Consider the following 72089-nt stretch of genomic DNA (forward strand, 5'->3'; position numbering starts at 1 on the left):
GTATAACTGCTTGTGTTCATTCTCTCTCACTCTCTGCAATTTCGTTTCTGCATAATTGATAAAACAGCAAAGAAATAAATCTGTTCAATTGAAAATAAATCTGTTCTTTCTGGGCACTGTGCATACTGTTCTTGATTTCTGAAAAAGTTGTTTGAATCTGATAAGAACATATATAATCTGCTAAAAGCCATTGGAACAGATTAATTGTGATAGGTTGCTCAAGAAACTGTCAAAGCTATTAATTGAACCTTAAACAATTGCTTAAAGTTGAAGCTTGCTGTTCTGTGATTCATTGTTCTTAATTTCTGGAAAATTGCTTGACATCAAGAAGAACACTCATAATCTGTTAAAAGCCACTGGAACAGGTTGTTTGCAAAGGTCACTCAATTAACTAGCATGCTATCAATTGAACCTTAATCACTTGCTTGAAACTGAAGTTTGCTGTTTTGTTGTTTCACAATTTTTCAATCTGATATCTGTGTGTGTGCATCTGGAAAATCTATTTGCATAGTCTTGTGATTAACCTTGCTGTATTAAAAGCGTTTCAAACAAAAACAGTGCTGAAATAAATCTGTTCATTTTCACATAAATCGATTTATTTTCTGAAAAACTGAGTTAAACATTGTTTCTGCGAGAAAGTTTTAAAAGGTCAATTCACCCCCCCTCTTGAACTTTGGCACTATTAAACCCAACAGACTTTGCTGTCAAACCAATTCAATCGGTTGTTTCAAAAATTCAACCGATTGTTTTTTGAAAATTCATAACAGAATTTTTGTTAAGTTTACAAATCAGTTTTAAATGTTTTCTAACTAAATAGCCTCTTGCTTTAAATTTTTTTAACAAACCTTTGGAGTATTTAAAAAGGTTGTTATACGCTCCTAAGAAAAGAGAACAATTTAGACATTTGTGAAGTGTGAAAACATATTTGAGTTTTCAAGATTTGCATTCAAGTTTTTGGGTTTTCTCAAAGAAGTGGAATAGGATTGCTGTAATCTTTTGATTTGATCTTCATCAGGTGTAATCCTTTATGTATCTCTTGTATTTCTAAATATTGTTGTGTAAGTGTAGAATCAAATGGTCTTTTGATTTCTGTGGTGATTGTGTGCCAAAGGAAGTGTGTGACTTGAGGTGTTCAAGGTCACTTCTTTGGTGGTGTGTTTGTAATCTGGATTTTGATTGCGTAGTAGATACCTAGTGGTTTCTGGGGACTGGATGTAATTCTTGGGATAAGAGTGAACCAATATAAATTGTTTGTGTGCTTTTCTCTTGCCCTGAACTCATTTAAATTATGCTTTTAAGTTGTTTTTAACTCTGCTCATAAAAATAACTGGTTGAATCGCAAAAACAACTGGTTGAATCGCAAAAACAACTGGTTGATTTTCTGATAATCAACTTAAACTGTTTTGTTTAATTGCTCTCTGGATTTTTGTATCTTTGATTCTGCATTGAACTTCATTATACCTTCAAAGTTTGCGAAAATATTTCATAAACAATTCACCCTCCCTCCTTTTTAAGACCATATATTCTAACAGATCTCATATCCATGATGAAGCAGCTAACTATGCATCAGATGATTGCAAGGGTATGTGGAATTTGCACTGCTAACCATGCCACTCATGCTTGCCCCACTCTTCAAGAAGTTAAAGGAGGAAACAATGTTGAATGTTCTCAAGCTTATGCTGCAAACATCTTTAATATTGGTAGACAGTCTACTAATTTTCCCTTCATTAATAGACTATCTAACCCACCTCAGCAACCATTCAACCGTGATTTGTCCACCAATCAGTATAATCCGGGTTGGAGGAATCATCCGAATCTTAGATGGGGTAATTCACAACAACAACAACCATCCCCACCACCAGCTATTGTATCAGAAAAAGGTGGATCTTCTCTGGAGGATGTAATAAAGCACATGGTTGAAGTTAATACGCAATTCCAACAGAGAACAAGTGAAATAGTACAAAGAACAGATGAAAGAGTATAAAGAACAGAGGTAAGCATTCATAACTTGGAAAATCATATTGGTCAATTAGCCACTCGTATGAATGAGATGAATTCCAAAGGGTTTGATAAGCTTCCCTCCCAGACGACCATCAATCCACATAATTTCAGTGCCATCACTCTGAGAAGTGGTACTCAGCTGCAAGCACCAGTGCATAATCCCATCAAAGTAGACGATCAACTCAGATCGTCTAACACCTCCAACATTACTGCTCCAACGAATTATGATCAAAGAAGGGTCAACACAAGGAATAATGACATGGATGCTCCTCCTAGACCGTCTCATGAAGTTGATATACAAGGAGAAACTGCTAGTCTCAACAGACCATCTATTCTCTTCCTTTTCTACAAAGAGTTGTTCAGACGAGCAGAAAATGGAAAAAGTTGACAAGGAGATTCTCGAGACATTCAGAAAGGTCGAGGTGAACATTCCTCTACTACATGCTATTAAATAGATTCCTAAATATGCAAAGTTTTTGAAGGATTTGTGCACACATAAAAGGCATCTTAAAGGGAACAAAAAGGTAAACATGAGAAGGAATGTTTTTGCTCTCATTGAAAAGCTTGCGGCAGCAATACCTGAAAAATGCAAAGACTCAGGCACTTTCACCATTCCTTGTGTAATAGGAAATAACCTATTTGAAAATGTCATGCTGGACTTGGGAGCATCTATAAATGTTATGCCTTTATCTTTGTTTACTTCTTTGTCTATTGGTCCTCTTAAACCCACATGTGTAGTCATTCAACTCGCTAATAGGAGCACAGTTCAACTTGCAGGGCTTATTGAAGACGTCCTTATTCAAGTAAATAAACTTGTTTTTCCAGTAGATTTCTACATTCTGGACATGGGAGGAGAAGATTCAAATTTTGGTGCAACAACCATCATCTTAGGAAGACCTTTCCTGAAGACAGCAAGCACCAAGATTGATGTTCACGCAGGCACACTGACTATGGAGTTTGGAGACAGTTTAGTCCAGTTCAATATCCTAGATGCTATGAAACACCTGATTGAAGATCACTTTGTGTATCATCTTGACATTTTAGATGATATTATGGATGATAATGTGTTTAATTTTCTAGGTTTTGCAACATGTTGTTGATTCACACTTAGCGACATTAGATGATATCAACCCTGATGAATTGCAGGTTGCGAAAGTTTCTCTCAACACTAGACCAGTACTGTCCATCATCCAACCGCCATCACTTGAACTGAAGCCACTTTCGAATCATCTTAAGTATGCCTATTTGGAAAAAGGGAGCAACTTCCAGTGATTATTTCTACTGCTCTAATTGATGAACAATAGCAGAAACTGTTGCAGGTGATTAAAGAGCACAAGAAAGCCATTGGTTGGACGTTGGCAGATATTTCAGGTATCAACCCTTCTTTTTATATGCATAGAATTCTACTACAAGAAGGGACAAAACCTGTGAGACAACCTCAATGCAGGCTTAATCCCCAAATTCTTGATGTGGTGAAGAAGGAGGTCACTAAGCTGCTACAAGTTGGTATCATATACCCTATCTCTGACAACACATGGGTGAGTCCGATTCAGGTTGTTCCCAAGAAATCTGGGATAACAGTGATAAAGAACGAGCATGATGAACTTATTCCTACTAGAGTACAAAAAAATTGGAGAGTTTGTATTGACTACAGACACTTGAATCAAACCACTCGGAAGGACCACTTTCCCCTTCCTTTCATCGATCAAACGTTGCAGCGTCTAACAGGTAAAACAAATTATTGTTTCTTGGGTGGTTTCTCTGGATATTTTAAATATGTATAGCACCAAAGGACCAACATAAGACCACTTTTACTTACCCCTTTGGAACCTTTGCATATAGAAAGATGTTGTTTGGCCTATGTAATGCTCCTGGAACGTTCCTATTAGAATATATGGCCTTAAACAAGACGGGGGTGAATTTTTTAAGAGAGGTTTTTGAAATCTTTTTGAGGTTTAATAAAATTCTTTGTGTGAATCCAGAACAAGAATCAAGTTAGCCAAGAATATAAGCAATAAAACAGCAAAGCAATAGAAAAGCAATCGGTTGTTTCTGCGAAACAATCGGTTGTTTATACCAGTAAAGCTTAAAACAAAATTTATAAGAGTTTAGAGTAAGAGAGAGATACACTAACAGTTTATACTGGTTCACTCTTAAGCCAAGAGCTACATCCAGTCCCCAGAAAACCACTAGGTAATCCACTAAGTAATCAAACCAGATTACAATACACAAACCACCAAAGTAGTGACCTTGAACCCTTCAAGAAACACACTCCCTTTGGCAAACCACACCAAAAGTATTGATCTTGACCACCTCAAGAGCAGACAACACTCCTTGGCAACACAACACCAGAAATACAGTAGGTTGAGAAGGGATTACACTTGTTCACAGTACAAACTGAAATCAATACAATTGCAATCCTATTCAACTCTCTTTGAAAAACCCAAAGCTTGATGTGAATGTTCAAATCTTGAAATCAACTTTGTCACAACTGAAAAACTCAAATCTGTTTCTCTTGCTTGTTTGAAACATAAACAAACCATTTATATTTTCCAAAGATTGGTCAAAGCAATTAATGAATGAGCGTATTCAATTGAAAATCATTTAAAGCACATTCAACAACCAAAATAGAATTATGTTAGGCTTTTCAAAGAAACAATCGGTTGAAGCCACGAAACAACCGATTGTTTGGTTTGGCAGTTAAGTCAACTAAACTAAAATAGTTTTTAACCTTTTCAAAAACTCCTAAGAGTAAAACAACCAGTTGATTCGACAAAACAACAGGTTGTTTTTCACTTAGTTGGAAAAACACTTTATTTTCTAAAAGGTTTTAAATCACATTAGTTTTAGATTCAACAAAGGAGTGGATCACATTCTATTCTACCCAAATTCCTCCCTAAACATAACAGCAACACTAGTCTTGCATCAAACACATAAGATTTGGATTCTTCAAAGCACTTGATCTCTCTTGATCAACAGTTCCAACGATGCATGATGAACATATTTTCTAATTTAATTGAGCATTGCATAGAGGTTTTTATAGATGATTTTAGCCTGTATGGTTTTTCTTTTGATGATTGTTTGGCTAACCTGGTCAAAGTACTTGACAAATGCATTGAGAATGACTTAGTATTAAGTTATGAGAAATGTCATTTTATGGTTACATAAGGTACAATTTTGGGTCACATTATCTTTGAGGAAGGTATTCAAGTAGATCCTGCTAAACTGAATGTTATCTCAAAATTACCTTATCCCTCTTCTGTGAGGAAGGTTAGGTCTTTTCTTGGTCATGCAGGGTTCTATAGATGGTTCATCAAGAATTTCAGCAAAATAACATTACCTTTATCTAACTTGCTACAGAAGGATGTATTGTTTGATTTTGGAGAAGGATGCAAAGAGGCATTTGATGCCCTTAAAGCAGCACTTGTGACACCTCCAATTATAAATGCCCTTGATTGAACACTCCCTTTTGAGATCATGTGTGATGCCTCAAATTATGCACTTGGAGTTGTCCTTGCACAACGTGTAGATGGTTTGTCACATGTGATCTACAATGCCTCTATAACGTTAGACGTTGCTCAGTCTAACTACACAACGGAAAAGGAGTTGTTGGCCATTGTTTTTTCCTTAGATTAGTTCAGATGGTATCTCCTAGGATCCAAGGTGGTTGTTTTTACTGATCATGTTGCCCTAAAATATCTATTAAAGAAGACTGACTCAAAACCAAGGTTGATTAGGTGGATGTTGTTGCTCCTAGAATTAGACTTGGAGATTAAAGATAGTAGTGGGGCATGATTTACCAGATAAGCATCTTCTTCTCATAACGAAATCAGTAAATGGTCCAACCAAAGCATCTAATGAATATTCTAGATTATCTAACACATCTGAACTTATACCTTGGTACACTGACATAGTGAACTACCTTGCTGCTTCCGTTTTTCCACTATTGGCAACCAAGACACAAAGAGACAAACTAAAGAGTGATGCCAAGTACTATGTCTGGGATACTTATGGTGTTTCTACAATGATCGGATCATACGCAAATGCATTCCTGACCAGGAGATCCCATCTGTGCTAAATTTTTTTCATGCTTCATCTATTGGAGGACACTTGGCTACACAACGTACTGCAATAAAGGTACTGGATTGTGGTTTCTTTTGGCCAACCCTTTTTAGAGATGCATGGACCGTCTCATCCACATGTGTCAAAGAGTAGGCACTGCTATCTCCCAGAGACAACAGATGCCCTAGCAACCCATGCTATTTTGTGAAGTCTTTGATGTGTGGGGTATTGATTTCATGGGTCCCTTCCCTATTTCTTTTGGATTCACTTATATCCTTCTTGTTGTGGACATATCTCCAAATGGGTGGAGGCAATAGCCACAAGAACTAATGATTGCCATGTTGTTGCAGCTTTTATTCAATCTAACTTCTTCTGCAGATTTGGGATTCCTAAAGCCATCATCAGTGACCAAGACACACATTTTTGTAACAAGATACTAGATGGCCTATTTCGGAAATATGAGATGATCCATAGAGCGTCCACACCATATCATCCACAAACAAATGGTCAAGTTGAGGTCTCTAATAGAGAAATAAAGCGGATTTTGGAGAAGATGGTTAAGCCAACAAGGAAGGATTGGAGTAAACGTTTAGACGATGCTCTTTCGGCCTATCGTACAGCCTATAAAGCACCTATTGGGATGTCTCCTTTTAGGGTTGTCTTTGGAAAAGCTAGTCATCTACCTGTGGAGATCAAGCACAAAGCTTAATAAGCAGTAAAGACATGCAACATGGATTATGACAAGGCAGGAGAGCAGCGAAAACTTCATTTGTAGGAGTTAGACGAGATCCGTTTGGAGGCATATGAGAATTCCAAATTCTACAAGGAAAGGACCAAGCGTCTACATGACCACTTCATCATTGGGAAAGAGTTTGTTGTTGGCCAACGAGTGTTATTGGTCAACTCCAGATTAAAGCTTATGCTGGAAAGTTGCGTTCAAGATGGATTGGACCATTTTTTGTCACCCATGTTCATCCTCATGGTGTGGTAGAATTGCAGAGTCTAACGTCTACCAATACATTTAAGGTGAATGGACATTGTCTAAAGCTCTTTCATGAGATTCCTCAAGACGAGACGGTGGAAGAGATTACCTTTCAACACCCCCATTACCCTCAAGCTTGAAGAGGGAGTATTTCTTCCCTTACTTTTATCATACACATCTATTAATTGTTTTTACATTGAGGACAATGTATGATTTAAGCGGGGGGGGGGGGGGGGGAGGAATTGTAATTAGGAGTTGTTTTACTTTTTATTTATTATTTATTTATTTTTATTGTTTTCATTTCTACATTTTCTTTTACTATTTATTTATTTATTTATGTTTTTTTTTTTTTTTTGAAAAGTGATCCAGGGAAGACTCTGGCTAGGAAAGACTTGGTATTTAAGTTTGTCCATTTGTGACTTACCTCTCTTTCCTGGGAGTTTACTTGGTTTGCTTTCAAATAAAATTCCTTAATATATATATATATATTTATTTATTTTCTTGTAGAAAACATTTAGGACATCTAATATAAGCATTGTGCATGTTTCTAGATAAATTTTTAGTTTCTTGATCTTTGTTGTGTGGATTTCTTTGAAAAGTTTTGAAACATAAGTTGGTTATGAGAAATTTAGAGTTGAATCTTTTGTGATAAACTGTCCCAGGTGAGATTTTGAGCTTCATTGACATACTGTCTAATGGATCATCTGATATAGTGTCTAATATTCTTTTTAGAGTGTTTCACTTGTGTCTGCTTATACTCTAGAACTTAGCTTGGTTCTATGGTTTATAATTATGATTTACATGCATGAATTGATATGATTGAGGCATTCTTTGTTTAAATTAACCCACTAGGCATACTAAATTACCTTTATGATAATCTATTTGTTAACCCCTTGAGCCTATAGCATTTTTCTTGTTTTTAACCCTTATTATAAGAAAAAAAAAACAGAAAAATCATGTTTGTCCCTACCTTAGAAGATAAAGGAGTTTTAAAATTATTTTGAAATAGGTTCTTGAATAAGTGTGGGGGTGCATCTCATTTTCATAGTATACCTCTTCAAATTCTTCAAAAAAAAAAAGGAATAAAACAAAAAATAAAAATAAAGCAAATAAGAGTGGATCATCTAATACACTTGGTAGATTGTCTACTATATGAAGAAAAAAAATGATATCTTGAAATGAAAAGAGGAGTTGAATTGTCATGATACTTACACTTGTTTTTAGACCTGTCCTTTATTGCTCCTTTGTTTTTCTATGGTTTTTAAGCCTATTTTCCCACTTTTACCTACCTTTACCAAAGCCCCATTACATCCCTTATAAAGTCCTCTTGATCTTTGATTGCATATTTTTCGATTTGTGAATATTAGAGTCTTGCTAAGCATATGGTAGTGTTTGTCGGCATGAGTGTTGAGTGTAAATACAAACCTAAACACTTGAGAGTTAGAGAGCATCTAGTGAGAAGTTTATCAAATTTTGATTCACCTTTGAATTCGATTACATGCTTGTAGTTGAAATCATAAGATTCCATTCACACTGGTTTTGATTCCTTGATTTTTCTTGAAAATGTATCATGCTAATGTAGTTGTTCTGGTTTGTTGCATTTTTGTTTGAGTTTTCCTTTTAGCAGTATTAGTAATTTTAAGACTAGCTCTATGTGGACATTTGTTCACATATTTAAACAAATACTTGATTGAGTTGGATTTATTGCAATATTCGATGTTAGCGTAGGCCTGGTACCTCAGTAAATATGCCATTATCTCTACGTTTGTAACATGAATATTTATCTTCATCAATAGTAGTTGACAATTTAAATTTCTTGGGGGTAAAACTTGAAACATCTATCTTTATTATTGCAAGGTGAGATGAACCTGGAAGCTCCACATAGACCATATATCATGTAGGTTGCAACTGCCTTTGACAATTTAGGATATAAATTTGCATGGGGTAATTTTGCAAAGATTACTTTATCAATGTCACTTGCATAAGCAAGTTGTATATCACCAATCATCGTCATCTAGAATATATTTTATAGTGGTCAAAACAACAAAAGTGGTTTCCTGTAACAAAAAAAATAGTTATAATATAAAAATATACAAAATTCATTTCCATAGTACAATTAATAAATTTTAATTATACCTCTTTACAATCTTTAAGTCCTTGAATTGTATTTTGAGAACTCAAGTGCACAAACTCATATTCAAAATTATTTTTTCCACCCTCGAAAAATTAACTCAATCCCTGAGAAGGAGAATCAGTAGACTAAATCATCATACACAGTTTAAACATTTGGTAATATTGCATCATCAATTTTAACTATAATAATAATTACAATAATGTATTGAATAACACAAATATGTTTTTTAATCACCTTTGTTTAAGTTCTCTTGCCTCTTTGGACTCCATGTTGTAGACAATTTTGGTGTAGTCCAGAAACAAACCTTATCTGCACTTTAGAGAAAGATATCATGGAGTTATAATCATGTCAAATGTATACCTACCCTGTAAAACAAATACCAAGTTTTGAATGATAACTTGACCTACTCTGGAACCCTTACTTTTGCAAACTGGATACTAATAACAACATTTTGAAATTCTATCGAAGATAGAAATGCATTAAGGTCATCAACATAATTTCCAAATAAGGTACACTTCATTTGGATGTTGTTGCAAAGAAATCAAAGGTGGATAAACAACTTCAAATTCCAACATTTAAAATTTTACTTCTTCAAGAAAATAATATGTTACCCATCAACTTCAATGGAGATAACATTCACCTTTGTTGTTTTCCTTGTTCTTTGAAGCTTTCTTTAAGTGTCCACACTTGTGAGAAGTCCAATAAGATCTACACAAACAAATGAGTTCAACACAAAATACAATTATATTGAGCTTAAATCATAATTATTCAACTTACCAATTAAGTAATCAACATCCCAGGTGCAAACACCATAGAGAGTGGAGTGTAGTGAGGTGTCGAAGTTGAAATCAAATCATTATCTAAAGACGCTACCTTAGTACTAGACTAAAAAATTAATTTTAACTACCGGAATTAGTTGTAACACTAAAAAATTGAAAAGAGTACACCTTTTTCCTCAACAATGTCGTTCTGGAATTTATAAATAAGTGTCCTCCTAACATATACATGAATTGTATCTCCCTACAAAAAGGTGGAAAATTAAACGAATATTAAAATAGTGTAAAAAAAATAATACCAAAATACTATAATACAAACGAATAATAAAAATTTACCTACTTATCTTGGATTACCAACTCCATAAAAAATGGAAATTTGGGTTTGTTGAAATCAGCCATAAACCATAAACGAACAACCCTTGCTATGAAATCCCTTTTTCTCTTTTAAGATTCACTTCTTTGATGGTATTATCATGTTTATGCGGGTGCGACATTCTCACTTACACTTTTCAGATAACAAAATGAAATGTCAAAATGCACAACGATATGAATGAATAAGAAACAAAAAAATAACCACAAATTCAAAAGATTAAAATAATAAATGAATATATATCTTCGGGATTTCAAAATTCAAAATGTACACCAAAAGGACCATAACCTTAATAGAACATTGTCTGAAAAAGAAGGGGCTAAAAAACCCTAAAAAACAAAGATCCACTAGAACCATTACCTAAACAGATCATTCTTTAAAAAAACGTTTAAACCTAATAAAAGATCTGAGTTAAACAAACAAAGGAAAACAATGTGAAAACCATATTGAAAAACCATATTGAGTTTAGGAAAACAATGTCAAAACCCCAAAAAGATCAAAAGTAAAAAATATAGATGAAACGGGTAGGGGTTAAAGAAACCTAAAAAATTGAGATCCATCGAAACCATGACCTAAACATAACATTTGCAGAAAAAAGAAGGTTTAAATCGTATTAGTAAAATGTAGTTAAAAACCTAATACAAAATCCGAGACAAACCAAAAAAGAAAAACAATGTAGAAACCTTATTCAACTTAGGAAAACAATGTCAAAACACCAAAAAAATAAAATGTATAAAATAGAGATGAAAGCAAGTGAAAAAAAAAACTGAGATCCACCAAAAACATTTCCATACCGACCAGTCCTTGGGCATCGTTGACCACTGGTACTATTGGTGCCACGTAAGTAGGGTCCCACGAGTGGCGTGCACCAGTATCTCGCAAAGCACGTGTGCCAAGGAACCAAAGAGTGGTCAGACATCGGTCACCAAGATGTCCTGACGTGCCACTAGACAGTGTGGAGAGGTCGGACATCGGGGACCCGAACAGTAGAGCTGGGCCACGAGAGGTGGATCCCAGACCACACACCAGTTATCAGTAAGGGAGAAGCCTAGGTCACGAGGGTCCATGCATGTAGAGTGGATGACACGTTCAGGCGTAACACAAGTGTAAAGCCACTGGAAAGATATGACCTGTGAGGGTCGCGTTCCAGGGATGAGATGCATGCATGGCACGTGAACAGTTAGGGCACTCCCAGAGGCAGGTGACCCTAGAGATCAGGTGCACGAGGAGGCACCCCGATGGTCACCGCGCCAGAGGTTGCACTCCAGTTAGGGAACCCACACGCTAGGTTATCCTAAAAGTAAGGTAACAACAGTGTTGGGCCCGCCTATCAGAAAAACCCATTTCGGGTAAAGAGGAAACCCTAGTTTCAGTCTATAAATAGTAAGGTAACAAACTTGGCAAGGTACGCTATTCCTTTGCGCCGCTTGACACACACACAACGACAATTATACAATTTGGTGTTTCCTAGCCCTAATACTGACTTGAGCGTCGGAGTGCAAACAGCCTCTAGGGCGCCCTTTGTCTTTGTGTTTTCAGGCATTCATCACAGAAAAGGCCCGAGCAAACGCAGGGATTTTGGACGTGAGAGTGACGTAGGCGCACGAAGGCGTTTCAGGTCAACCGGCAGGAACATTTGGCGCCCACCGTGGGGCACGATACAAAACATTGTCCCACCACCAAGAACCAGGAAGATCCAAGAGATGAGAAGTACGAGGCAGGGACCTGTTGCACCAAACGGGGGTGAAGGCCTCACCCTGCAACAGGTTATGGAGACGATGCGAGCCCTTCAGGAAGAGATGGTCGCGTCGAGAGCAAACCAAGAGTGTATCCAGGCTGACTTGGAGGCGTCGCAAGCAAGAAACGAAGAACTGCGCCATTCGAATGAGGAACTGCGTAGGGATTTGCAAACCCGCGCAGGCGAGCGTGAGAATGCAGATCAAGAGCCTGTGACACCGCCCAGGGAGTTTCCGACACCGTTCTCACAAGAAATTGTGGATGCCGCAATACCAGCCACGCTCGCAGAGCTCAAGGTGACCTTCATTGGTACCGAGGACCCGGAGGCCCACCTCACGACTTTCCATACATAGATGATGCTGGTTGGGGGCTCCGATGCGGTGAGATGCAAGCTATTCATGAGCACCCTGGTGGGAACAACGATGGACTGGTTCATCAGCCTCCTTGATGGCCATGTAACGTCGTTCCCACAACTTACAAAGTTGTTCAGGGCACAATACATCGCGAATCAGGCTCCCTCGTCAGTCTCTTATGATCTCTTTGATGTAAGACAATATCAAGGAAAGTCTTTGAAGGAGTTCCTCCACCGCTTTGGAGCACAGGTAGTGAGGTTGAACCTCAAAGACGAAAGGATGATGGTGCACGTGTTCAGGAAGGGCATTGTGTTAGGCCCCTTCAGCGAGTCACTACGCGCCCGCGCGCAACAGGTCGCCCTCAAACCCTAAGGGTGCATGAGGCAACAACAGAGAAGAAGACCCCCGTGAAGCAACAACCCTATCAAACGAGGAAGCCTCAAACTAGGGGGCACGAGAGGGAGAACGTGCCACCAAGGTATGACTTCGTGGTAGAATTAAAGGACCTCATCGCTATCCCAAATGTAGCGGAGAGGCTGAAGGTAGCCCCCAAGACCAACAAGAGGCTCGGGCCCAACAAGAACGCCTGGTATGAGTTACACCAAGCATTCAGTCATCCCATACGCAACTGCTTGGCACTGGGACACCAGCTAGCTAGATGAGCTGGTGAAGAATGGTCTCCTGAGGGATTACTTGCAAGAAAAATAGGGGACCGAGGACGACAGGGGGTGGCCTGAGGCATGAAGTCCCCGTGCACGGTGAGATTCACACCATCGTGGGAGGGTTCTCGGGAGGAGGTTGTACTGCTTCTCAGCAGAGGAGATACGCACGACGGTGATGCCGGTAGAAGCGCAAAGAACCGACGATGCCTTCGATATCGACCTTGCCTTCACCAAAGGCGACCTTCAGGATGTTCTTCCCCATGACAACGACCCGGTGGTGATCTCAGTGGTAACCGCAGGAAGGAAGGTGCACCGTGTGCTAGTAGATCAGGGAAGCTCGGCAGACGTAATTATTAGAATGGATGGCTTTAAACTAGAGGGGGTGTATTGTTTAAAGAGGGTTTTCGCAAACTTTTAAGCTAAGAATGAAATTACTTCGAGAAACAAATGATAAGGAATCCAGTTTGCCAAAACACAAAGCAAAAACAACAGCACCAGAAAAACAATCGGTTGTTTCGCAGAAACAATCGATTGTTTATACCAGTTTGCAAATATTAAAACTGAATTTAAAGAGATTAAGGATAGAGAGAATGCACACAGATGTTTATACTGGTTCACCCTAAACCCAGAGCTACATCCAGTCTTCTCAGAAACCACTAAGGAATTCCACTAAGCAATCAAACCTAGATCACTTACAACACAACCAAAGAAGTGACCTTGATCCCCTCAAGACACACACTTCTCTTGGTCAACACACCAACACTAAGAATGTTGATCTTGATCCCCTCAAGAACACACAACACTTCTCAGCAAACACACAAGGTTTCTTTCAACAGATACAAGGATTACACTTGTTACAGAAACAAATCTGAAATCAATACAAGAGAAAATCCTATCTCACACTCTTTGATCAAACTCAATCTCTAAGCAATCTCAACTCTTTCAAAATCAGAAAGTTGTATTCTTCTTGTAAAACCCAAATCTGTTTTACTGTTTTATATTCAAAGTTGTTGTTTGTTATCAAATCTTAACAAACTATTAATTGCATTAAATATTGGTCAAAGCATTAAAAACTGGAGCGTAAACAATTGGAAAATCATTTAATGCTCAGTCAAAGCACAAAACAGTTTTCTGTTATGGTACCAAAACAAACAATCGGTTGTTTCCTCGAATCAATCGGTTGTTTTGGTTTTGACAGCAAGTCAACCATAAAAACATTTTTCAACCTTTTCTAAAAACACCTAAGTATAAAACAATCGGTTGTTTCGACAAAACAATAGGTTGTTTTTCACTTAGCTTGAAAAACACTTTTCTTTTAAAAAGATTGAGAGTGCCTATGCTTTGGATTCAATCAATAGTGGATTACATATTAAATCTACCCCAGATCCTATCTAAAGGACAACTCAGCAACATCAAGCACAACTAGCCTTCATCATCATTCAAAGGGTTTGGATTCTTCAAAGCTTGAACACCACTTGTTTCAACAATCCCCCCTATTTGATGAAGACAAATCCCTGATGCTTGTGTTATACCTGATTGAATCTGAAGCAGTTCCTGCAAGACACAATTTTAAGCAAAGTCTAGAACTTCTGATATTTGGTTAGCACATAAACAAATACAGAAATTCAGAGCATAATATCAGAGCAAACAACAAACAAATATAAGAGCAAAAACCTATAAGGTTTCACCCATACAACCTCTTTTGCAGAAAATAAAAACTGAAACCAAACACAGCATAAATCTCCCCCTATTTGTCTTCACAAATAGACAAAAAGAAGAGATGAAAAAGATAATTGTTCTTAATACATCAGATTTAAAAAGCAAAAGCAGAAAACAGAAAAACTGTTACAACCACGAAAAACAATCGGTTGTTTCGATACATCAACCGATTGTTTTTCTTCTTCATTCATCATCATCGGCATATTGAAGATTAAAGATCTAGTTTTGTACTGCCTCAATCTGTTCATCTAAGGTCATGAAGTATGCATCCATGCTGTCAAACCTGTTAGCAATCCTCTGGAAACTGCTGACACATAGATCATGGAGATTCCTTTGGTTCTCCGCAAAGCTATCAAGTCTATTGACTATGAATCTCTCAAAAGGAGACATGGTTTGCATTATATCTTCTTGATTTCCAGCACTAACACTAGGTCCAGCATCTTGATTTCCTTCAGGTTGATCTTCTTGTTGAAAATCCATATCAGCAACATGTTCACCTTCTTCAAGATCAGCAGCAGCACTTGATGAGGCACCAAGATCACCATCCTTGCTAATCCATTTGCCACCTATTTTGGTGAATCCCATTTTACTGAGAGATCCATTGTTCAACTCTTGAGTTTACTTGACCAACTCAGATGTTTCATCCTCTAGGTTCACTTCAAAATAAAGCAGAAATGTAGAAATCAAAACAGCATATGGATAGTGATAGTCACTTAACCTCATTGCCTTTTGCATGTGCTCTTTAATGATGTGTATCCAGTTTATTCTGATTTTCTTCATAATGTAGAAGATGAACACCAGGTCCTCCTCTGTAAGAACAGAATGATTGCTCCCCCTTGAAGTTAGAATCCAAGTCACAATAAGGGCTAGCAACCTTTCATCAAGCCTTAAGCCACCAACCGAACAAGTCCTAACTTGAGCATTTTGGTTCTTCAAGCAGCTCTTGTAGTATTGGACTTTGTTGAAGTCCTCCACTACTCCAAGGTTCCCCTAGTTGATTATGAGGCCAGAGTACTTTAGACCAGCTACAGCAGCCCACACATCATGTGTAATCTCCATATCTACACCTTTTACATGAGAAACAAGGTTGTTTCCCTCAAACTTGAGATTTGTGTAGATTACCCTTATCAAATCTGGGTAGATATTGCCCTTCATCTCCAAGAACTTTCTGAGGGACTAATCTTTAAGGAGCCTTCTGACATTGTCCAGCTTTTGGCTTTTCAGCCAATCAAAGCAAACAACTTTAGGGTTGTTTATCACTTTGGTGCTAGTCTCAAATCTATATCTCTCAGTTAGATCATTATCACCAGAAAACCATCCTTCAAGCCTTCCTCCAGACCTTACTACTCTGGATTTGACTCTCTTTGAGGTGAGAGGAGTTGAGTCATGATGGCAGAGAAGAAACAGAGAGAAGCTCACACAAGATTTGCAAGAGATGTTGCAAGAGATGTTGCAATTGGTTGTTCTTGTGGAAGAGATCAGCTGCAACAGATTTTATAGCAATAACAGAATCATAAAGCATTCAATGACATGAGTGGGTACCAGATTTTCAGAGAGAGAGGACTTGGCCATGCCCTGCACAGAAAACGTCTGAAAAAGCAGAAAATCACATGGTCTTCACACGTGATCTTTGACTAGTCATAAAAGCTCTTAAATTTCCAAGATTGTGGAATATATTCCTTTATGACTGTTGTAACTTCTTTCTGAGCATGATCAGCTTTCAACACAGGTTCATTGACCAAGGATTCTTTCTTTAATTTGATCTACAACAGATAGAAATTAAAAAAAGAAATTAAATTGATTTCTTCATAGTGCTGCCAGACACAAAACAATCGGTTGTTTCAAAGAAACAATCGGTTGCTTTTCTGCAGCAATAAAACTGATTTTGAGTTTTTAAGCATGAGCAGAAAGAAATCAAAGCAGATGAAATTGAACATTTTAAAGAGGTTATACAAACATGAAAATGAACTTAAGAAAAGGAATTAAGAACAGAGATAAGGAAGGTCTTATCCTTTATGTTGTTCTTTCAATGAGCCATGTGCTTTGTGATCAAGAAGGCTCATTTAACTGTTGAGGGCCTTTGGACAGATACAGAAAATTGATTCAGCTTCAATGTTGGTCTTTTTCTTCCAAGAACTTGATCAGATGACTTAGTGCTTCATACTTCTTTAGATTTCCTGCACAAACATGAGTTCAAGCAACAAGATTTGGTCCCTTCACAAATGTGGGTCCAATTGATTTCTTTTTCTCATTTGGAACCTCACGTCCTTTAGGAATCCATTTCATGAAGCCCCTGGAAATAGAAAACTTTCTTATTTTGCAGAATCTAACTGAATGACCCTTTTTCATGCAGTAAAAGCATGTAACAACCGGTTGTTTTGACTTAACAATCGGTTGTTTTACTGGCTTTCTTGAAAAAAATTGAAAACTTATCTTGTTTGTTTTGTGGATTAAAACCTAAACCAGCCTTTCCAAAAACACAACTTTGAGATGCTAAGACATTCTCAAAGTTAGATTTCCCTTTTGAAAGCTTGTCCACAGTATTAACAAGATAATGCATTTTCTTCTCAAGGTTTTCACAATTTTCGCAAATGAGAGTGTCACACTTGCAAGAAGAATTTTTTAAATGAGTTTCCAGACTTTTGAAATCGTTTTTAGATTTTTCAATCTCATCTTCAAATGCTTTCACTCTCTTTTCCAGCCAGCTGTTAAGTTCTTTCAATCGGTTGTTTGAAAGCACCAATCGATTAGCTTCATCGTGAGTTTCTTGAAAAGCTTCAAGCAATTCACTATAATTTTGTTCATTTAAAAGAAGCACAAGAACTTACATCACTTGAGCTGCAAGATTCATCATCATCTTCAGCAATCAAACAGATGTTTGCTTTCTCATCTTCACTTGATGAAGAGCTTGATGATGATAGCTCCTTCTCATCCCAAGTTATGTCGGCTCTCTTTGTCTTGCCCTTCTTTTCCTTATAGCTAGGCTTTTTCTCCTTGCTTTTATTTGGGCAATCTGCCTTTATGTGACCTTGCTCACCACAACCAAAACAAGTATAGTTATTGGAATTAAAATCATTAGATTTCTTGTTTCCATACCTATCTTTGTTGTTGTCCTTGTTGCAGTTCCTCTTCAAGAATTTGCTAAACTTTCTTGATAGCAAGCTAAGGTTTTCCTCATCACTATCATCGTTGGATTCTTGTTTGCCTTTGTGCTTGGAAGCTTTTAAGGCTATACTCCTTACGTGCTTGTCTTCGCTTTCTTGAACATTGAGTCGATTCATCTCTAACTCATGTTCCCTAAGCTTGCCAAACAAAGAAGCCATACTCAAAGATGTTAGATCTTTAGATTCGAATATAGCAGTTACCTTAGGTTGCCATGTTCTATCAAGACATTTCAAAATCTTAATGTTTAGCTCTTCCTTTTCAAAGGTCTTGTCAAGGCTCATGAGATGATTGATGATGTGTGTGAATCTTTTCTACACTTCAGCAATTGTTTCACCTTTGAGCATTCTAAACATCTCACACTCTTGGATTAGAGTATGCTTCCTAGCTCTATTCACCTCATTTGTACCTTCATGAGTTACCTCTAAGGTGTCCCACATTTCTTTTGCTGATTTGCATTGAGAGACCCTGAAAAACTCATCTGAATTTAAAGTAGAGGTTATTATGTTTTTGGAAATGCAATCGAATTTGGCCTTCTTGCTTTTAGAATCAGTCCATTGAGATCAAGGCTTTTCAATGGAAGATCCATCTTTTTCAAACTTTGGGACAAAAGGACCATTTTCAATTGCATCCCAAATTCCTTTGTCAAGTGATTCCACAAAGATTTTCATTCTCACTTTCCAAAATTGGTAGTTCAAACCACAAAACGGAGGTGGTCTGTTGATTGAAGCACCTTCCCCAAAAAGTAGTCTATCAACCATTTAAAAAACAGTTTTAGGATCACACTTGAATAAATTTCAAGAACCAAGCTCTTGATGCCAATTGTTAGAATGGATAGCTTTAAACTAGAGGGGGGTGAATTATTTAAAGAAGGTTTTTGCAAACTTTTAAGCTAAGAATGAAATTACTTCGAGAAACAAATGATAAGGAATCCAGTTTACCAAAATACAAAGCAAAAACAACAGCACCAGAAAAACAATCGGTTGTTTCGCAGAAACAATCAGTTGTTTATACTAGTTTGCAAATATTAAAAATGAATTTAAAGAGATTAAGGATAGAAAAAATGCACACAAATGTTTATACTGGTTCACTCTAAACCCAGAGCTACATCCAGTCTTCTCAAAAACCACTGAGGAATTCCACTAAGCAATCAAACCTAGATCACTTACAACACAACCAAAGAAGTGACCTTGATCCCCTCAAGACACACACTTCTCTTGGTCAACACACCAACACTAAGAATGTTGATCTTGATCCCCTCAAGAACACACAACACTTCTCAGCAAACACACAAGGTTTCTTTCAACAGATACAAGGATTACACTTGTTACAGAAACAAATCTGAAATCAATACAAGAGAAAATCTTATCTCACACTCTTTGATCAAACTCAATCTCTAAGCAATCTCAACTCTTTCAAAATCAGAAAGTTGTATTCTTCTTGTAAAACCCAAATCTGTTTTACTGTTTTATATTCAAAGTTGTTGTTTGTTATCAAATCTTAACAAACTATTAATTGCATTTAAAGATTGGTCAAAGCATTAAAAACTGGATCGTAAACAGTTGGAAAATCATTTAATGCTCAGTCAAAGCACAAAACAGTTTTCTGTTATGGTACCAAAACAAACAATCGGTTGTTTCCTCGAATCAATCGGTTGTTTTGGTTTTGACAGCAAGTCAACCATAAAAACATTTTTCAACCTTTTCTAAAAACACCTAAGTATAAAACAATCGGTTGTTTCGACAAAACAACAAGTTGTTTTTCACTTAGCTTGAAAAACACTTTTCTTTTAAAAAGATTGAGAGTGTCGATGCTTTGGATTCAATCAAGAGTGGATTACATATTAAATCTAACCCAAATCCTATCTAAAGGACAACTCAGCAACAGCCAGCACATCCAGCCTTCATCATCCTTCAAAGGGTTTGGATTCTTCAAAGCTTGAACACCACTTGTTTCAACAGTAATGTTCTGGACGACTTTCAACAAACTGCAACTATCCCCAAACATGCTGAGGCCCTATGGTGGCTGTCTGTATGGTTTTGCAGGAGATCAGGTAGAGGTGCGCGGACACTTAGAATTGAGGACCACCTTCACGGACGATACCGCGTCCCGTACAGAGAGCATCAAGTACCTTGTCGTCAATGCCTCCTTTGCTTATAACATGTTGTTGGGTAGACCTACGCTAAATAGGTTAGGGGCGGTGCCGTCGACAAGGCACATGAAGATGAAGCTATCGAACTTGGCAGAAAAGGTGATTACCATCAAGTCACCGGAAGGAGGCCAAGAGATGTTACGAGAACATTCTCAAAACAAAGAGAGGGGTATTCATGGTCACTACTAGACCACCGTACACAGAGGAGGTCCCCCTGCCCGAGGTCAGTCGCACCAAACCCGCTTGGACTGTAGCAGAAATTGCCCGCGGGAAGATAGCTCGGGAGAGCAAATCTGATCCATTTGGCAACCCTGGGGAAAGAGAGACTAGAGGGAAGGTCTCCAAGCTTAGCGGTGCGCCCGATCAAACGGCACATGATCAGAATGCCAAGGTCCAACCTGTCCACCAGAGGGCCAAGGAATGACGCCTAATTGACTTAGAGGGTCTGTCTGTAAAGATAACTAAGTACAAGCTGAAACCCGACCCCGAGAAGGGCATGTTCGGAATAGAAACAGGGAAGTCTCTGGGTTCCTTGCTCGCTGAGCGTGTTATGGAGACAAACCCAGAAAGGTGCATGTCTGTCTTGTCTGGATTTGCACCATTTAGAGGAGGGGGCGACCTCCCTTACCAAGAGTGTAAAGAGGCGTTCATCAGGTTGAAGGAGTACTTAGCCAACCTTCCACCCCTATCCAAACCACATCCAAACACGTCATTTACTTTATATCTAGAAGGTGATCGGTCAGGTTATCAGTTCAGTCCTAGTGCAGAAACAGGACCAGTTTCAAAAACTCATACACATAGTGGGCAGAGTACGCCAAGGACCTGAGGAAAGACACTAGGTACTGGAGAAGGCAGCCCCATGGTTTCACGTCAGGTCTCCCCCGTATGGACTAGTTCTTTCAGAGTAACGGAGGTCCTCGGTTACAAAGCATGTAGACTAGAGATGCTGAAACGAGGCCCGATTCCTCGCACATGGAATACGGCTGACTTCAAGTTTTATTTCAGTTAAGCAGTAACGTTGTACATGGTACTAGGGGACACTTTTTTTCCCTTATAAGGGTTTTAAAATGAGGTCACCAAATAAATTTCGATTGAAATATTTTCTCAAGTTATGTACAATTCAGTTAAGAACTAGTTTCCCTTGCGTTAGAAGTCTTGTGAGCGGAGAGGTAGGTTCGTGAGAGAACACCTCCCCTCTCGAGTGAAAGCGCCAAGGTTGAACGAAATAGTTCACCAGTTAAATCCTCCTCGCCCTTGAGCGAAGCTGAGGTCAGTTAAGGACTTGTTTTCCTTGCGTTAGAAGTCTTGTGAGCAGAGAGGTAGGTTCGTGAGAGAACACCTCCCCTCTTGAGTGAAAGCGCCAAGGTTGAACGAAATAATTCTCCAATTAAATCCTCCTCGCCCTTGAGCGAAGCTGAGGTCAGTTAAGGACTTGTTTTCCTTGCGTTAGAAGTCTTGTGAGCGGAGAGGTAGGTTCGTGAGAGAACACCTCCCATCTCGAGTGAAAGCGCAAAGGTTGAACGAAATAATTCACTAGATAAATCCTCTGCGCCCTTGAGCGAAGCCGAGGTCAATTGAGGGTTTGTTCCCCTTGCGTTAGAGGCCTCATAAGTGGAGAGGTAGGTTCGTAGAGAACACCTCCCCTTTCGAGCAAAAGCGCCAAGGAGGAACGACCTAGTTCACAATTAAAACCCCTTCCTTACGATGAAGGCAACATATCAAAGAACGCTAGAAGAAGTATCACGATGCCAGACACCACGAGTTAGAGGATGAAGGTGTTGGAGTTTGTAGGGAAAATGCGAGAGTGCTCGAGGAAGGAGACGAAGCAATCAAGAGTGTTTTAGAGAATGATGGAACAGTGATTGAACGCGCACGTTTTCGAACGTTTAAAGGAAACAAAGAAGCGTAAGCGACGTTAAGCCCTAGTCGTTGATCAAAACACGTGTGTGCAGATAAGACAGGCTTAGAAAGACGTCACTTTGGTGCAGTATTCACGTCCTGTCACAAAGAGCCACGTAGGTCACCAAGGGCAAGGACTTAGTCTCTTCGCTGAACGAAGTTACAACTCGAGACTGGGGGGCTTGTGTACCGACCAGTCCTCGGGCGTCATTGACCACTGGTACTATTGGTGCCACGTAAGCAGGGTCCCACGAGCGGCGTGGGCCAGTATCTCGCAAAGCACGTGCGCCAAGGAACCAAAGAGTGGTCAGACATCGGTCACCAGGATGTACCGACGTGCCACTAGACAGTGTGGAGAGGTCGGACATCAGGGACCCGAACATTAGAGCTGGGCCACGAAAGGTGGATCCCAGACCACACACCAGTTATCAGTAAGGGAGTAGCCTAGGTCACGAGGGTCCATGCGTGTAGAGTGGATGATGCGTTCAGGCGTAACACAAGTGTAGAGCCACTGGAAAGATATGACCTGTGAGTTCCAAGGATGAGCAGTATGCATGGCACGTGAACAGATAGGGCACTCCCAGAGGCGGGTGACCCTAGAGATCAGGTGCACGAGGAGGCACCCCGGTGGTCACCTCGCTAGAGGTTGCACTCCAGTTAGGGAACCCACGCGCTAGGTTATCCTAAAAGTAGGGTAACAACAGTGTTGAGCCCGTCCATCAGAAAAGCCGATTTCGGGTAAAGAGGAAACCCTAGTTTCAGTCTATAAATAGTAAGGTAACAAACTTGGCAAGGTACGCTATTCCTTTGCGTCGCTTAACACACACACAACGACAGTTATACAGTTTGGTGTTTCCTCGCCCTAATACTGACTTGAGCGTTGGAGTGCAATCGGCCTCTAGGTCGCCCTTTGTATTTGTGTTTTTAGACATTCATCACAGGAAAGGCACGAACAAACGCATGGATTTTGGACGTGAGAGTGACGTAGGCGCACGAAGGTGTTTCAGGTCAACTGATAGGAACAGAAGTGAAAAAAAAAAAACTGAGATCTACCAAAAACATTTCCATACGCAAAATCCTAAACCCTAAAAACATCATATACGACCAAAACATTTTCAAACAGGGAAAAAGAAAGATATTATCACGAAAAGTTCCATAAAACAAAGAGACGAACACACTTTCGATGAAAACATGGCACAATAACCACTATTCCTTTGAATGGCGTACAAAAACAAAGCAATATTTTTTCTTGACGTGGTTGATAATACGGTGAAACCATTTCTAGCAAAAGACTTAGCACAAAGCATAAGTTAAAACCTAAAATGGCGATTTGGATTGACAAAGTGGAAAAGGCAAAAGTGCAATGCGTAAACGTGAAAGAGAAAACAAAAAGGCACCATTTAAGAGGTCTCCACGTCGTGTCAATCGTAAAGGTCTCCACATGTTTGTGTGTGCAAAAACCCTAGCAAAAGGGTTAAAAAGCACAAATCGTGAAATGAGAAAGGAGAGAGACATGGAGACAGTGAGGGAGCAAAGATGAAACCACGTTACCTCTCGAGTGCGAGGTATATATACTTATTTTTGTAAGTTTTGAAGTGTTTGCTTTTAAATTATTTTTGAAAGAAATTGGTGGAGGTAACACGTGGCAAAACTAACCTAGTTTCTAAGTGTATTATAGATAAATTTTTAATGCTAGTATACTTAGCAATCTCAAAAAACTTGTACATCTATTTTAGGACTAACAAAATATTTTCTTCTCATTGTTTGGTTTTGAAATAATAATGGTTCAGATGATTGTTTGATTTCAGTTAGACATTATTAATTCGCTTGATGAAAAGTGTTATTTCTTATGTTGTTTGGTTTTGTAATGATAACACCTATTTATATTGTATTTAAATATTTATAAGCAAACACTATTTTTCAGAATTATTTTGAAATTGAAATGAATCTGTTGCTTAACTTTTTGTTATGGAATCTGGCTTTGGTTTCCATTTTCTTACAAAATGGAGTGAAAAAGGAGTGTTCATTTTCAATTTCATGAACCATGTCACTTAAACTTTGCCTCCTAGTTCCATAATTTCTGTGTTTCCCAAAAACCCTAATTGACACTAGTTTCCTTTCCCAAATCCTAACACATCCTTTCAGACTTAAGAAACCATGTCCACCCACCGAGTGTTCCAGCTTAAGCTTCATCCATTAACAGGTGACTCTGAATGGGTCGTCATCGAAGACAACGAGGAGAGCTTCGCCCAGAATTTCCACAAGCCCTTCCTTGCAACGACATCGTATTTGGACATGCTCAATGACTCCGCCAGAAACGCTGCATTTCGCCAAGCCATTCAGAAAACCATCACCAAACCTTGTCATGTTCTCGATATCGGGTACTTCATAAATAAAGATATAGGTGTAGCTTAATTTGATTTTAGTCTTTGCACTTTTTTGTATAATGCAATGCCACTACAATCGGGCAGTGCTGGAACTGGGTTGCTTTCAATGTTGGCTGCTCGTGCCATGGGTGACGAAGGGAGGGTTACAGCATGTGAATCTTATCTTCCCATGGTGAAGCTGATGAAGAAGGTGTTGCGCCTTAATGGCATGGAGGGAAGAGTCAAAATCATCAATAAGCGCTCTGATGAACTCCAAGTTGGTCTTGATATCCCTTCACGAGCCCATGTTCTTGTAAGTGTCATTTCAAGACTCTCATCTTTATAAACTTGTGTAAATGTCCTTGCATTGCAAGTCCTCTGTCATCACCTAACACGTTTTGATTGTTAAATAGCCAAATGAATAATAGGAATGTCTGGATACAAGTTAGAAGTGCTGTTGAGAACTTTTCTGCTGAAAATTTAGTTTTTTTTCCAGTACATAAGGTGTCCAAATTCCTTCTTAACTTTGTATCAAAATATATTCATAATCACTTAGAAAGTTAAAGTTAACTGCTGGGTTTAAAACATGTTATGGTTTCACTCTTCTAGAGTCAGTAAGGGCAAAGTATGCAATCTAAGTTGTTAGTGACAAATCAATGCTTGATATTTATAGTGTATGTGTGTTTGCGCAATGATAAGACAAAAAAAAGGAAAGAAACGATGAATTGACATAATTGTTATAGGTAAGCGAGATACTTGATTCAGAGCTACTGGGTGAGGGGCTTATACCGACCCTACAACATGCACATGACAATTTGTTGGTGGAAAATCCTCTGACTGTGCCATATCGAGCAACTATACATGGACAGGTAATCAGAGGACATGACATACTACATTCTTCTGTGTCATCATTTAGTTTTTAGTTTTATTGATATTTAGGTTGAATATGATATTTTTATGCTTTTATCATTACAGAAATGTTAGTAACGCACTCCCTACCATACCTTGTTTGAACACATTTTTTACTGTTGACTAAAATTATATAAATCGTCAATTATATAAATCCTCTGACTGTGCCATATCGAGCAACTATACATGGACAGGTAATCAGAGGACATGACATACTACATTCTTCTGTGTCATCATTTAGTTTTTAGTTTTATTGATATTTAGGTTGAATATGATATTTTTATGCTTTTATCATTACAGAAATGTTAGTAACGCACTCCCTACCATACCTTGTTTGAACACATTTTTTACTGTTGACTAAAATTATATAAATCGTCAATTTTTGTGGGTCTCTCAATTAGTATTTGATGAGTCTCATAAATCGTATTTTTCAATAAATTTAGCCAATGATAGATAATGTTTTAAAAGCAGTAGGTTAGAGAGTGTGTTGCTAATACTCTTCTTATCACTAACATGAAGATCATTTTCATTGTATTCTTTCCTTTCTTTTAAGTTTTGACTTGAGTCTAACAGAAATTTGTGCCTCTTCCTTCATATCCTTTCTTCAGCTGGTTGAAAGCACATTCTTACGGAAGTTTCATGATTTTCATAACAATGAGGCTACTGTATCTGATGGCATTCGACTTACTCCTCCAGGGCTTGGGAGTGTGCTAAGTGTCAAACATCAACAATATGCCATGCATGTCGATCCCATACAAGAAGAAATAACATTGGTATGTTTAATAACAATTCTGTTACTGAATTAAACATTATTAATAGTAGTATATTTCATACTCAAATTGAGATCCTCTAGCTTTCAGAACCCTTCAAAATTTTTGAATTTGATTTTTGGAAACGGCCAGAGAGTTATGGAGAAACTGAGTTGTGTGTAAAGGCAACGAATGATGGGAGAGTTCATGTTGTGATCTCTTGGTAATCATGTGTTTTTTAATGGTATTTTAATTGTATTATTAGAGTATGTTATTTCCTTTCACAGTCCTGTTGTGTTTGATTTAGGTGGGTACTTCAACTTGATCAGGAAGGGACCATCTATTATTCCACTGCTCCAAGGTGGATAAGCTCACCAACAATTACAAGTGAGAGTTTGTTATGATTTAGTTTGTTAGTTAGGGTGCATTGACTTCAACATTACACATTACATTACTATTGTACATTGCTTTGATATTGTTTGAAAGTTATATGAAATAAGAATTATAGTACTATTAATCATAACATATCTTATGAATATTTATAATTTTTATTGTTTATTGTTAATTGTTAATATTTTAGAGTCTTCACTAATGTTCTTGCATTGGTTCTACCCTAGGTCCTGTTGGTTGGTGTGACCACTGGAAACAGTGTGTTTGGTTTGTCCCAGGAAGTGGTATTTCCATACTCAAAGGGGAAGAAATTCATTTACTTGCTACTCATACTGAAACTAGTTTCTCATATAATTTTGATACCCGAGTACCAACTTCTGAGATTTTGAACCATAAATGCATGACTCGGGATTTTCAGCTTGTACTACCACCAGAAAGAGCTGCAATTTATGCAGACAAAGAATGGAGGCTTTCAATGTTGAAAGCAGTACAAAGCATTGTAAGCTATTCAGCCTCTTTCCCATGCCATATGATTGAGCTATGCTTGTATAAGGAACAAATTATAAACTAAAAGTTAACATATTTTATTTACTTTACCATAACTGATAATGTTTACCTTTTCAGGGAAAAGATCGTTTGTTATGCTTGGTTGTAGATGATAGTGTCGTTTTACCACTTCTTGTGGCAAAGCTTTCAGAAGCAAGTGTAATGTCATTATTTCCAGGGTTGAGGGAAAGGGGCCTCCAATATTTGCAAGCAGTTGCCCATGCAAATGGTTTGTCACATAGTTGCATTGAAGTTCTTGAAAAAAGCGTGCAACAGTTAAACATGCATGATATACATCAGAAAAAGGTTAAGTTTTCTTGATTCCACTTGCATGGTTGATTTATTATTGCTTCAATTAGAAACCTATATCATATACTTCCCTTATGTCTATGATGCATAAATCCAAAAAATTGGAATAACTTTGCATTTGAACAAGAGACTTGGAAGCTGTGAAATGAACATATTAATTCAGAAAATATTGTTTTACTTTGCTTGCTTCTTATATTTTTTATATGGAACTTTATTTCTTAATTTTTGAACTCGGGAACAAACTTGCTCATCTTTTCAAATTAATAGTAAATGCATAAATTTTATTTTATGATTATTGCATTTAAACAATATTTGGTTGTATTTCCTCCTAGTATTAACTGTTGTAAATTGGACCACCTCTGTTTTTCTATTTATTTTTGTTATATGTTATCTAGGAATTTTCTTCGGTTGCACATTAACATATTCCAGCTCAGTGTATGTGTTGAGTTATGAAAAAGATATTATCATTGTAATTATGAAAATTAAGGTAATGTAGAATCCTATAGGAGATATTGTAATAATTATTCTAAGGTGGTGGAGCTCCATATATACCCTCTTGTAAAGGTTTACAAAATACAATTTGAATCATATCTTTTATATTCAAATACCTAAGTTTTCTTTTTTTCCAGTGTATGACTTATTACAGTGTTTGCCTATGTCGGGTCTATAAATAGATCTTTAGTGTAAGCATATAGAACTCTCTTTGTTAATATATAATAGTGAATATATTAACAGGGATCTCATGATGAACCTTTGGTCTTTAACTCAGTCCAATAGCATTGTATGATTTATATAATCAACCTTTATTTAGTGGGATAAGGCTTGTTGTTATAGAGAGTACTTGATATTTGAGTTGGTTGAACACTTCGTCCAAGAGGATTACTATAGGTTTTTCATGGAAGCACCCTGCCAAGGATACTATTCAGTTATCCTACATCAAAACCTTTCTTATATTTGAATATTTTTGTACATAAAATATATTCATTACATTTTAGGAAAGTAGTGTGTCTAAACGTGTGTTGCATTCTGTAGAAAACAATATCTATGTTGTACATGTGACATTAATTCCTTTTCCTGGAATGTTTAAGCCACTTATGCCTTTTTGAATCAGGTTAAATATGTATGTTTTTTTCTTTTGTCTGTAGGTTGATCTGTTAATAGCAGAACCTTTCTATGTAGGACACGATGGTATGCTGCCATGGCAGAACCTGCGATTTTGGTATATTTTTTTTATTAACTTCTCTTGCAATGATCATTTATTTATTTATTTTAATATTAGTTGTGCTTTAACAATTATAAATGATCAATGACAATGTGATTTTAATTTGGCACTTAACATTCTAAAGTTACTTTTATTCCTTTTAGGAGAGATCGTACTACACTTAATGATATCCTCTCTGAAGATGCTCTGATAATTCCTAGTAAAGGAATATTGAGAGCATGTGCCGTGTCTCTTCCTGTAAGTTATTGGGGATTAATCAAAGCTCAAATATGTAGCTTAGGAATTTTTCTTTTATTTATGCAGTGGATTAAGAGAACATGACTATTCTTTTTTGGTTGATAGTGGAGCCGTATACATGGATTAATGTGACACACAATTTGCAGGATCTTTGGAGAAGTCGTTGTTGCCTGAGTAATATTGAAGGTTTTGACCATTCAGTGGTAAATGCTACATTGGGGGCTTGTGGTCATCTACCTGAACTAGAAGAGGGTCCCTGTCTCCCTTTTTTCGTCTGGCAGTGTGGAGAATTTGATGTAATTCATGTTTTGAAAGAAAATTCCACTTATCAAATAACAATAGTGTAGTAGTATCAATTTGGTCTTATTATGCATAATGTTTCAGGTGCTTAGTGAGACATTTGACGTGATGGAGTTTGATTTTTCAAAACAAATATGCGAATGTCAAGGAAAATCCCAGGTATTATGATATATAATCTAAGTTTTGGACTCATCGGCGTCATCAGCATGTTTGGTACTTGGCAGTGTCAGGGACTATGATGTCTAGTTATTTTATTGCACAACAGTTTCCTTTCAACGAAGAATTGCACAACTGTTGGTCCCTGGTGTAGCTTATTAACTGAATAATTATTATTATCTCGAGAGAAGCATGCTCATAGGAAAAACTCGACCTAACTACTAACCAGTTATTAACAGGAGATTGCAAAGGACATCAATTGACTTTAATTATATCTGCCTATATATCTTACAGAATAGTAATTTGTAAATATAAATAATTTTTATATAATGAATATTGAAAATTGTCTGTTGCAGGTTAGGTTCACCAAGAGCGGGGTATGTCATGGATTTGTATTATGGATTGACTGGGTGATGGATTTGCAAAATTCTAATGTGATTTCAACTGGTCCAGGTCACTCTCACTTACATTTCTAAGATATATATACCTCTGAATCTCCACTCTTCCATAACACTGCAGAATTATAATTTATATATGAAAGACTAAATGAACACCTAACACTGAACTCATTCTTGTAAAGGATCTAAAACAAATCAGCTTATTGTTCCCATTTTAAGATTGCAGATAGGAAGTACTGGAAGCAGGGAGTTAAGCTTCTTGGAACTCCTAAAACAGTAGGCCCCCAAAGCTCGAGAAGTGTCCAACCTTGTTCAGCAGTTGTCGAAGCTTGTTTTAGCCCATTGAAGGAGGAACTCAAAATTATACTTGATTTTTTATGAAACTTTTGCAATCAATGGCACAGAAAATTGTGTAGGGTAGGGAACTGTGCCATTTTCGTTTTAGACGCACATAAACTTCAACGCTACTAAAGTAGCTTTTTGCATATTCTTTTAATTTTATGTTAGAATGTTTCCATGCTTATGTTTCTTAAGTAGTTCCATGCTCGGATATGAATCAGTTAATATGATGTCAAAAAGTAAAACTTATCAGGTCGACTACCACATCTAATATATTATTTAATTACAACAATTTAATTAATACAATAACAAATAGCAAATATTATATAAAAGACTAAAATGTAAGACTAAAAAACTTGCCTACAATAGAAGACTTTTTTCCATTAAACTTCAATATCATACTCCATCTTCTACATGCACCTTCTAATTTATTTAAATTACCAAGTACCGTTGTGAGTTTTGTTTCAGTTTAATCTTCCTCTCATTCTTGTTCTTTGCTGCTTGAGGCTATTTATACAGACGATGACGTGAGATGTGGAGCCCTTATGTGACGTTTATATTTGTGAATGTACTATAGCTTCACTCAATTTCGGTGCTTCACTCAATCTCTTCCAAGACTTCCGCTGCCTCCATGAATCTCCTCCAAAACTCAAGAATCGGATTGCATCACCATGTGCTGCATTGTCACTTATGGACTTAGGTTTTAGATGTTCAAGGACACTTTGCTAAATCTCTCCATGAACACATAGACTAGCTCTCCCTTTTTTCGTATGTTCACAAGTGATATGGAGGTTAGATGATGTGGTCGACTTGTGGCAAATTGTGTTCCAAATTTGGACATTAGTGTCTCAATGCAGTCTATGGAACTTGGGGGAAGTCTTGTGACCCAGCTGAGAGTTCCCACTTTGAGTGATGTGGGAAAGACTCACCACAACAATGAGTCGTCTGATGTGTATAGGCTTATTTAAGTGGTATGGACTGATAAATTAAATATGATTATGAACACATGCAATAAGATTCACATTCATATCTTATCAATCTATGATTCTCATATTTCATACATTAATTATAATAAAGATAAGTATTTACCTTAATCCATGAGAGATCCTACTTGAGCAGTTTCTTTATCTCCTTTATCTTAATCTATCTCTTGACAAATTCGTTATTGTCACACTTTTTCTTTATAGGCAATAGTGAGACAACTATATTTGCAAAGACAGAACCCTATTGCTTTTAGTTCCCAATCTCCATCAGATGTAGGTTTTCATTAGGCATCATCAGATATATATTTCTCACGTTAACCAATGGACTTTCAATTATATTATTATTATTAAATCACATTCGGGCCCAAAGTCGAAACTCTATGTCATGTGAGTCACATCATAGAAATTAATTTACATAATTTCTTACATTCTCCCACTTGACTCATATGAGTTATAATACTTTCACGATTTAATAATTACATAAATCATAATGCGCATTTAAAAGGTCTTACGTAAATTGGTTATATCATTAATCAAAATCAAGGATACATAAATAATAAGAGTCATGGTAGTTACATGTCATTTCAATCAACACATTTCCTTCCATGTACTATTATATCATCTTTTCTCCTTAATATGACTTTAAAATGAGAAATCCATATTGGGTTCAAACATGTACCGGTATGGGCGAGGCCGAGCCCTGGTCTCCCTGCCCGAGGCCCACCTGGTTGGCAGAGACCTGGTCTACCTAGCCGAGACCTGAGAGACTCGGCTGAGACGACGAGGCCGATGGTCTACCTGGCCGAGACCTTAGAAGACTTGGCCGAGACGACCGAGACCAGGTGATTTGGCCGATGGCCGACCCATGTTGCCGCTAATGCTCAAACCAAGGTCAGTGAAGCTAATCCGTCATTAAGAATTAGGTAATGCAACCCTAAGCAGGGTCCACTCCGATAAACGGGCCCAACAAGGTAGGCCCACTAGAATAATATAAATAGCACGCATCCCAAGGAGTAAGGTATGTCATTTATTACTGTTCACCTACCTGAGAGCTGACCACCCGCTTTACTGACTTGAGCGTCGGAGTGCCTTCGTAGGTACCCCCACCATCCGGTGTTCACCCGAGACCGAGTGTCGAAGGAGAAGCAGGAGGATGAGAGGAATCCCAACTCATCACCTAGCAACCTGACCGACCGAAGGAAGGAGAAGAAGACTTCAATAGTTCTCTAGGTCCCATCTCCCTAGTAGGAACAAAACATAATGTCAATTTCATCAACAACAACATAATTTGTTTTCCGCAACATAATTTGCATGCCTATACATAAAGTAGAAAACATAAATTTCAGAAACTTTTATTTATTAATGAGCTTAGAGTGTCAAATAAGCATTAATAACAACATTCATTATTCACTAGTAGACATAATGCTCTTACTTTCTGATGGAAGAGGCCCAAGCACAAGCCCACATGCAAGCCCACCAAAGGGTAGATTTGGGCCAACCATAGAGTTATGGCCAAGAGGATCCAAGAAGACGTTCTTTTACATGTTCAAATGCCATAAACTCTAGTGTAGAGTAGACTTTAATTTCTTGTCAAAATTAGCATAGGAACTTTATTTGTAATTTTCTTAGAATTAATTTTGGCACCTAAAACACCAACCTAGGTAAACTTAGAGTTTCTAAAAAAAGCTCTAAATTTACCAAGGCCGGTCTAGAAAGCCCATGGAGGGGGTGAGCATAAAAACTAGACACACCCCTCCCCATGTGCTCATTTGTGCACCCATGTGTCATGTGCACCCATGTGCTTCACATTTACATTTCATTTGGCTAGCATTAGGGTTGCATTATGGTCCTCCTTAGCCTATAAAAGGAGGAGCCTACACCTTGTATTTTCAAGTTTATTGTGAGTAAAGTTATGCTGCCATTTTGTGCCAAGCTTTGCTTCTCCTAGAATTCTAGGCTCTAAACTTCACATCCTTCACCTTTCCTTGGGCTGGCCGAACCTCCCTATAATCATACCTATCATGCACCTTCAAGATCAACATCACTCTTAAGAGGATCTTGGACACACACCTTCATAGCTTCCGCACCATTTTCTTACATGATTCAAGAAGACCTTCATGAAAATGCCATCATTTGGTATCAGAGCTTGGGTTCTTCAAGATGAGTTGCTTTTGGTCTTTTCATTTCTAGTTCTTCTTTTATTTCATGTTGTTTATCTTTTCCATAATTGTCTTGCTGTTTTTTACATTTTAATTTGTTTTGGTGTGCTTTGTGGAAGATCCAACCGAAGCACTTTTGTTCAATTGATCTTGAACAAGTTCTTGTGCAAATTGTGATAGGATTCCATACACCTTTGAGTTGCTATTTTCTTTTAGGTTTTGAGTCTTTATTGCTTTCTTATTTGGTTCATATTATGCTTTTGAGTCTTTATTTTCTGAATCCATACATGTTTTGTCAAGTCATGTTCATCCATATTGTCAACAATTCATAGTAGTCCTTTTATTTGGCTTGATTGTTTCTTGATTTTGGGTCTCTTTAATTGCTTGAATCTGCTGTTCTTTGATCTTTTGGTGCCTTTTTAATTTTAGTTTGAGTTCCATTTGTGTTTAGATCCTACACAAATTCTATTTCACAAATTCTATTGTGTTTAAATTTTGGTATCTTGCTGTTTTTTTGTTTCCAGTTTCCAGATTCCCCTGTTTTCACCTTCTCTGTTTTGGCTGTTTTGATCCAGAAAAATATTTCCACTCATAGGAAAATTTTGATTCTCTGGAATATGCAAGTTTAAAGTGTTATAGAAAGGACAAAAAAAGAATTAGATCAAAAGAAGCAACAGAAAAAAAAATGATAAATCTTTTAAAATCAGTGTGCAAATCTGAGGCGCTCCAGCTAGCGTAACTGAACACCAAAATTGCAAAATTTATTAAAAAAAATTGGTGCATGAGTTTTGAGTGATTCCAAAGCCAGATTTTAGCTAAGATCTTGAATATCTTGCGTATTAAATTTCAGAGTCAAATTTTTAAAATACAGCTCAGCATAAATTGGGGAAAAACACGTTTCTGGCCCCCAACATTTTCCAGTGGTGCTGTTTTTTTTATTTGGTCATCTAATTCTAGTGCTATTCTTAGGATTATTTTGTGTGCCTACCTTTAATTGAGTACCTTTTATTTGCTTGCTTTTATTTCTTGAACCTCTTTCTAGTTGTCATAATCTAAATCCTTTTGGTGGTACTGTTTTATTCAATTAAATTGTTTTTTGCTTTTGTTCTTTGACCTCTAATTTGGTGTTGGAATTTATTTCTCCTTTGGTGCTTAATTGAATGGAAACTTGACTTGGGTAAGGTCTAGTCTTTTGATAGGTGCTGGAATTGGAGAATTAAAACCTTCATTCTAAGGGGAAACAAAGTCAAGGCCGAAACAAGCTTTCTTGAAAAACACTACAAACACTTGGAGGGCCAACAAGCAAAGACAACAAGGAAGTTCATTTAGCAAAAAGAGGATCAACAAAGGGAGTTTTTCTTAATTTCCTTGCAACTTAATTTGTGTTAATTACCTCTTAATTACGATTTAGACGGTGAGTGTATCTTCAAGGGCTCAAAGTGTCCAAGAAGCCTCACCTAGGGCCGACTAGTATAGAATTCTTAATTAGCAATTGTTAATTGTTTGTAATTGCCTTTTCTTTTGCTTAGTTAGTGACGCTTTGCATGATTATTTTGTTAAGTTTGTGATAAACCGTCTAGCTTTGTTGATTAGTTAGCTTGCATTATTTTCTTGCATTAAAATCTAATTTCTCAACTTAATTGTGTTCTAAGTGGTTTACTAAGAGAAAGCTTTGTGTGAAGACATTGGGGGATAGTTTTTGGCTAAGGGAAAGGCTTGGTATTTAAGTAGTCCTTTGTGACTCACCTCCCTTACCTGGAAAACTACCTTCTTTGACTTTCCTAAGTTTTCTCAAGGTAAAATACTTGTATACACAAAGCCTTAGCCATGTCTTCTTCTTCTCATTCTACAAAGTCTATTGGAAGTGAATTAAAATCTTTAAAAACTCTTTTGAAAGAAGTTTCACAAACTGTGCAATCAATTGCATATAGACAATTGGAGAGTGAGACTAAACTTAATGTTTTGACTAAAGCAAAGAATGAGAAGTCTCTATTTTCAAAAAAATTACATTCTCATGCATCTAGCTCTAAACATCATGATTATCTTGGGGAAGAAAGTCTTAGGAAAAATGAATATCATCAACAATTCCCTAGGAGAGCTAGGAAAGAGAGACAAGAAAACCTAACCAAGCATATCTCTCACACTCAAGCTAGAGAAATTCCATGTTTAGAATACCTTGGCAATGATCAATTAGCATCTCAATGTTTCAATGAAAGATCTATGATCTTAAGGGACAAAGATGAGAATAGTAGCCAAGAAAAAGAAACTAGTGAGAGTGAAGAAAATGTAAAAATAGAAAAGCAAGAGAAAACCCTTGGGAAACAAAAGGCGTGGGAGAAGAGTGTTCCTTCCCACAAGGTCATTCAATAAGAAGGAAAAGTTGAAAATACATTTGAAAATATACCTCTTGTTGAACAACCTAGCCTTACCTTTTGTAAAGGAACACTTGCAAGCCTAGAAAAAAAAGAAGAATCCTTAAAAAAGGCTTGCATAGATAAAAATATAGTAGATTATTTTACATACATGCCAAGATATCACCAAGTGAAGGTCAAGTCATCTATAGGCATCTACAAAGACAATTTTTTATGTGAAGTAGTGCCTAAAGAAACTTGTCATGTCTTATTGAGACAACCTTTGCAACAAATTGAAATTTCCATGAACAAAGGTTGTATCAACGAGACTACCTTCACACATAAAAGAGAAATTCTTCATGAAGGAGAACTCATGGGTCAAATTAGAGTTGATAAAACTCTAGAGCTTTTAAAAGGAAAATTATTGTCACCCATGAGAAAAGATGTTCAAAGACATTACCCTAGATACATTCCGTGTTTTAAAAATACATCTAAGGCGATGTCTCATGAACTCTATACTCCTTCACCTTTTGCAAATGATCCTTGGGAAGACATAAGCCTAAATTTCATATTAGATCTTCCTAGGACAACAAAAGGTTTTGATTCCATTTTCATGGACATGGATAAACTCTTCCTTAAAGAAGTGACAAGTCTTCATGATTTCTCTTCAAACTTAGTGTTGGATAGAGCTCCAAAATCTGAAAACCATCATTTGAGGATTCTCTTGGAAAAACTTGCAACTAAGTTGTCCTTTTCAAATTCTTATCATCCTCAAAAGAATGGTCAAAATAAAATTGAAAACATAGCTCTTGTTACTATGCCTAGAGAAATCATGAAAGACAACCACAATTCTTGGGATGAGTATCCTTTTTCTATTGAGCATGCATACAATAGAGTAGTCCACAAGACTACTAATATTTCTACATTTGAAGTTGTATGTGAACATAGTCCTCTTTCTCTTTTTGCGTTGTTACCACTTCCTAAAGGAATTATGCCTAAGGAACAAGTAACCACTATTGAAAATTTTACAAAGCATGAGAGGATTAGAGAACACATGCAACCATCAAAAGAGAAATATTGTAAAAAGTTGCCAAAAACAAAAGAAAAACAAAAATGGCAACTTCATAAAATTGATTTGTATATAACTGCTTCAACTAACTCATTTGCTTTATTTGATAATTCCCCTAGATGGACGTTTGATCCGGGAGGGCAAGCATAGTTGAAGAAGCAAGAGGCTGCTATCCGAGATCAAATCTCTACATCTGAGGATAGATCTTCTCAAGGAGAAGGAGATGATGGACACCATCCAACCACATCCATTCCCCTAGCCATGAAGAAGAAGAAGCAATGGATTTAAGGACAAATCCTTTTCAAGAGGGAGGGGATGATGGAAGAGGCCCAAGCACAAGCCCACATGCAAGCCCACCAAAGGGTAGATTTGGGCCAACCATAGAGTTATGGCCAAGAGGATCCAAGAAGACGTTCTTTTACATGTTCAAATGCCATAAAATCTAGTGTAGAGTAGACTTTAATTTCTTGTCAAAATTAGCATAGGAACTTTATTTGTAATTTTCTTAGAATTAATTTTGGCACCTAAAACACCAACCTAGGTAAACTTAGAGTTTCTAAAAAAAGCTCTAAATTTACCAAGGCCGGTCTAGAAAGCCCATGGAGGGGGTGAGCATAAAAACTAGACACACCCCTCCCCATGTGCTCATTTGTGCACCCATGTGTCATGTGCACCCATGTGCTTCACATTTACATTTCATTTGGCTAGCATTAGGGTTGCATTATGGTCCTCCTTAGCCTATAAAAGGAGGAGCCTACACCTTGTATTTTCAAGTTTATTGTGAGTAAAGTTATGCTGCCATTTTGTGCCAAGCTTTGCTTCTCCTAGAATTCTAGGCTCTAAACTTCACATCCTTCACCTTTCCTTGGGTTGGCCGAACCTCCCTATAATCATACCTATCATGCACCTTCAAGATCAACATCACTCTTAAGAGGATCTTGCACACACACCTTCATAGCTTCCGCACCATTTTCTTACATGATTCAAGAAGACCTTCATGAAAATGCCATCACTTTCAACATGACCAACAAATGTTTTGGGCGGTAACCCTTTTGTTAAAGGGTCAACAATCATAAGATCAGGGCTTAAGGCTTTAGAGCTTAAGGTTTTAGGTCTTTAGGGTTTTAGGGTTTTAGCTTAAATTGCTTACTTTGACATTCTCTCACCGTAGCCAAACACAGATTCTGCTATAACTTTCTCTCGTCGCAACTAAACACCACCTCTTCCATGGACTCCGTTCCCTTTCTTGCCTTATGGCCTTAGGGTCTAGGGCTTAGGGCTTATGGGATTTAGGGTTTATGACTTCAGGGCTTAGGGAGTAGGGCACAGAGCGCAGGGCTTCGTAGGGTGCAGGGCGGCTTAAGGCGTAAGGCGTAGGACGTAGGGTGTTGGGCATTAGGGCTTTAGGGCTTTAGAGCTTTAAGGCGTTAGGGCTTTAGGACTTTGGGGCTTTAGAGCGTTAGGGCTTTAGGGCTTGACTGCTTTAGGGTTTTAGCTTAAATATTTTACTTTAACTTTCTCTCACCGCAGCCAAACACCACATCTGCCATGGACTCCGATCCCTTTCTTGCCTTAGGGCTTAGGGCTTAGAACTTTAGTGCTCTAGGGCTTATGACTTTAGTGCTTTAAGGCTTTAGGGTTTTAAGACTTTAGGGCTTTAGGGTTTTAGCTTAAATTGTTTACTTTAACTTTCTCTCGTTGCAGCCAAACACTGACTCTACCATAACTTTCTCTCGCCGCAACCAAACACCACTTCTCCCATGGACTCCGTTCACTTTCATGCCTTAAGGTCGTAGAGCCTTAGGGCTTAGGGCTTTATGACTTTACGACTTAGAACTTTAAGGCTTAGGGCCTATGACTTTATGGCTTTAGGGTTTCAGACTTAGGGCTTTAGGGTTTTAGCTTAAATTGCTTACTTTAACTTTCTCTCGCCGCAGCCAAACACCACTTCTGCCATGGACTTTATTCCTTTTCTTGCCTTAAGGCCTAGGGGCTTAGGGTCTTAGGACCTAAGGCATAGGGCTTGGGGCTTTAGGGCTTTAAGGCTTAAGAAGTAGGTCTTAGGGTTTAGGGCTTAAGGCTTATGGCATAAGACGTAGGGTATAGGACATAGGGCTTAGAGTCTTAGGACCTTATGGCCTTAGGTCCTTAGGGCGTTAGGGCATTAGGAATTTAAGGCGTTAGGACTTAAGGGTTTAGGCCTTAGGGCCTAAGGCTTTAGGGCATAGAGCTTTAGGGATTTAAGGCTTTAGGGCTTAGGTCTTTAGTCTTTAGGGCTTTAGTATTTTGGAGCTTTAGGGCTTTAGTAATTTAGGACTTTAGGGCTTTTAGGGTAGGGCTTTAGGGTTTTAACTTAAATTGCTTACTTTAACTTTCCCTAGCCGTAGCTAAACACCGACCCTGTCATAACTTTCTCTCGTCGCAGCCAAACAACACCTCTGCCATGGACTCCGTTCCCTTTCTTGCCTTAGGGCTTAGGGCTTTAGTTCTTTAGGGCTTAGGGCTTTAGAGCTTTAAGACTTTAGGGTTCTAGGGTTTTATCTTAAATTGCTTACTTTAACTTTCTCTCGCCGCAGCCAAACACCAACTCTGCCATAACTTTCTATAGTCGTAGTTAAACATTACCTCTTCCATGGAGTTCGTTCCATTTCTCGCCTTAGGGTCTAGGACTTAGGGCTTTACGGCTTAAGGAGTAGGACGTAGGGCGTAGGGCATCTTAGGCGTAACGCGTAGGACTTATGGCTTAGGATCTTAGGGTCTTAGGGCCTTAGGACTTTAGGGCATTAGGGCTTTAGGACTTTAGGTCTTAGGCCTTAGGGCCTAGGGCTTTAGGGCATGGGGCTTTAATGCTTTAGGGCTTAGGACTTTGGGCATAGGGTTTTAGGGCTTTAGGGTTTCAACTTAAATTGCTTACTTTAACTTTCTCTAGTCGTAGTCAAACACCGACTTTGCCATAACTTTCTGTCGCCATAGCCAAACACCACCTCTGCCATGGACTCCGTTCTCTTTCTTGCCTTAGTGCTTTAAGGCCCAGGGCTTAGGGCTTTAGGACTTTAGGGTTTTAGCTTAAATTGCTTAGTTTAACTTTCTCTCACCATAACCAAGCACTGGCTTTGCCATAACTGATAAAGTATGCCTTCATCCGATTTGTGTTTTCTTGGAGGAATAGCGGAAGCATCAATGAAGGAAGATGAACAAGGAGCTCACGTAGAGTTTTGGTTTCCTTGGAGGTGCATGTTAGGTGTAGAGAGTGAGTGGTGAGGTCATCTCACTTGGAAAAGGTGAAAAATGAAGACTAAGTGTCTATCCTAGAGGGGTAGGAGACAAGGAGTGAAATTGACACAATTTTGGCAGCAATTCACTCTTCATTAATCTTGAGAAATTCATGACCCAAGCACATCCTTTTGTAGCAAAGGAAGGCCGAAATTTACAAGCCAAATTCAAATGAAAAGAAGTTTGAAATTGGCAACCTATTTTTGGATGTAGCACATGGAGCACATGGAACATGTGATGGAAAATGTTTAGCACATGTAACATATGGAACATGTGGAAAATGTGTGCTCTTGTCCATGGCTTAAGCATAACCGTCCTTGGTTAAATTAGGTGTTTTAGAAACCCTAATTTAACCTAGGTTGATTTTTAGGTGCCAAATTTCATCTAAGGAAAAATTACAAATAAAATCTCCTATTCTACTTTGATAAAAATTAAATCCTAATCTTGATGGAAGAGGGCCAAGCACATCTAACCATGAAAGCCAAAGCCCAACACTAGACCATGAAGAGCGTCTAGACCATGATGAGCGTCTAGCTAGAAGGATGGAGCGTCTAGGACGTGACGAGGAAAGGCTACCCATGGAGTGTCTAGGAGGAGCCCTAGACCGTCTAGGACCTATCACAAGGTCAATGGCTAAGCATATTCAAGCCCAAGTGAATGAAGCCACGGATGGAAGAGAGAAAGCTTTGTACATGTTGCATAAAGGCCCATTAGGGGTGCTTAGTAATTAGAGTAGTGTAGAAAGCATATTCGAGTGAAACCTTCTAGAAACTCTCTAGGTTTGGCCGGTCATTAGCACATGGCACATGGCTTTGTGAATTGCATTTAATTTGGTTTTCATTTCATTAGGCATTAGCTTAAAACTTACGACCAAGTAGCTTATAAATAGGGAGGCCTACACCTTGTATTTGCAAGTTTATTGTGAGTAAAGTTATGCTGCCATTTTGTGCCAAGCTTTGCTTCTCCTAGAATTCTAGGCTCTAAACTTCATCTCCTTCACCTCTCCTTGGGTTGGCTGAACCTCCCTAGCTTCATACACATCATGCACCTTCAAGATCAACACCACTCTTAGGAGGATCTTGCTCACACACCTTCATAGCTTCCGCACCACTTTTCTTACATGATTCAAGAAGACCTTCATGAAAATGCCATCAAATCTACACTAGAGTTATGGCAATTTAAACATATACAAGAAGTTTTCCCTGCTATCAGTAGCAGTGCTCCAATCTTTCTTAATCTTCTTGACCATGACTCTAGTGGTAGGCCTAGATCTTCTCTTTGTTGGGCTTACATTTGGGCTTGTCCTTGGGCTTCTTCCATCATCCCCTCCCTCTTGAAAAGGATTTGTCCTCAAATCCAATGCTTCTTCTTCTTCATTATTACCTACAAAAGGAGTTAAATCAATGACATTAAAAGTATCATGTACTTCGTACTCCATAGGCAAATCAAGCTTATATGCATTATTATTTATTCTCTTGAGGACTTGGAAAGGTCCATCACCTCGGGGACTAAGTTTGGACTTTCTCTTAGTTGGAAATCTATCTTTCCTAAGATGAAGCCAAACCAAATCTCCTTCTTCAAAGATTGTGGATTAGGAAGTGGCAACAAATCTAAGGGAGTAAGAGGAGTAAACCCATATACAACTTCAAATGGAGAAATATTAGTAGTTTTATGAACTACGCTATTGTATGCAAACTTAATATGGGGAAGATACTCATCCCAAGATCTGTGATTACCCTTCATGACCGCCCTAAGCATGGTAGAAAGAGATCGATTTACAACTTCTGTTTGACCATCCGTTTGAGGATGACAAGAAGTTGAAAATTTCAGTTTAGTTTCAAGCCTTTCCCAAAGGGTTTTCCAAAAATGACTTAAAATTTTGGATCTCTATCCGAAACTATGCTTCTAGGTAACCCATGAAGTCTTAGCACTTCTCTAAAGAAGAGTTTAGAAATATTATTAGAATCATCCACCTTGTGGCAGGGAATAAAATGTGTCATTTTACTAAACTTATCCACAACCACAAAAATGGAGTCAAAACCTCTTGTTGTCCTAGGAAGGCCTAGAATAAAATCCATGCTAATGTCCTCCCACAGAGCACTTGCAAAAGGTAAAGGAGTATAGAGTCCATGAGGCATTGTTTTAGACTTAGCTTTCAAACATGATATGCATCTAAAACAATGTCTTTGAACGTCTCTTCTCATATGTGGCCAAAAGAATTTTCCTTTTAAAAGTTCTAGAGTTTTATCAACTCCAAAATGGCTCATGAGACCTCCTTAATGAGATTCTTTTACAAGAAGTTTTCTATGTGTTCCTTGAGGTATACAGAGTTTTCCTTCTTTAAAAAGATACCCCTCAGACACATAAAATCTTCCTTGTGCTCCATGTTCACATTTAGCAAAGATGGATGCAAAATCATGATCTTCTTTGTAAAGTTCAGTTATGTTTTCAAATCCAAGAATTTGGGCTCCAAGTTTTGAAAATAGGGCATGTCTCCTTGAGAGAGCATCAGCCACAATGTTTGTACTACCCTTCTTGTATTTGATAACATAAGGAAATTGTTCAAGAAATTCCATCCATTTTGCATGACGTTTGTTCAACTTATGCTGACCCTTCAAATATTTTAAAGACTCATGATCACTATGAATGACAAATTCTTTAGAAACTAGATAGTGTTCCCAAGTCTTTAAGGCCCTCACAAGTGCATAAAGCTCTTTATCATAGGTGGGGTAGTTGAGGGTGGCACCATGAAGTTTTTCACTAAAATAAGCAATTGGATGTCCCCCTTGCAACAACACGACACCTATGATGATCGAAGAGTGCCTTAATCCTTTGGAGAATTGTTGGTGGAGTTGCGGAAGCTCAATGGATGCTCACGGACAAGGCTCTCCTTGGAGATGATGGTTGCCTTGGAGGTGAAGGTTAAGTGTGGAATGTGAGTGGTGAGACCATCTCACTTTGGTAGAATGAAAGTTTGAAGATCAATTGTCTATCCTAGAGAGGTAGGAGACAAGGAATGAGATTGGCACAAAATTGGCAGCAATTCACTCTTAGATTAATCTTAAAAATACATGAGGTAGGCTCCTCCTTTTATAGCAAAGGAGGACCGGATTTGGCCAAACAAATGGAGGGAAATTCGAAAGCTAAAGGTTTGAATCTTGGCGCCTAATTGTAGCTCACATGGGAAGTGTGACTAGGTGTGCTCCATGTGCTTTAGCTAGGTCTAAATAATTGGCCATGGTTAGATTAGGTGTTTCTAGAAACCCTAATCTAACCTAGGCTGGTTTTTAGATGCCTAAATTCAACCTAATTACAATTAAGCAAAATTACAAGTAAAATTCCTATTCTACTTTTGAATGAAAAATAAATTCTACTCTACACTAGAGTTTATGGCATCTTGAACATGTATAAGAAGGTTTCTTTGCCATCAGTAGCAGCATCCCAATCTTCTTGAAGCTTTTAGCCATGGCTCTAGTGGTTGGCCCAATTCTACACTTTGGTGGGCTTGCATTTGAGTTGGTGCTTGGGCCTCTTCCATCATATGCCTACTCCCGATGCATCACACTCTAACTCAAAAGTTTTTGCAAATTTGGTAAAGCTAGAATGGGTGCATTAGTGAGTTGAGCTTTTAGCCTCTTGAAGGCTTGATCTTGCTTCTCGGTCCAACAAAATGGAGCGTCTTTCTTCATTAACTCATTGAGTGGTGAAGCTAGACTTGAGAAGTTAGACACAAATCTTCTATAAAAGCTTGTTAAACCATGAAAACTCCTAACCTCTACTACATTTTGTGGAGTTGGCCATTCTTGGATGGCTTTGATTTTTTCGGGGTCAACATGTGATGGAAACCAAGTAGAGGATGCTCAAGCCCATGAAGCCCAAGCCCAACAAGGGGCCCAAGCCCAACAAGGGGTCCAAGCCCAACGAATTACTAGGAGCATGGCAAGAGCTTTGGGACAAGAGTCACTACAAGAAAATCATGAAATAGAAACCAATTTTTAGAGACCAAAATAATTAGTTACAATAGTAACTAAATTAGAGACCATTTTGGAAACTAAAACAAAAATTGGTTTCTAAATTAGTTTCTATTATTTTCTATTAATGTTAAATAGTTTCTAAATTGGTCTCTAATTAGCAACCAAGGTTTTAGAGACTAAATTTAGAAACTAAATAATTGGTAGATAAAACCTTTGTTGCTAATTAGATACCAATTTAGAAACTATTTAACCATAATAGAAAATAATATAAACTAATTTAGAAACCAATTTTTGTTTTAGTTTCTAAAATGGTCTCTAATTTAGTTACTATTGCAACTAATTATTTTGGTTTCTAAAAATTGGTTTCTATTTGATGATTTTCTTGTAGTGAGTATAATAAGATGACTCTTCTTATTTCTTTTGTAGAATAGGGGTGTGGATGTAATAAAAAGGTGTAAGTAGTAAGGGAGTCTAGGGGGGAGTGTAGATAGGAGATTAGGAGGTGCCAAACTAGGAAGGAAAGTCACACTTCCTTCATTGTCTAGAGTGGCGCCGAATTTCATTGCATTTGAGGGTCATTTGGATTTGCATTTCAGCACCTCATAGGCTATAAATAAGGTGTTTCCCTTTGTATTTTTCAGATTGGAATTTTATAGTAGAGAGACTATACTCAAATTTGGAGAGAAATTGTGAGTCTTGAGTCTTCCTCTTCTTTGCCTTATCTTGTGAGCAATGGTGAGCTTCAAGTGGTGGCATTCCATCACTTATCTTGGGTCAAGGAACCAAGTGGCGTGAAGTGTTCTTCCAATCCTCAAAATCCAGCAAGCTTATCCTATAAGTGTTCTTCTTCCTTCATGTTCTTTCAATTTCATTCGGTAGTCTTTAATTTCCTAGTCTTCCCTTTCATTTGCACCGTTTAAATTTGCATTTCCAGCTTTGTTCCTTGTTTCTATTCGGTTCAGTAGCTAGCTTTTCAATTCTGTCCAGTTTTTAATTCTTGTTCTTCATTCCTTGTGTTTTGATTCCATTTGACAATATATGGACTTCCATATGAGTCTTGGTTGGTGCTAAGTCTTGGTGAGTTCTTGAATTAGAACATTGATTCAATTCTAAAGTAAGGTGCCATTTATGACCAGCTCAAGTTGCTCCTAAGAATGTCAAAGAATCATGTATTCTTGTTGTTACATTCACATCACGTGGTATCTAGAGTCTAGGCTTGTTTTTGCTTAAATTTTGAGTTGTATTGCACTTTACTTTCAAGAGCTTTTTAATTCAAGTTGTTTACCATTCTGTTTTAGGATTTATTTTGAGTTTTCTTGCTGTTTTTCTTTTGTTACACCAAGTGTTTGTGAAAAGGATTATGGCACTCATTGTTTGTATGAGTATGGCTGCTCTTGTGGAATGACATTCTCCTTCCTAGAGCTGACCTTAAGCTTCCTTTCACTTGTTGTTCTATCTTGTTATATGTCTTTTAATTTTGTAATCATGTCAAGTTTTGTCTTAGTCATGTTATTCCATAATTGTCATTACTTCTTGTAGTACTTTTATTGCTTTGATTGTTTCTTGCTTTGGTTTACTTTCTGTTTTTTGAGTTTCTTGCTTGATCCTTTGAGCATTTTCATTTTAGATTTGAGTTCATTCTTGTATTTTCATTCTATACAAGTTCCTTTACACAAATTCCATTATGTCTTTGCTAGTTCATCATACTGTTTTTCATTCTTAAATAGGTTACTCTGTTTTCTTACAAACGTGCTACTGTTTTCAATTTACTGAAATTAATTGGCTCATGGGAAATTTGTGAAAATTTGTATTTACATACTTCAAAGTGTTACAAAAGCATAGAAAAAAGAATTACTCAAAAATTCCAAGTACACTAAAAATGATAAATAAAATACGGAATGTGTACAATACTGCCGAAAAGAATACGGTAATCGGGCAGCAAATTTGAAAAATTTCTTTCTTTCAATTGGCTTACTATTTTGATCTCATTCCAGTGCCATTATTGAGTTAAGACATTGAAGTTTCTGTGGTTAAATTTTCACTTTCCAGTTCGCTTTCAATCAGTACAGTTAAATCTGTAAACATAGCACAGTTTGCTTTAAAAAAAAAAAAAATTCCAGTAGCTGTTTTCTGTTTTCTTTAATCTACTCTAGCACTTTTCTTTAGGACTCTTTTTGTGTGCCTTCTTTCTTCATTGAGTTCCTTATTTTTCTTGATTGTCTTTCATTCATATTCTTTCTAGTTTGTCATACATTGCTCTCTGTTTTTTGGTTTAGCTTTTATTGTTTATACCTTTTCTTGCTTGTCTTTTTTGTTCTTCTTAAAGTTGTGTGGATACTTGTTCTTAAGTAAGTTGGTTTGCTGTGACATATTTCACTTGAAGCTACTCCATTCCACAAGCAAGGCTTGGTTGAAGACAGAATATTTTCTTGGAGTGGTTTGAGTGCTTTCTTGGGCATTTTCCAGCAACCTATATCTCACTGTTTTTAATTGTCTAACAAGTTTCTTTCACTGTTTTGTTTTCTGTTTTTGTGTATTTTCTGCTCATGGCTCATTTCTCTAGTGGAGAGTCCTCCAAACTGTGCTCCCCACAAAAGGCAGCCCTTTATGAAGACTTAAAGAATGCCAAGCAATCCAATGCTCACTATCTTGAGGTGATACGGAAGATGGAAGCACGACTCCAAAGTTTGGAGTTAAACCGAGAGGAAATGCATCAAAACCGTGAGAGAAGAACTCCTCCTCCAATCCGGCATTCTTCAAGGCACTCCCATTCTTCTCATGGTTATTATGAAGACAATCCAAGGCCAAGACATCATCACCATGAAGAGAGGCGCCAACATGTGGCTGGCCCTTGTTCTCCTAATGTAAAACTTCCTAGTTTTAGTGGTGAAAGTGATCTCAATGTATACTTAGGATGGGAGGCTAAGGTGGACCAAATTTTTGATGTAAATGGGGTTAGGGATGAGCATAGGGTTAAGTTAGCTTCTTTAGAATTTTTGGACTATGCCATGCAATGGTGGCATCAATACCTCATGGACATTGACCTACACAAGAGGCCGCCCGTGGTCTCTTGGAACGATTTGAAAGCATGTTTACGCGCTAGATTCGTACCCCCACACTTTAGGAAAGACCTTATGTTGAAACTCCAACGGTTTCATCAAGGCACGCTAAGTGTTGATGATTACTTTAAACAATTAGACACGCTTTTAATTCAAGTTAATATGGATGAGAGTGAGGAGGCCAAGATAGCTAGGTTTGTGAGTGGACTTCGAAGGGATATTCAAGACGTGGTAGAGTTACAAGAATATTCTTCTTTGGAAAATGTGGTGCACCTTGCTAGCAAAATTGAAAATCAACTTGCAAGGAAAAATGCTTTCAAAAATTCTTCTAAAGATAACTATTACCACTCTTCTTGGAAAAATAAAAATAACTCTTTTTCAAATATTCCTTCTAAGGACTCTACTTTCAAACCTAGAGAGTCTAAGCCTTCCACCTCCAATTCTAGGCCTAAATCACCACATAAGTCGTCTAGTAAGAAGTGTTTTAAATGCTTAAGCTATGGACATATTGCTTCTAATTGCCCTTCTAAACGAGCTATGTATATGCATGATGGGGTAGATAGTAGTGAGCATGGGTCCGAATCTTCTAGACATTCCTCACCTTCTAGATCCCCAAGTGAGAGTGAAACTGAAAGCCCACATGAGGGTGACCTATTAGTAATAAGACGCATGCTTGGACAAGTGTTGAAACCTTTTGATGAAACTCAAAGAGAAAATATTTTTCATTCAAGGTGTCTTATTAATGATAGAGTTTGCTCTTTGATTGTGGATGGGGGGAGTTGTGCAAATGTGGCAAGCACAAGAGTGGTAGACAAACTTGGATTGCCTACCATCTCTCATGCCAAGCCCTACAAGTTACAATGGTTGAGTGAGGTGGGTGAGATAGTGGTGAACAAACAAGTCCTCATTACATTTTCCATTGGCAAATATAAAGATGAGGTCTTGTGTGATGTTGTTCCAATGGAAGCTACTCATATCCTTTTAGGTAGGCCATGGCAATTTGATAGAAAAAAATTTCATGATGGTTTTACCAACAAAATTTCTTTTAACTTCCATGGACACAAAGTCATTCTCAAGTCTCTCTCTCCAAAGGAAGTACATGAGGACCAAGTCAAAATGAGAGAGAAGCGAGAGAAAGAAAAAGATATTAAAAATTCCAAGAGAAGCCTTCTCATATCTTCCCAACAAGTTAAAAAGGTAATAGTTACTCACAAGCCTATTTTTTTAGCTATTCCTAGACCTATTGAATATGAGTCGGCTAAGGATAGTCCCACATGTTTGGACCATTTGATAAAGGAATATGAAGATGTGTTTCAAGATCCTCCTAAAGGCTTACCACCTCTAAGAGGGATTGAACACCAAATAGACTTCATGCCCGGGGTTTCTTTACCAAATCGCCCTGCATATAGGACCAATCCCCAAGAGACCAAAGAAATTCAAAGACAAGTTGAGGATTTATTAGCTAAGGGGTGGGTACAAGATAGCATGAGCCCATGTGTTATGCCTGTCATACTTGTCCCTAAAAAGGATGGGACATGGAGGATGTGTACGGATTGTCGCGCCATAAATAACATCACCATCAAATATAGGCATCCCATTCCTAGGTTAGATGACTTGTTGGATGAATTACATGGGTCTAAAATATTTTCCAAAATTGATCTTAAGAGTGGTTACAATCAAATTCGAATTAAACATGGTGATGAATGGAAAACCGCTTTTAAGACCAAATTTGGTTTATATGAGTGGTTGGTCATGCCTTTTGGCTTGACTAATGCTCCTAGTACCTTCATGCGACTCATGCATCATGTTTTAAGAGCATTCATTGGCAAGTTTGTTGTGGTTTACTTTGATGATATTCTTATATATAGCTTGTCCTTAGAAGATCATGAGTCACATGTTAGACAAGTTCTAGAAACCCTTAGGAAGGAGAAATTGTATGCTAACCATGCTAAATGTTTCTTTGCATTAGATCATATAGACTTCCTAGGGTTTGTGGTTAGTCATAAAGGGGTGCATGTAGATCAAACAAAAGTTGCAGCAATTCAACATTGGCCTACACCCACCAATGTCAATGAAGTACGAAGCTTTCATGGACTTGCGAGTTTTTATAGGCGGTTTGTGAAAGACTTTAGTACAATTGCCGCACCTTTAAATGCCATAGTAAAGAAGGATGTGGTTTTTAAGTGGGGACAAGAGCAAGAAAACGCTTTTCAAACTTTGAAAGATAAATTAACTAAAGCCCCCATTCTAGCCCTTCCTAACTTTGCTAAGACATTTGAAATAGAGTGTGATGCCTCTAATATAGGCATTGGGGCCGTCCTCCTTCAAGAAGGACACCCCATCGCTTATTTTAGTGAGAAACTCAAAGGGAGTCATCTCAATTACTCCACTTATGATAAAGAACTTTATGCTCTTGTTAGAGCTTTGCAAAATTGGCAACATTATCTTTTTCCAAAGGAATTTGTGATCCATAGTGATCATGAGTCCCTTAAATATTTGAAAAGCCAAAGCAAGCTTAATAAGAGACATGCTAAGTGGGTGGAGTTTATTGAGCAATTTCCTTATGTGATCAAACATAAACAAGGTAAAATTAATGTGGTGGCCGATGCTCTTTCAAGAAGATATACCTTGTTAAATGTTTTGAATGTTCAATATTTAGGATTTGATCACATAAAGGAACTTTATCATGATGACTTAGATTTCTCTCTAATCTATCAAGAGTGTTCCAAGGGAGGTCACAAGGACTTTTTCTTACATAATGGTTTTCTTTTCAAAGGAAAAAGACTTTGTGTTCCCCAAGGATCCATAAGACAATCTCTTGTTAGAGAGGCTCATGAGGGTGGGCTTATGGGACATTTTGGGGTAGCTAAGACCTTAGAAACATTGCATGAACATTTCTTTTGGCCTCACATGCGCAAATCCGTACATACCTTCTGTGATAGATGTATAGCATGTAGGAAGGCTAAATCTAAGGTCCAACCCCATGGTTTATATACCCCTCTTCCTATCCCTACAATGTCTTGGGTTGATATTTCTATGGATTTTATTTTAGGACTACCCAAGACATCGAAGGGTAAGGATTCCATCTTTGTGGTAGTGGACCGTTTTTCTAAAATGGCTCATTTTATTCCATGCCACAAAGTGGATGATGCATGCCATATTGCAAATCTCTTCTTCAAGGAAGTTGTTCGTTTGCATGGACTTCCTAGAAGTATAGTATCTGATAGGGATTCTAAGTTCTTAAGTCACTTTTGGAGGACCTTATGGGGGAAACTTGGCACCAAACTTCTGTTTTCTACTACTTGCCACCCCCAAACTGATGGTCAAACCGAAGTGGTTAATAAAACTTTGGGTCAATTATTGAGATGCTTTATTTCCGGGAATCCAAGGGCTTGGGAGGATTTACTACCTCATGTTGAATTTGCCTATAATAGGGTAGCAAATTTCACCACTAACCATTCTCCTTTTGAGGTTGTTTATGGGTTTAATCCCCTCACACCTCTAGATCTTCTTCCCATTCCTGTACTTGATGAGGTTCTATGCAAAGACGGTTTTGAAAAGGCATCTTTTATTAAAGATTTGCATAACCGCATCAAGTTACAAATTGAGAAGAAAGTTGGTAAGTATGCTGACACTGCCAACCAAAGGAGAAAGGCATTAATCTTTGAGCCCGGTGATTGGGTTTGGCTTCATTTGAGAAAGGATAGATTTCCTTCTCTAGGGAAGTCCAAACTTATGCCTCGTGGTGATGGCCCTTTTCAAGTCATCAAGAGGATTAATGATAATGCCTATGAGTTAGATATGCCCTCTACTTATCTTGGTAGTAATTCTTTCAATATTACTGATCTCACTCCTTTTGCTGCAGGTTTCCCAAATTCGTGGACGAATTCTCTCCAACCCGGGGAGTATGATGGAAACCAAGTAGAGGATGCTCAAGCCCATGAAGCCCAAGCCCAAAAAGGGGCCCAAGCCCAACAAGGGGCCCAAGCCCAACGAATTACTAGGAGCATGGCAAGAGCTTTGGGACAAGAGTATAATAAGATGGCTCTTCTTATTTCTTTTGTAGAATAGGGGTGTGGATGTAATAAAAAGGTGTAAGTAGTAAGGGAGTCTAGGGGGGAGTGTAGATAGGAGATTAAGAGGTGCCAAACTAGGAAGGAAAGTCACACTTCCTTCATTGTCTAGAGTGGCGCCGAATTTCATTGCATTTGAGGGTCATTTGGATTTGCATTTCAGCACCTCATAGGCTATAAATAAGGTGCTTCCCTTTGTATTTTTCAGATTGGAATTTTATAGTAGAGAGACTATACTCAAATTTGGAGAGAAATTGTGAGTCTTGAGTCTTCCTCTTCTTTGCCTTATCTTGTGAGCAATGGTGAGCTTCAAGTGGTGGCATTCCATCACTTATCTTGGGTCAAGGAACCAAGTGGCGTGAAGTGTTCTTCCAATCCTCAAAATCCAGCAAGCTTATCCTATAAGTGTTCTTCTTCCTTCATGTTCTTTCAATTTCATTCGGTAGTCTTTAATTTCCTAGTCTTCCCTTTCATTTGCACCGTTTAAATTTGCATTTCCAGCTTTGTTCCTTATTTCTATTCGGTTCAGTAGCTAGCTTTTCAATTCTGTCCAGTTTTTAATTCTTGTTCTTCATTCCTTGTGTTTTGATTCCATTTGACAATATATGGACTTCCATATGAGTCTTGGTTGGTGCTAAGTCTTGGTGAGTTCTTGAATTAGAACATTGATCCAATTCTAAAGTAAAGTGTCATTTATGACCAGCTCAAGTTGCTCCTAAGAATGTCAAAGAATCATGTATTCTTGTTGTTACATTCACATCTACATGTATCCCATTTTTGTTAACTATAAACCTAAAAAAGCTACACTATCAACACAAAAAGTACATTTATCACTATTAACAAACAAACTATTATTTCTAAGCACTAGGAGAACTTCCCTAAGGTGACTTAGGTGAGATTCTAGGCTTTGGCTATACACTAATATATCATCAAAATAAACTACTACATATTTACCTATACAATCCCTTAAGACATGATTCATTAGCCTCATAAAGGTGCTAGGTGCATTAGTGAGTCCAAAAGGCATCACTAACCATTCATATAGTCCAAATTTGGTTTTAAAAGAAGTTTTCCACTCATCACCTTCTTTAATTCTGATTTGGTGATATCCACTTTTAAGATCAATTTTAGAAAATATGGTGGACCCATGCAACCCATCAAGCATGTTATCTAGTCTTGGAATTGGATGCCTATACTTGATGGTGATGTTATTGATGGCTCTACAGTGACAACACATTCTCCACTTGCCATCTTTTTTTGGCACCAACAAGACAGGTACAACATAAGGACTTAGGCTTTTTTGAACCCAACCCTTCTCCAAAAAATCTTGTTCATGTGATTCTATCTCCTTAGTTTCTTCAGGATTAGTTCTATAAGTTGGTCTATTGGGTATACTGGCTTCCGGAACTAAATCTATTTGATGTTCTATTCCTCTAAAAGGGGGAAGTCCTATAGGGCCTTCCTTAGAGAATATATCATCAAATTCTTTTAAAAGTTCTTTTACTTGAGGAGGTAGAATACAAGTCTTAGTAAGTGTGGTAGTGCATGTAAGTGTTCCTTTACAAAGCAGGAGGTTGGAAGGTCGTTCAGAAAGAAGTATCTTTTCAATTTTGTTTTCAAATTTTTCTTCCTTCTGAATAACCTTGTGGGAAGGAACATTCTTCTCCCACGCCTCTTTTTCCCTAAGGGCTTTTTCTTGGTTTTCTATTTTTTTTTCTTTTTCTCTTCATCCCTCTTTTGTTTCATTTGTACTTGATCTTTTACCACTTGTGAATGGGATAAGGGATAAAGTACAAACTTTTTTTCTTTGTGGATGAAAGTAATTTCATTGGTAAGACCATTGTGCATAGTTTTCTTATCAAATTGCCAAGGTCTACCCAACAAAATATGACAAGCTTCCATGGGAACTACATCACATAAAACTTTATCTTTATAGTTTTCCACAAAGAACTCGACTTTCACTTGCTTATCTACAGTTAATTCCCCATCTTCATTTATCCATTGAAGTTTATAAGGTTTAGGATGAGGTATTAATTGTAGATCTAGCTTCTCAACCATTCTAGCGCTACAACAATTGCAGCAGGAGCCACTGTCCACAATGAGAGAACAAACATTTTCTAAAGCTTTAAATCTTGTATGAAAAATGTTCTCTCTTTGTGTCTTTAGATTCACACTAGATTGATTGTTGAGGGTTTTTCGGATCATCATTAACTCCCCCTCACATGGATATGCTCCCTCAATATTTTCTTCTTCTATCCCACTTGGTTCATCGTCATGGCTACTATATTCATCTACCCCTCTTAGGAACATAGTTCTTTGATTTGGGCATTGGGATTTTACATGACCTCTACCATAACATTTGAAACATTTGACATCTCTACTGCGGGTTGGTAGGGTTAGCACATCTTTTTCTATACTCTTGGGAGTTTCTCTTGGTTTTTCCTTTGGTAAGCTTTCCTCCCTTTTATACTTTCTTTTAGGATAAGAGTTAGAGTATGATCTTTCCCTACGACTTGGAGTTTTTCTCAAATTTTGTTGTTCAACTTTGATACAAAGTTGAATTAAATCATTCAAGTCTTGGTGGGGCAAAAATTCAACTTTATCTCTAATCTCATGGTTAAGCCCACTTAAAAATCTTGCTATGGTGGTGGGTTCAGATTCCCTAATTGAAGCTCTCATCATGTATAATTTCATTTTCTGCCCATATTCCTCTACACTCATAGTCTTTTGTTGGAGTCTTTGGAGCTTGTCCATTAACTCCATAATAGGAGGAAATATGGCAGCATCTTAAGGCTCCCCTAAGATTATTCCAATACTCTATGGGAGGATCCTTATGAAGACGCCTATCTCGCTCAAGGGCAGTCCACCAACACATAACATTACCTTGAAAACTTAGGGTGGCTAAGGGTACTTTTCTCTCTTCACTCACATGGTTGCAAACAAACAATTGTTGTTCTACCTTCATTTCCCAATCTAGATATGTTTCTACATTTTCTTTTCCATAGAAAGGAGGTAACTTTACCCTAACCTCCCTTGGACTTTCTTTCCTTTCCTTTCTAACTCTGCTAGGTTGAGGTTGATAATACTCATGCATTCTAAGACCTTTTTCATCATATGAATCAATCAACTTAGAGTTAGATGCTTTTAAAGATCTTTTTTATTTTGTGGTGGATTCACCCTTTTCTCTAACAAGTTGCAACTTTTCTTCTATTCTAGCAAAATGGGCATCCCTTTCTTTTAGTAGGGTCTCAAGTTGCAATTGTCTATATGAAAGTGCTTGAAAGTCTTTAACTAATTGTTTTAAAAGAGTTTTGGTAGACTTTAGATCACTTTCATTTGGACTTGAAGAATGAGAAGACATGTTAAAGTTATGTGTTAAAAGTTATTACTATAAGAAAGATAGGTTGAGTAGTGTGGGTAGATTCCCAGGAAAGGGAGGTGGATCACTTGGATCACTTAAGTACCAAGCCTTTCCTAACAAAATTCTATCCCTCAAAACTTTCACAAACCTTTCTCTAAGTAATTCACTTAGAGCACAATCAAGAACGAAAACACTATTTTGATGCAAAAAACAAAATGCAAAGCAATAAACAAAAACACAATTAAAGATTGCTAACAAGAAAGTTTTAAACTAGACGTATCCTAAGGTGAGGCTTCTAGGCACTTAGAACCATTGAAGACACATTCACCGTCTAATGCGCAATTAATCCACTAATTGTTCAAGGTTTAATACAATTACAACTCAAAAAAAATACAAAGAAAAATTGGATCACAACTTATAGAAAATCTTCATGTTTCTATAGTTGTTTCCTTCATTTTATGTGCCCCAGATTACCTCGAAAATAAATAATTCTCTTCATGTTTCTATAGTTGTTTGCTTCATCTGTTTGCTTTATTTTATGTGCCCCAGATTACCTCAAAACAAATAATCTATACACCCTTTTTTGGTTGACTTCACTGGTATCATTTTGCTCCTGATCTGAATAGGGCCACATTGGTTGTGTCAATGTGTTGGCTTGGAATTCGAAAGGTTCATTGTTGATATCTGGATCAAATGATACTCGAGTAAGCCACTTATTTTTAATGTCATATGTATTGTAGTCTCATATGTTAGTGTTCCGTCCGGTTGACTGGGACGTCTTCGTGCGCGACCTCAACCGTCAGCCAGGGACACCTTCCCACTGGTAGCCTGTGGATACCTGCAAAAAAGAGGACAGAGAGGCGCCCTAGCGGCCGTGTGCACTCCGACGCTCAAGTCAGCCAGCAAGAAACACCAAAAACTGTTCACCTCCGTCTCTGAGTACCGCATGTGGCACTCTGAAGGTGGTAAGAAATAACTGTGTATATGTGTGTGTTGTCCCTTTCAGGCAAAAATATTCCCCAGTCACTTGTACGTAACCTTGAAGCACGAGCAAGCAACTAGAGAGTTCTCTGGTAAATTTGCCGAAAAGTTCCCACCCTTTTTCCAACATTCTCTGTGCTATTTAAACTACCCAAGCATTTAAAGCGCTTTAAGGCGCTTTTAATCACAAACGTAACGCACTCATTAAAGCGCTTAATTAGAAAACGTAGCGCATTTAAGACGTTGAAACGCTTGGGAGCCATTATAGTACCTGAATGCTCGAAAGGGAAACTGTATTGAATGACTCTTAATTACCTGGCACCTGACTAAAGGGTGTTTCCATTCTGACATGGCTGTTGTACACGTGGAGGGCCTCACGACGCCGTGACCCCATCTGGGGGCGTTTCTGCCCATCTGGGGACGTTTCTACGTGTGAGTCCTCCTGCTTGGGAGTGCTACTGCGCTAGGGGTGGCTTTTTGGGTGCCAACTCATGCCCCCAAGTATCTAGCCACTTACTCTGAGAGCGTATCTGCCTTCCTCTCGCACCCTGCACCCGGTTACCCTGGGCGTGACCTTCCTCTTGGGTCGTATCTGTCCCGAAGGTGTCTCTGGGGCGGCAGGGGTACTTCACGAGTCAGGCTGCCCTTCACTGGTACTATCACTATGGCCTTGAAGCCACCTTTTCCTTCTCTTCATTACTCTCCCGAGATATCGGGACCTGAGGCTTTCCCACGACATCGCTCCCTCCATCGTCTTTCCTACCCATGGGTATCGGGGAACCACACCGTGATTACCTTGTTTTTACACTGTTTGATCTGGCGACGCCCTCACCTGGGCGACGCCTTAGCCTAGGCGACGCCTTCACCTAGGCGACGCCTTGCCTTGGCGACGTTTCCTCTTGGCGATGCTGGCATTTGGCGTCTCTCCACCTAGGCGACGCCTTGCGTTGACTTTGACTCTTCAGCCGTTGACTTTGACCTTGGCTTAGTCAACGCCCGGATACGGGACGGTACACAAGCCCCCCAGTCTTAAGCCGAAGACTTGTCTTCAGCGCAAAGACTAAAGCCTTGCCCCCGCCATCCACGTGCCCTCCTGATGACGTGGCATTCTCTGCTGACTCAACAATTTTTTCGAATAACTGACGTGACACTTTCGGAACCAGAGGTATTCTTAATGGCTGATTGGACATCCCTGAAATGGGAAAAATGATGTCTTTTGAAGTTATGCTTAATCGCGTGCCACGTGGTTCATCGTGCGGTCGTCTTCAAGAACCTCTTGCGCTCCCCTTGAGCGCTTAATCTTGCAACACGTGGCGTCATCGCACGGTTATCCTTTGTTGCCCCTCGCGCTTCTCGTAACGTTTAAGTTACTGAACCCCGCGTTTGCCACTACTGTTACATCCACTCTCTCTGCCCTCTGTCACTGTTCATCTTCTCTAAATCCCTTCTCTTGCGACCCCTGTTCGCTCGCATTTCAGCTCTCCACGCCCTTCAGCCCTCAAAGGTACGGTTTTTTCCTTCCTTGATGATTCTCCTTACTGTATGAACTGCCTGGGACTGTCCGTATTACCGCATTTCTCTGGATATTGTTTGTATGTTCCTTTGTTCCTCTCGATTTCCTTCGTTCTCTTGTGGGTAGGGCGCTCCTAGGGTTCTTCCATTTTTTCCCTTTTCATCTCCCCAACCCCTTTTCTCTGAACCCTTTCTTTCTCTTTTGATCTTCAGCATTGGCATTGATGGCAAAAACTAAGACCACCGCGCCTCCCCCGCTCCCTAAGTCTTATTATAAGGGCGAATATGACTGGGCCCCCGACGAACTTCTGGACGAATGTTCTCTCCTGAACTCTGTTGAGGACGTGGAGGCTCACAGGGGGGACCCTGCTCTCTATAACTTCAATGCTTTCCACAAAAATCACGACTCCCAAGTCCTGGTAAGCCGGGTGCGACCTGGGATGCCCGTTTGTGCGGACTCACTGGATACTGGGGGATGTCCTTTCTTCTTCCTCTATCAAATGGTGCTCAAGAGGGTGGGCCTGCGTCTGCCCCTCACTCCCTTCGAAAAAGAGCTACTGACAGAGATAAACACTGCTCCCGCCCAACTCCATCCCAACAGTTGGGCTTTCGTAAGGGGGTTCCAAATTCTCTGCGGCTATCTAGGTGTTCCCTCCTCTGTGGACGTTTTTCTTCACTTCTTCGAGGTAAAGAAGCAAGGGAAGAGCCTTTGGATGAGCTTTTCTGGCATCGCCGAGCGCATCATCCTTACGCTCTTCCAGAATTCGTTCAAAGGATGGAAGGGGAAATTCTTCAAGGTACGCGCGACCAAGCGTGATCCTACCATCCTAGAGGGCTTTCCCCTGTACTGGACAGACAAACCCATAACCATGAAGCCCTTGGCTCTGGACGAGCTTGCCCCGCCTGACCGGGATGTATGCAAAGCCTTGGCGGGACTGGGAATAGTCTTGGATACCGCCAAACTCATCGCGAACGAATTCAATGCCCATGGGCTTTCGACCTACTTCGGTATCTGCCCTTGGTGATTTATGATGCATTAGTTGTTGTGGTTATCTGCATATATTTGGCCATAGAAGCTTCCTTCTGATTCATCTGAATCAAACTTATGCTACCATTTTTCGCTGTACAATGTTACTTACATTTCACGCCTCTTCATGTATTGTGAATTCGCATAACTGCTCTAGTACTAATCCTTGTTGTTTGGCTTGTCTTGATGTAGGATCGGTGATGGGCACTTCCAAAAGAATGATGTTGGCGAAAGCACTGAAGGAGGCTCGTGCCGCCAAGGCAGGCGCCTCCTCCAGCCCTGCTGCCAATCCGGTTCTCCCACCGGCTCTGTCACCGCCACCTCCAGTCACCGCTGAAGCTCCTTCTAGCCCATCTCCGACATCTCCACCTGGCTCCAAAGTGCTTCCAACTCCCAATTCTCCTCCGCCTATCGCCGTCGTTCCCCTAGCTGCGGCCTCGTCACCGGCTCCAACCCCCCTTGACAAAGGAAAAAGGGTTTTGGAGATTCTGTCAGATGATGAGGATTCGGAAGGGGTGGCACCCTTCAGAAGGAGAAAATCCGTGCGGGTTCCTCTTCTGGTAGAGACGTCGCCGCAGGGAGGGAACCCCTTTATGGACAACCCTCCAAGCACATCCTCACTCCCTCCCATGGTACTCCAAGAGGAAAGGGGGGAAGGCGCCGAATCTGTCCCGCCTCCGCCGCCGCCAGAAACCACTGCATCCCCGGCTCCCGACGCTGCCGCCCCCGACTTCATCGCCATCCCTCCTCCAATCATGCATCTGAGGAGGGGTTTCAGTGGCGGGACTATGCCAGAAGGTACCGACAGGAGGGAAGGCATGCCTTTCTCCTTGGGGGCCTTCTTGGCGGTGGCTCTTGAATGGCGCTCCCAGGCCAGAAACGCGGTCTTGCAAACTCAAACCCTCCAAGCCTTGGAAACAAAGGCAACTACCCTGGAAGAGGAAATGAGGACCCTGGGACGCCAGAATGAAGCCTATCAAACTTCTCTGAAACAAGTACAAGAGTCCAAGGCAGAAACAGAGAGGCATCTGGCGGAGGCGTTGGAGCTCCAGGCAGATTTCTACATTCGGGAAGTTGCTCTCCAAGTTCAGGTAACGGGTCTTCAGGAATTGGTCAAAGCGGATGCAGAAACTCAAAAGGACCTGAAGGACCGTTGCTGCGAACAGGCTGCCAAGGTGGAGCGGATGGAGGAGGAAATGGCCACCCAGGCCAAAGCTATGGACCTTCTCCGAGTTGACTGCGACAAACTGCGGGTCGAGGCTAGCCGGCTTCGCGTGGAGAAAGAGGCTCTGAAGAAGCAGGTGACCTCTGGAGACACCGCCATTGAGGAACTGGAGAAGGAGAAAAAGTCCCTTATCCAGGAGATGGCGGGTACCTTCGAGGAGGGGTTCCAAGAGGCCCTGACCTAGGTGTCCTGCGAGAATCCTGGCGTCAACCTTTCGAACTGCGACCCCACACACCACGTCGTCGACGGGAAGGTCGTGCCCATGGATTTGGATGACTGAACCGCTGCCTCTCATCCGCCGCCTTCCTCTTCAAGCTTAACTCTTTTATTCTTTACCTTCGTTTTTTGATTTTATCGGTCAAAACTTGTAATTCTTTGAACTATCCGCACTCTTGTTACTGATTTGGGACGTTCGTATGGTTACCTTTATTTCTTTGCCACATACGATTCTCCCTATGCGATCTCATTCTCATCTTTTCCCTTCACGCGCTTCAATTATTTTATCTGTGTTCTGCCCATTTCTTTCACTTCGTTGGGCGGTTTGGTATGATCGGGAATGGTTGCGCGCCAACCCTCACGCCCATGGAGAGGCTCACTTAGTGACGCCGTATCGTCCACGGGACGTCCACGATATCGAAAGGCCCTTTCTTTGATCCTTAACGCCCGGCGCCCACGCCTTAGGAGAGGCCTGCTACAGCAGCACCGTATCGTCCCCGGGTGTCTAAAACGCTGAGCGCTCTGGAGAGGGTCTGTTCCCTCCATGGTCTTTCCTTCCCATAGGTATCGGGGAACGCCCTGCCAGCGATTCGCTGCCGTTTGGCGATCTCATCTCCCTCCACAGTCTTTCCTACCTGTGGGTATCGGGGAGGTGACGCCTGTGACTAACTTTGCCTTTCTTTGATTTCTTCTCCCTCCACAGTCTTTCCTACCTGTGGGTATCGGGGAGGTGACGCCAGTCGGTATTTGGGTTGGCGACGCCCGCGACATCTCGCGCTGTCGTCGCCCTTTACGTCCTTCCTGGCAACGCCCCGGGCGTTACCTTTACTTCGACATTGACCTTAATTCTTGCCTTGGTCAACGCCTGATAACAGCGAAGAGCCTAAGGCTTTGTCTGTGCCATCCACGTGGCGCTCCTTGTATAGCTGATGGGACATTCCGTCATTCGACTTGATCCACGTGGCGCTGCTTGTATGGTTGATGGGGTATCTAGTCATTCTATTTTCTGACTCCTGCTGTACCCCTGACTCACTTTCGACGGCGCATCGTACCACTGGACATTCTGCTTATACGACGTTTTCTGATTTAAACCAGTGGTGCCAGCATCATCCTTTCATCTTCTGCCACGTGTATCAATCGTGCGGTGCATCCATTCACGTCGTTTGGCGCTCTAACCGCTTTATTTAACTCTTCAAGCTCTGGAACTGTCTTCATCATTTTCTCACTCTTCATAACCTACTTGCGTTCTTTCTTCTTGCACCCTTCCTTCTTGCACCCTTTCTTCTCTGTCGAAGGGTTGTTCTAGTCTTCGCTCCCCTCACTCAACTCTTGCGTTTCTGGCAGTCCTACTCTCGTTAAAGAATGTCATCTCACGCTGCTTCCTCTAGAGTGCGTCCCAAAGACTTGTACCCTTGGGCTTCGAATGAACTTCTCGACGAGTGTTCATGCTTACTCTCTACCAGGGCCATACGGGAGCACAAAGGAGAGTCATGTTCCTATGACCACCGGGCCTTTGCGAGGAGGCATGACGACGACATCGCTGTGCTCCCTTGCACTCTGGGGGAGCCAGTATGTGGAGACGAACGGGCCAATGACGGGGTCCCTTTCTTTTACTTTTACCAGGTGGTGTTCAAGACCATCGGGGTGCGCTTACCCTTCTCCTGGTTCGAGAAGGAACTGCTGACGGAGATCAACGTCGCTCCGGCTCAGTTATACCCCAACAGTTGGGCCTTTGTCAAAGCCTTCGACATTCTCTTCGGGTTTCTGGGTTGTGTACCCTCGGTTGACCTCTTCCTGCAGTTCTTTGAGGTGAAGAGGCAGAGACACAACCTCTGGGTAACTCTCAGTAATGTGCCTGGGAGGGTTCTCTTCACACCCTTCCAAAGCTCGTTCACCGGGTGGAAAGGCCGGTTCTTCAAGATCTGTCGTACTGACCTTGTCCCCGACGCTTTGGATGGGTTTCCGCTGTACTGGGTGAGAGAGGAAAAGGTCCTCAAAGCCAAACCCCTCAAGAATCTAGCTCCAAGTGATCAAATAGCTTGCCGGATTCTTGCTGAGGCGGGAGGTTTTGACTCTGCTACGGTGATCAGCCTGGAGTTCAACGCTGGGACTCTTGAGAAGTACATACGTAAGAACCACTGCCTTAGAAACTTCGACCTTCATTGCTTTCTAACTGTGTATGTCTTGCTTCATGGTGTCTCTGACACGTTAATCTCCCTTGGCGCAGGTTCGAAAATAAACCAAGAAAAAAGGGCACGACTTATTCGAGCTCTGCGGGCTGGAAAAGAGGCTTCGCCTTCCTCCAGTGTTGACTCTGATGAGTGCTGAGAAACGGCCTGTTCGTGTTTTTGTATGATTTGTAGCGTCTGCTCCGTTTGTATCACTCCCATTGTATTGAACATTGCTTGTAACAACAACTTTTAATATCATACTTGATTTTTTGCAACGCCACTTTACTTTGCATGTGCCTCATATACTGCGCGCTTTCCTTCCGTCTCGTTCTGCCAACGATGCATGCCTTCACTTTGGGCAACGCCCTCTTTCCGGGCGACGCCATGACTTAGGCGACGCCTTCTTCCTTGGCGACACCATGGCCTAGGCGGGGCATCACATTACTTCTAACAAGGAAAGATAAAGGCTGAAAACCAAGGCACTTCTTTTTCTCAACTGGTTTTTCCATTTATTAGGGTGACCTCATTAAAAAACCCCCGAAAGGGAAAAAGAGCGTCCCCTTCTACTAGATTGTTACATACTGCTTACATAAGTCAACTGAAATAAAATTTTAAGTTGGCTGCATTCCAACTGCGCGGGATAGGGCCTCCATCTAAAGTCTCCAGGTTGTACGAACCATTGCCCTTAGCCTCAGTAACTCTGAAGGGCCCGGTCCATTTGGGAGACAGCTTATTTTCCAACTCGTACGGGTGGGCTTTCCTCATCACTAGGTCGCCCACCTGAAACTGTCGCGGCTTTACCTTAGAGCTATATCGCCGCTCTACTCTTCTCTTCATCGCTTCAGCTTTTATTCTAGCTTCTTCCCTGGCCTCTTCCAGCAGATCCAGGTTCACCCGCCTCTCTTCATTAGATTCCTCCGCCACGAAGTTTTGAAAACGCGGTGAGCTTTCGTGTATTTCTACTGGAATCATCGCGTCCGACCCGTACACCAAACTGAAAGGCGTCTCCATGGTAGAGGATTGGGGCGTGGTGTGATATGCCCATATAATCCTTGGCACCTCTTCCGCCCACGCCCCTTTGGCCTTCTCTAGCCTTCTTTTTAACCCCCTCAGAAGGACTCTGTTTGCTGACTCTACTTGTCCATTGGTCTGGGGGTGTTCAACCGACGCGAACACTTGTTTGATTCCCACTTCAGCACACAGATTTCTCAACTGCTGACTGGCAAACTGGGTCCCGTTGTCAGATATCAGGCGCCTGGGTACGCCAAAGCGACACACGATGTTTCTCCACACAAAATGCTGTACCTTATGCGCAGTGATTTGTGCCACAGGCTCCGCCTCTATCCACTTAGTGAAGTATTCTATGGCGACGATCAGATACTTCATCTGCCTGATTGCCAGTGGGAAAGGGCCCAGGATGTCAATTCCCCATGTGTGGAAAGGCCACGGGCTGTATATAGACCTTAACTCTTCTGGCGGCGCCTTGTGCCAGTCGGCGTGCTTTTGGCATTGCCTACACCGCTGGGCGTGCCGTGCGCAATCTTCTTTCACTGTTGGCCAGAAAAAACCTGCGCGTATTACCTTGGAGGCTAAGGATCTTCCCCCTACATGGCTTCCGCAGATGCCTTCGTGTAGCTCCGCCATTATCCTAGTGCACTCATCGCCATTGACGCATGTTAGGATAGGGTGAGTGAAGCCGTGCCTGAACAGCACCCCATCCACCAAAGTATACCTGGCGGCATTTCTTTTGACTTTTTTGCCCTCTTCAGGGTCCACTGGAAGAGCCCCATCCGCCAGATACCGTTTATAGGGCGTCATCCAGGTGTCTCCCTTGGACAAAACACAGACCTGCATCTGCTCTTCCTCAGGAACACCCGCGTATATGCTGATGGGGCGCCTTCTGAGTATCTTGGGTTAAAGAGGAATGGCTCCTCGGTCTTCCCCTTGATGTATAAATCTGGAGGACATCCACCCTGTTGTCTTCCACGAATCGACGCGGAGCTTTGAGAGTCTCCTGCATCACTGTCCTCTGTCTACCCCCCTTGCCTGAGCTGGCCAGCTTTGCAAGCAGGTCAGCTCTGGCATTCTGCTCCCTCGGGACATGTATCATCTCAAGAGCGTTGAACGCCCCTTTCAATAACTGGACGTATCTAAGATACGCCGCCATCTGTGGGTCCTTCGCCTGGAACTCACCCGACACCTGCCCCGTAACCAACTGAGAGTCGCTCTTTACCAGGAGGTTCCGTGCGCCCATCTCCTTGGCCAAGAGCATTCCTGCTATTAGGGCTTCATACTCTGCCTGATTGTTACTTGCCTTGAAGGCAAAACGCAAGGCCTGCTCGATCAGCATGTCGTCGAGTGGTCATCGACAGATCAGTTCCCAGATGAACACCTGGGGGCAGAACGCGAGAAGCAATAGAGCACCGATCAGTCATCGAGTGCATGGTCATCGGGGGCTCGTGTTACACGCAGTTAAGCTGGGACTGAGGTTCCCAGCAAGAGCGTTACGCACGGACCTCGCATGAACATGTCTCAGAGAATCGTGCATGAGAGTGGCCTGAGGGGGGGCTAGTAAACCGGTCAGTGATTGGTGACTCCCTCAACCCTTTACGTGCATGACATCGCGAAGGGGGAATCGTTTGCGCAGAGAGCAATGCTTGGTGAGTGTGCCTAGACCAGCCACACCTGGCGTTCTCCTGAGAGTATGCGATTTACCCAGATGAAGGGAATGCGCTAAGTTACTCCGCCAGGGAATAACTTAGACACGCAGTGAGAAGCGCTAGAGCCTTCAAGTAGTGACACGTGTGTGGTTAGTTGCATGCCTCCACGTGTCATCATCTGAGAGGGACGCGGTCCAGACAAAGGTGCACTCCGTGCCGCTGAAGGTACAGACAATCGCAGACACGCGCAAACACTCACGTTCTACTGATTCTGGAGGTACGTTGCCACTGAAAAGCACAACAAGGTTCTGACACATGCCAGAGAGGCATAACAGAATTCTGTTAGGCGCAGGTACAGAGGGAGGCATAAAAGAGAATCAGAGTGAGATTCAGAGGGGAGTTTTTTACACGCTGTTTTTACACACATTGTTTTCTAGTGATTCTGTGATCTAACTTGAGCGTCGGAGCGCCACCGGCCGCAGAGGCGCCACTGTGTGTTTTTCAGGTTCTCAGAGAGGCTATCTGTGGAGCGGACTTGGAGGGCACGTGGTGTCAAGCTGGTGAGGAAGATCGTGACGAGGCAACGCTCTTGCGCCAAGTCAATCGGCAGGATCATTTGGCGCCCACCGTGGGGCACGTATAAAACGTGATTCCCAACCATAGTTTGTGTTGGTGGTGCTTCGAGTGTTTTCTGTTCAGCTGCTCGCCGTCGCAGTCGACTCCTGGATTTGTTTGGAGTTCTTTGAGCCGCTGAGTTTGCTGAGGAAGGATGAGGACAACGCGTTCCAGTTCAGTTGCGCCATCAACCGACGAAGATGTTGTGTCCATGACGCAAGTCATGGACATGATGAGGACGCTGCAGGAGAACATGGCTGCATCGCGTTCTGAGCAGGAAAGGATGCACGAGGCGCTGGTGGCCTCGCAAGCAAGGAACGAAGAGCTCAACAGGATCAACGAAGAGCTGCGCAAAGCCCTTCAGGAGCGGGAGGAGCGTGCGACAGGGGACAGATCCGCACCCCCATCCCCACCACGCAGTTTTCCTATGCCATTTTCCCAAGAGATCATGGACTCAGTAGTCCCGGCTAACACTATGGCAGTGAAAGCGTCTTTCACTGGGGTGGAGGACCCTGAAGCCCATCTCATGGCGTTTCATACTCAGATGATGCTCTCAGGGGGCTCAGACGCGGTGTATTGTAAGGTGTTCATGAGCACCTTGAGCGGAACGGCGTTGGACTGGTTCGTCAGTATACCCACTGGCCATATTACCACGTTCCAACAATTTTCCAAGATGTTTGTTGAGCAGTACATAGTGAACAAGGCGCCACCTCTGGTGTCTTACGACTTGTTTGATATAAGGCAGTACCAAGGGGAGTCCTTGAAGGATTTCCTGAACAGATTCGGGGCTCGGATAGTCCGTTTGCCAGGAAAGGACGAGGAAATGTTCGTGCACACCTTCAAAAAGGGTGTATTGCCTGGGCCCTTTAGTGAGTTGCTCATCAGGAGCCACCCCGCCACGTTCGCCGAAATCCGGCGACGTGCTGTGGCTCACATCGCCGCTGAGAGCGAGGTCACAGAGAAGAGAGGAAATGTGGCCCCAACTAAATCGCGCACCCAAACGAGGGTACAACCTCAGAGGGTAATGGAGGCGGCGGCGGGAAAGAGGGATCAAAGGACACGTCACCCTTACGACCCTAAGAAAAATAAGAGCAAGGGGCCAGGGCGCCCCAGGGAGAGTAATCGCCCCAGGGAGGGTAATCGCCCCCCGAGGTATGAGTTTGTGATGGGTTTGGCTGATTTGATCGCCATCCCAAACATAACTGCCAGGCTCAAAGTGCCTGAGAAAACGACGGATAAGATTTTGGGGCCAAAGCCAGACGCATGGTGCGAGTTCCACAAGAGCTTTGGCCACTCTATCAATTCTTGTTTGGCCCTGGGGCACCAGCTCGCCGAGCTGGTCAAATGTGGTTTCCTGAAGGATTACTTGCTAGAGAAGCAAGCGGACCAAGCATCAGGGTCTCAACCGGCGAGCAGCGGAGGGCAACAGCACGAGGTGCCTATCCACGGCGAAATCCACACCATAGCTGGCGGATTCTCCGGCGGGGGGTGCACAGCGTCGCAACGAAAGAGGTATGCGAGGTCGATAATGTCAGTGGAAGCCTTCGAGGATCACTCGCCCGACGTGGACATCACGTTCACCAAGGAGGACCGTAGGGACGTGGTGCCTCACGACAACGACCCTATTGTGATCTCGCTTGTCACGGCGGGAAGGACCGTCCACCGGGTGCTGGTCGACCAAGGAAGCTCAGCAGACGTGATGTTTTGGGGCCAACTTTTGAGAAGTTACAACTGTCCCCTGATCAGCTAAGACCATATGGGGGCTGCTTGTACGGTTTTGCCGGCGACCAAGTGGAGGTGAGGGGGTATATCGAGCTGAGGACGACCTTCACTGACGGCTTGGCCTCACGAACGGAGAAGGTCAGGTACCTTGTTGTAAACGCCCCATCAGCATACAACATACTGCTGGGGAGGCCAACGCTCAACAGAACAGGAGCTGTGCCTTCGACAAGGCACATGAAGGTCAAGCTGCCGTCTATGGAGGGTATGATCATCACTATTTGCTCCGACCAGAAGGAGGCAAAGAAGTGTTACGAAAACAGCCTCAAGAACAAGAGTTCTGTGTGCCACGTAACCACCACGCCTCCCCTTGGCGTGGAGCCGGAGCGCAAACCCCGACGAGCTTCGAATGCGGCGTTAGAAGTGGTCGCCGAGGGCAATGTGCCGATGGAGGATATGGAGGCGAGATCCGAGAGAAACTGCTCGGAGATCGCTAGAGAAACCGGTATCGCGAGGGCGCTGATCGCCAGCGAGAAGAAACCTCAGCCAGTAGAGGAGTGGCTTGAGAAGGAGATCAGCGGTAAAGTGTTTAAGTTGGGAAGAACCCTGGATAGCAAGACGCAAGACCAGATCGCTGAGGTAATAAGTAGACACTTGGATGCGTTTGCGTGGGCTGCTTCAGATATGCCGGGGATCGACCCTGATTTCTTGTGCCATCGTTTGGCGATGGACCCCCAAGTCAGGCCCACCCGTCAAAGAAGAAGAAAATTCAATGAGGAGAAGAGACAGGCGATCAAAGAAGAGACTCGGAAACTACTGGCAGCGGGCCACATCAGGGAAATCCAATATCCAGAATGGCTCGCTAACGTCGTCCTGGTCAAGAAGAGCAGCGGAAAATGGCGAATGTGCGTTGACTTTACAGACTTGAACAAGGCCTGCCCGAAGGACTCTTACCCCTTGCCTAGCATTGACGCCCTAGTAGACAGTGCATCAGGGTGTAAGCTGCTCAGTTTTCTAGATGCCTTCTCGGGGTACAACCAAATCAAAATGCACCCCATGGATGAAGAGAAGACCGCCTTCATGACGGAAAGGTCATGTTATTGCTACAGGGTGATGCCCTTCGGGTTGAAGAATGCAGGAGCCACGTACCAAAGGCTGATGGACAAGGTGCTCGCGCCCATGCTCGGAAGGAATGTGCAGGCATACGTCAACGACATGGTCGTGACGTCCCTGGAGAAAGACAAGCACGTCGCAGACTTGGAAGAGTTGTTCACCACGATAGCCAGGTACAAGCTAAAACTGAATCCTGAAAAGTGCGTTTTTGGTGTAGAAGCAGGGAAATTTCTGGGGTTTCTTTTGTCAGAGAGAGGAATTGAGGCTAACCCCGAGAAGTGCGCCGCCATTTTGGCAATGAGGAGCCCCGCCAATGTGAAGGAGGTGCAGCAACTCACGGGGCGGATGGCCGCCCTGTCTCGATTCGTATCGGCAAGCGGAGAGAAGGGTCACCCATACTTCCAATGTTTGAAGAGAAACAACAGATTTGTTTGGACAAAGGAGTGTGAGGAGGCCTTCGTAAAGCTCAAGGAATATTTGGCGAGCCCTCCAGTTCTGTGCAAGCCCCAAGACATAACACCCCTCAGGCTGTACTTTGCCATAACTAAGAGGGTGATCAGCGCAGTGCTAGTGCAGGATCAGGACCAGACCCAAAGGCCTATATATTTCGTTAGCAAGGTGCTGCAAGGCCCGAAGGTAAGGTACCAGGCCCTAGAAAAGGCAGCATTAGCGGTTGTATTCTCGGCGAGGAGATTGCGCCATTACTTCCAGAGCTTCACGGTACTGGTGATGACTGATCTGCCGATCCAGAAGGTTTTGAAGAAGCCCGATGTGGCTGGAAGGATGGTGAAGTGGGCGGTCGAGCTTTCCGAGTTCGACATCAAGTATGAACCCCGGAGATCGATCAAAGGGCAAGTCTTCGCCGATTTCGTGGTCGAGTTGTCCTCCGAGGTGGCACAGAACGCCGAGGGTGACTTTCGCTGGGTACTCTCTGTTGATGGGTCGTCCAACCAGCTGGGCAGCGGGGTTGGGGTCATCTTGGAGGGGCCCAACGGAGTGTTGATAGAGCAATCATTGAGGTTCGCTTTCAAAGCAAGCAACAACCAAGCGGAGGATGAGGCTTTGATCGCTGGAATCTTGCTGGCTAAGGAAATGGGGGCGAGAGTGTTGATGGCCAAGAACGACTCGCTGTTGGTCACGGGACAAGTAACTAGCGAGTTCCAAGCCAAGGACCCACAGATGGCAGCCTACTTGGAGTACGTGCAGGAGCTGAGAAGATCTTTCGCTTCATTTGAAGTGGTGCACGTGCCAAGAGAACAGAATGCCCGAGCTGACTTGCTAGCCAAGCTCGCCAGTTCGGGCAAGGGGGATAGGCAGAGGACTGTCATTCAAGAAACTTTGAAAGCGCCTCGAGCATTCGTGGCAGACCACCAAGTTCTCCATGTTTGCAGATCAATGGGAAGACCGGCGAGAAGTCATAGATCCCTAACGCAGGAAACTCTGAGGGCGCCGAGGGTCAGAGCGCGCCCAGCAAAAGAAGGGGCAAGATCGATGCAGATTTGCGCTGTCCACGAGCCAGACACGTGGATAACGCCTTACCAACGTTATTTAGCGGATGGTGTGCTTCCAGTTGACTCAATTGAGGCCAGAAAAATAAAGAAGAGCTCCAGCAAGTTTACCCTTATTGACGGCGAGCTGTACAGGTTTGGATTCACGCACCCCCTTCTTGTATGCATACACGGAGAGAAGTGCACGAGGATTATGGCTGAGCTCCATGAGGGAATTTGCGGGAGCCACATTGGAGGTCGATCGCTGGCGACAAGGACTATCCGTGCAGGCAATTACTGGCCCACGATGAGAGAAGATTGCAAGAGATACGCCCAGCGTTGCAAACAATGCCAGCAGCACGCTGATTGGCACAAGGCACCCCCAGAAGAGCTGAAGTCGATTTACAGCCCCTGGCCGTTCCATACTTGGGGAATTGACATTTTGGGACCCTTCCCATTGGCGATCAGGCAGATGAAGTACTTGGTGGTGGCAATCGAATACTTCACCAAATGGATCGAAGCGGAGCCAGTGGCCCAGATCACCGCACACAAGATCGAGAGCTTTGTATGGAAGAACATAGTGTGCCGGTTTGGTGTGCCTAAACGCTTGGTGTCAGACAATGGGACTCAGTTTGCAAGTCACCTCTTGAAAAAGTTGTGCGAAGAGGTGGGGATACAACAGGTGTTTGCATCTGTCGAACACCCACAGACGAATGGCCAAGTGGAGTCTGCCAATCGGGTGTTGCTGAGAGGTCTAAAGAGAAGATTGGAGAAAGCTAAGGGATTGTGGGCTGAAGAGGTACCCCGCATAGTTTGGGCATACCATACCACTGAGCAGTCAGGAACCCACGAGACCCCCTTTAGTTTGGTTTACGGATGTGATGCGATAGGAAAGCTCGTCGAGATTCCAGAACTTCGTGGCGGAAGACTCGAACGAAGAAAGAAGAATGAATCTGGATTTGCTGGATGAGGTCAGGGAGGAGGCGAGAGTGAAAGCCGAAGCGGTAAAGAGAAGAGTCGAGCGAAGGTACAACTCTAAGGTAACGTCAAGGCAGTTTAGAAGCGACGATCGGGTGATGAGGAAGGCCCATCAGTATGAGATGCAGAACAAGTTATCGCCCAAGTGGACGGGACCGTTCAGAATAACCGAGGCGCTCGGGAATGGCGCCTACCGCTTGGAGATATTAGAAGGAGGGGCGATTCCTCGCACTTGGAACGCAACACATCTCAAGCCGTATTACAGTTAAAGCCTTGTAAGTAAAGACGAATATGAAGAGATTCGAATAGTTTCTGTTAAAACAATTTCAAGGGGGCACTCTTTTTTCCCTAAGGGGGGTTTTTAATGAGGCCACCCAATAAAGAAGAGTTTTTCAAAGTTTAAAGCTTCTATGTTTGCATGCTTATGGCTTCGAGAGTTTTAGGAAAAAGGCCTTATTACTCATATGTGATCTAGGGCAACAGTAAAATCGTATTGCATGCTCTCAGTTAAAAGTTTTAAAGTCCCCATCGCTTTTCGGCGATCGGCGGCACAGTTAAAGTTTTAAAGTCCTCATCGTCTTTCGGCGATCGGAGGCACCAGCAATGATTAAAAGACCTCTCTGCACCAGCAGAGAGAGGCAAGATTAAAAGTCCTCAGTGCGTCCAAGGAAGAGGAGATGTAAACCCTGGGCAAAGTAGAGGCACCAGATAAAGTCCTCCTCGACTTTGAGCGAGTGCAGGCGAGATCAGATGAAAAGACCTCTCTGCACCAGCAGATAGAGGCAAGATTAAAAGTCCTCAGTGCATCCAGGGAAGAGGAGATGTAAACCCTGGGCAAAGTAGAGGCACCAGATAAAGTCCTTCTCGCCGTTAAGCGAGTTCAGGCAAAATGAGCTGAAAGGTTAGGGAAGTTTGTGACCTTAAATGGTGGGAAGGGAAGGAAAATGCCTTTCCCCCTTTAAGTGAAACATCAACGATTGACCCAGTAAGACCAGATCATTGTTCTGAAACTCAGGGAGGTAGAGAAGGATCCGAAAGGCGCCTCTATCCCCAGATGAGGGAACGATGATCAGGTCAAGGAAAAGAAGAAAGGTAACATCGCCAGAACCTTATGGCGTGAAAGATGAGACAGTAAAGGGGTTGTGCGGCGAGTACCAGATCAGAAGAGTTCCAGGCGATGACAGAAGTAGGGAGGATTTCACTTGGCAGATCAGGTAAACTGTATTTTAATACTAGTTTGAGTCAAAACCTGCTGCCTAGTAAGTGATTTTATGTTAGGGTTTGTTGCCTTAAGTTCACAAGTTTTATTGAACGTCATCGCCGAAGAATTGATAGTTGCTCAAGTTTACTTTGAGTTAACAGTTTGCCAAGTTTGTTATAAGGTTAAACAACTTGCTCGAGTTAAAAGCGGTGCATGGAGGGTCAAGTTCAAGTATTGCTGAGTTCACGCAGTTGAGCAAGTTTTGCCAAACAAGGTATCACCTCTGACGATCAATGCCCACTATGCACTTAGCGCTAGAGCGATAGAGAAGCAAAGTGAAGTACAAAGAACGATGACTGATGAGTTGTTGGTGGGTACGCTGTTTGAAGAACGATGACTGATCAGTCTTGCCTTGTCGGAGGAAATTTTTCCAAACAAATTCCTACACAACAAGCTAGCAGACAGGCTATGCCTTGTCAGTCATCCAGTACAAAGCAGTGCACAAGAACTGTTAAAGATGAAGCTAAGGGAGTTGTTAGTCGCGATCAAAGTAGAGGCCAAGATCAAAGAAGGCAGATCGCGCTAAGCCTAAGCTGGTTAACAGTTAGTCGTGTGCAAAGAGAAAGACAAAGCTTAAGAAAATGCGGAGAGAAAGATATGCGTTTGAAACTAGTATATATTAAGCGCCAAATTTTATACAAGTGCAAGTACAACAAATTGTGCAGAAGTGTGAAATTACAAAGAAAAAAGAGAGAAAGAGCTCAAGGAGGAGGGATGAGTTTTCCATCTACCACTTCGTGATAAATGCTGAACTGCGATTGGATCTGCTCTAGCGCCAGCTCGAATCTGTCAGCGAGGGCGTCAGCACCCACATTCATAAGGTCGGCGTTCTCAGCCTCTAATTTTTGCTTTGAGGCCTCCGCAGCATTTTTCTCGGTGGTAAAGGCAGCAA

At 41.0% G+C, this 72089-nt stretch overlaps 2 protein-coding genes across 4 annotated transcripts; both read left to right on the plus strand.

The window, feature by feature from the left end:
• The first annotated feature begins 5478 nt into the window (after nt 1-5478).
• On the plus strand, nt 5479-6772 carry LOC137833195 (uncharacterized). Its single transcript, XM_068641556.1, has 3 exons — nt 5479-5619; nt 5780-6072; nt 6442-6772. The coding sequence occupies exons 1-3, from the start codon at nt 5479-5481 to the stop codon at nt 6770-6772; spliced, it is 765 nt and encodes a 254-aa protein (XP_068497657.1).
• A 16655-nt stretch (nt 6773-23427) lies between these two features.
• Nucleotides 23428-30124, plus strand: LOC137830927 (protein arginine N-methyltransferase 1.6). Of its 3 annotated transcripts, none has more exons than XM_068638340.1 (15): nt 23428-23574; nt 24155-24390; nt 24481-24688; nt 25119-25244; nt 25893-26057; nt 26138-26256; nt 26341-26420; nt 26651-26922; nt 27048-27275; nt 28424-28497; nt 28644-28737; nt 28884-29033; nt 29122-29196; nt 29550-29646; nt 29818-30124. In XM_068638340.1, the coding sequence occupies exons 2-15, from the start codon at nt 24167-24169 to the stop codon at nt 29970-29972; spliced, it is 2067 nt and encodes a 688-aa protein (XP_068494441.1). In that variant the 5' UTR covers nt 23428-23574; nt 24155-24166; the 3' UTR covers nt 29973-30124. The 3 variants fall into 3 exon arrangements, with proteins under 3 accessions (XP_068494441.1, XP_068494442.1, XP_068494440.1); XM_068638341.1 differs by having other exon boundaries at nt 23457-23574; nt 24213-24390; XM_068638339.1 differs by lacking the exon at nt 23428-23574 and having other exon boundaries at nt 23769-24390.
• Nucleotides 30125-72089: the final 41965 nt, after the last annotated feature.

The sequence above is a fragment of the Phaseolus vulgaris genome, chromosome 6, assembly GCF_000499845.2.
Source record: "Phaseolus vulgaris cultivar G19833 chromosome 6, P. vulgaris v2.0, whole genome shotgun sequence".
NCBI classification, from domain to species: Eukaryota; Viridiplantae; Streptophyta; class Magnoliopsida; order Fabales; family Fabaceae; genus Phaseolus; species Phaseolus vulgaris.

Excerpts from the sequence above, each read along its gene's own strand:
- LOC137833195 (XM_068641556.1), top strand. The coding sequence starts at position 5,479 with ATGTGTGATGCCTCAAATTATGCACTTGGAGTTGTCCTTGCACAACGT. Across the intron at positions 5,620-5,779 it reads AAAAGGAGTTGTTGGCCATT|ATAGTAGTGGGGCATGATTT; the intron begins GTTTTTTCCTTA and ends TGGAGATTAAAG. Across the intron at positions 6,073-6,441 it reads CTGACCAGGAGATCCCATCT|ATTTGGGATTCCTAAAGCCA; the intron begins GTGCTAAATTTT and ends CTTCTTCTGCAG.
- LOC137830927 (XM_068638340.1), top strand. The coding sequence starts at position 24,167 with ATGTCCACCCACCGAGTGTTCCAGCTTAAGCTTCATCCATTAACAGGT. Across the intron at positions 26,058-26,137 it reads TACAAGAAGAAATAACATTG|CTTTCAGAACCCTTCAAAAT; the intron begins GTATGTTTAATA and ends GAGATCCTCTAG. Across the intron at positions 29,197-29,549 it reads AATGTCAAGGAAAATCCCAG|GTTAGGTTCACCAAGAGCGG; the intron begins GTATTATGATAT and ends TGTCTGTTGCAG.